Source organism: Macaca fascicularis, chromosome 10, assembly GCF_037993035.2.
Source record: "Macaca fascicularis isolate 582-1 chromosome 10, T2T-MFA8v1.1".
NCBI classification, from domain to species: Eukaryota; Metazoa; Chordata; class Mammalia; order Primates; family Cercopithecidae; genus Macaca; species Macaca fascicularis.
Window position 1 is genome coordinate 36,919,499 of NC_088384.1, and position 72,089 is coordinate 36,991,587.

Here is a 72,089-nt window from a genome sequence, read left to right on the forward strand (position 1 = left end):
GTTATTTTTAAACCTAACTGATGTCCTTTTTTCCTGGTGGACAGGGTAGTTCATTTCCATTTAAATGCTTTTACAAACATTAAGCTATTGATTTAAGATTTCTCTGCATTTTAAATTAAGTAATTCTGCTGTTAGCTTTCCACAGGATGTGAGGGTTATAAAAAAAAGGAAGAACATAATTATTTTATACAAATAGTATGAAAAAGAGACTAGGGATGACTATGTTAATAGCAGACAAAATAGACTTTAAAAGGTTACAAGGGGCAATAAGACATTATATAGTCATAAAATGTCTATTTGGCAAGAAGATAGAAATATTTTAAACACTTACATACCTAATAATAAAACATTAAGATATAGAAAGCAGAAGTTGACAGAATTAAAGGGACAAATAGGCAGCTCTAAATAGTTGAGGATGTTAATACTTCACTCTGAGTAATGAATAGAATAATGAGATGAATGATAAATTAAGAAATAGAGAACTTGACTAACACAATGAACCAAATTGATCTAGCAGATATATACAATATACTCCATCCAACAAAAAAGAGTACACACTCTTCTCAAATGCACATGGGGAATTCTCCAGGATGGGCTGTATAGTAGATCTCGAATTAAATCAATAACAGAAGAAACTCTAGAAAATTTACAAACTTGTATAAATTAAAGAATATACTCTTAAACAATCAATAAGCAAAAAAAGAAATCACAGAGTAAGTAGGAAAATATGGAGGAAGAAAAATGAAAACAAAACATATCAAAAGTTATGGGAAACAGCAAAAACAATGCTAAGATGAAAAGTTTGCAGCTAAAAGACATTTAAAAAGTACAAAGATCTCAAATCAATAATAACTTTATCACCTAGTAAATTAGAAAAATAAGACCAAGTTAGATGCAAAGCAAAGAGAAAGAAGAAAATAATAAAGATTTTAGCAGAGATAAATGAAATAAAGGTTATACAAACAACAGAATTCCAAAAAACCAAAAGTTGATTCTCAGTTCTTCAAAAAAATTAACAATTGGCAAACGTTCAGCTACACTAAAAAAAAAAAAAAAAAAAAAAAAAAAAAAAAAAAAAACCAGCATATTCACATACTAAAATGAGAAATGAAAATGGGACATTACTACTAATTGTAAAGAAATACAATGTTTTAAAAAAGTGTACTATGAACTATGATAGGATGATAAATTGGAAAACCTAGATGAAGTGGGCAGATTCCTAGGTTTACAAGACTTGATTACAAAGAAATACAAAATCTGAATAGATACACAACCACTAAGGAAATGGAATCAGTAATTAAAAAGTTCTTGATGAAGAAAAGCCCTTGTTTTGTTGACTTCACTAGTGATTTAGATTAAGCATTTATAGAACAAAAACCCTTTTCAAACTCTACCAAAAAACTGAAGAGAGCAGTTCCAAGCTTATTCCATGATGCCAGAATTACCTCATACGAAAGCCAGACAAAGAGACTACAAAAACCCACAGACTAATCCCTTATGAACACAGATGCAAAACTACTCAGCAAAATCCTAGCTAACTACATTCAGCAGCATACTAGCAAGATTACACCCCATGACCAAGGGAAATTTATTGTTGGAATGCAAGAAAGTTTTAGCATATGACTGGTTTCTGTGCAGTGGTGTTTATAACCAATTGATCACAACCAGTACAGATTTCTTTATTCCTTTTCCACTACCACTGGTTCACTTAGCTAGCCTTTCTTAACAGAAGTTTTAGCATATGAAAATTAATCAATGCATGTGTCACATTAACAAAATTTTTTAAAAAATTATCTCAGAGAAAATGTATTTTACAAAATTCAAAATATTTTATAAATAAAAACAAAATAAATCAGGAATAAAAGGAAACCACCTTTGTAAAATTCACATATAAAAACCCACAGCAAACAACATATTCTAGAGGAAAAGACCAAAAGTCTTTTCTCTAAGCTCAGAAGACAGACAGAATGTCTGCTCTTGCCACTTTTATTCAACGCAGTATTAGAAGTTCCAGTCAAGAGAATGAAATAAACTGCATCAAAGTGTGTACAGAAAATATATTCGTATATGTAGAAAATCTTAAGGATTCCACACAAAAAATGTTACAACTAATAAATTCAGCAGAGTGGTAGCATATAAAATCAACATAGAAAAATAAACTGTATTTTATGTAGTAATAAAAATAATCTGAGAAGAAAACTATGAAAAAAAATTCAACTTACAATAGCATCAAAAGAATAAAGTATTTAGGAAGTAACCAAGAAGTAAAATTCTGATTATTTTTGTGTAGATATAAAAAAAATCGATTTTTAAGTTTACAGGGAATCTCAAGAGACCCTAAATTGCAAAACTAATTTTGAAAAAAAAATACCAAAGTTAGAGAAGTCACACTTAATGATTTCAAAACTTACTACAGAATTCCAAAATAGCATGCTACAAATAGGCTAATGGAGTAATATAGAAAGCCAATATAAATAAACCCTCATAAATATGGTCAAATGATTTTTATGGGAAAATAACTGCCTTTACAACAATTAGTGCTGGGGAAATTGGGTACCCACGTGTAAAAGAATGAAGCTGGACCCTTATACCATAAGAAAAAATTAACTAACTGGATCAAAGACCTAAATGTAAGAGCTAAAACTACAAAATTCTTAACATAAAATATAGGTAAAACATGTCATAACACTGAATTTGGCAGCGATTTTTGTTTAACAGGACACCCAAAACACAAGAAACAGAAGAAAAATAAATAAATAGGACTCTATCCAGAATATATAAAGAACAATTCAGCAATAATACAACAAACTACTTGTTTAAAATATCGGCAAAAACCTTAAACATTTCTCTAAAAATTATGTAAAGTGGCTAATAAGCCCATGGAAAGATGCTCAACAAAACTAATCATTAGTAAAATGCAAATCTAACCCCAAATGACATATCAATACCCATCAACATAGCTACTACCAAAAGAAAAAAAAAAACAGAAAATCACAAGTGGTGGGGTGGACGTGAGGCAATTTGAACCTTTGTACGCCGTTGGTGGAAATGTAAAATGCTGAAGCTGCTATAAAATAACAGCATAGTAACTAAAAAATTTATACATAAAATCATATGATCCAGCAATTTCACATCTGGGTATGTAGCAAAAGATGTGAAAGCAAAGACACAAACTAATACACGTACACCTAGGTTCATAGCAGCATTACTCACATCACCCAAAAGGTGTTTTAATTACCCAACTGTTGTTTAAATTAATGAATAAATTAATGAATCGATGAATAAATAGATAAAATGTGATTTATACATACAGTGGAATGTTACTGAGTTATGGAAAGTAAGGAAATTCTGACACATGGTATGTCATGGATAAACCTTAAGGACATTGTGCAAAGTGACATGAGCCAGTCATAAAAGGACAAATACTGTATCATTCCACTTATGAGATACAGAGGGGGACCTGGAGGGCAGGTCTGGGCTGAGCATTGAGGAGGGTGTTACCCTATGAAGATACCTTACCTTTGCCCAAATCGGGCGGATTGTCCTCACCCGAATGGCCCTATCCTTCTCAGGTTCCTCTTTCGGCTGCACTCAGGGTTCTTTCCAGAACATTGTGTCTTCTGCAGCCCAGAGTGCTGCAGTCTTTCCTAAACCACTGTGGAAACTGTCCTGATGTCTCAGACACTGTCCATTGTGCCGCAGCCCCCTTTTTTCTCTAGCCAGAGTGCGTTCTCAGCCACTTTTTAGAGAAATCTTCCACCTGGCCAGCTTATGAACAGCTTCAGAGCCCTACAGGGGGTGATAAGGGCTGTGACTTCCTGGAAATGTCACTCTCAATGGTGCCTTTTTCACGAATGTGAAAGTCGAGGCATCAGGAAGGTTAATTATTGGGTTGCACGGAATCTGCTAAGAGCAAAAGAGAAAACCCCATTTCTGAGGTGTGAGTCTTGTGAGCCATTTTCATCAACCCATTTAATTGGACAAGCTCCAAAATGCAACCTGAAGCTGCTGACTATTTAGGCATTTTACCTTGAAATCATCGGTCTTATCTCAAGTCACGCCTGACTTGCCACTGTCTCAGAGACACAAATGGGACCTGATCCCTCAGGAACAGATAGTGTTCCAGCTTTGTGGGGGCGACTTTTAAGATGTAGAACACTTGGGGTTGTTTGAAACCCGCTATCTTCAGTAGGGACTTTTACTTTTAGACAGCATGTGCATTTTGATTTTATCTGTCCTCAAGCTGATGTTTGGCTCATTTTAATAGTAAAAAACACATTCCCGGGTGGAGATTTCAGATGCTAATGAGACACACAACGTATGCACAAATATGTACAGCTACTGCACATGTGCACCCAGAAGACCACTCAAAACATGCTTACTGTAACACTTTTTTCTACCTTCTTGTGAATAATCATGTAAAACTCCCAAAAGGAGGGTTTCTCCAGCAACAATTAATGCTGTCTCACTCATATGAGCAGGCTGCTCTGGAATCTCTTTCTAAGACTGTACCATCTATTCTGCACTTAATTTTCAAAATATTCTTTTTGTGTGTGTGTGATAAATTACTCTATGCTGTACTTCTTTTGCTGTGTGTTTCTTGTTTAAATTCTTTTAAGCTAAGAAGATACTAACCAAGGTATCACATCAGCCATCAATATTTCTGGTGCCATGGCCCAGAGAGAGGATTGTCTGCTTCATTAATTTCACTTTCCCTTTACTTGCAGTGAATACTATGGCAGTTCCAGACTACCTGGTTAACTATCGCTGCTTGTTCCAGCGCTGTTTCACTAAAGTTCTGGGGGAAACGTTTTTAAGTCACCTATATTCTTTAGAGAGAGAATATATGTCTGCTCTCCTTTTGGCTGCTGCTTCTGTACTATCCATAAATACGCTAACCACATGGGGGCTCTCAACATTTCATACTCGGGCTACTTTGCTGCTTAGTTTCACATCTTTCTGGCCACACTTCAGACTCAGCTTATCGTTTGCTGTCCCTTCAGCAATACTCAATCTCCACCTAGTGGCTATTGTAATTTATTTTCTGTCCAGGTTTTCTGTTAACAAAATTTTTGTTTTCTTTCGAATGGCACATTAAAAGAACTCTGTCCCTTCAGACTTTATGCATTACCCAGCTCCTTGAAATTTTTCTTCAACAGGCTTTCTTTGCTGAACAAAAGATGCACAGTCATGTAGATGCCTGGTCGCGGGGACTGCATCTGAACATTGCAGGTGCTATAATTGGGCATCATAAATGGTAAACCAGTGAATTATGGAAAGACTGTCAGCCAGACATCTGCCCCCCAGCAAGCAGTAGGGGTCATCTTGGTAGGACTAGAGATGTCCAGTGCTGGTGAGAGCTAGGATGGTGTATGGCAAATGCCTATGACCTCCAAGACCTTCAGTTAATGGGGTTTTGAGGAGATGCGCTGGACACCTTAGTGGTTCCACTTGGCTCGTGGGGATGTCCATGGCTTCCTGGACTTCAGTACACATTATGTCATTGCAGAATTCTCTTGGCACCATGGGAGCCGCTTCCTCTACTGTCACTGAAACACTCCTGGGATGTATATTTAAAAATTGGAACAGCTTTTGACTAGATGAACCAAAAAACAACAACAATAACAAAAAACCTTTATCCTCTTTTGTAACACTATTTAGCCTACATACAGATTAGCTGACAAAACATGGCTGGAGAATGAGACTGTGAACTTTAACACCATCCTACAGCTAGATCTTTTCTGTAGAAACCAGGGAAAATGGTCTGAAGTATCTTATGTGCAAGACTTAATGGCCTGACAACAAAACCCATCTCCTTGCAGCACCTGTGGGCTAAAGCCTAGTAAGCCACAAAGCCCCTTGGAACCATTAGAAGATCATCTCTTATTAAGGGTGTAGGGGACTACATGCTCGCAAACGAGACGTTCCTGATAAGTCCTGCTCTTGCAAATGAAGCAGGGCTTTCCTTCCCTGCAAATAGGGAGGACAAAGGAGCCAGCTGCAAACAGCAGGCCCTGGGGGCTGATTTATGTGTAAACATCTTGAAAATCCAGAAAGTCAGGGAACAGTCAGAAAAACAACAATGTGTCTTGTGACTTGGCAACATTCCACAAACGACTGTATAAAATAAAGCAGAGCATGTCGTTCAGGGCGGCCACCATGTTTGTCTCATCCTATGTTGTCTTGTGTGTTCATTCCTTTGTTTAGGAAACACGCGGACCCCAACATCTGGTGCAGCGAGCAGGGTCCATGGCTCCATGAGAGCAAGGAACTGGAGGGGGAACACCCCAGGCAGGTAAATAAAGAAAGGGGGACCCACGGGAAAATTATGGAGAATTCCACCTCTCTGGCCTCTGAATATTTGCGGTTACTGCAGGGACTGTTGATGTCTATAGGAGTAGAAGTAAAAGAAAAGACTTTGAAGTGATTGTTTGCCCATGTTGAACAACATTGTTATTGGTTTCAATATCAAACCAAAGTGCAGTTAAATCTAAAGGAATGGTTACAAGTGGTTAAAGTCCTGCGTCAAGCTCATCAGCAAGGGCAAATGATGCCTCTGACTTTTTGGACTTTGTGTAGTTCCATTCCTCAAGCATTAGAGTTACTTGAAACTGACACAGAGCGTGGCGATACTGCCACAGGAGGTGAGGCATCTGAAGCTTTAGAGAGGAATGATCCTAGAGAGAAACACATTTACGCCCCAGTTGCTGAGGACAAGGAATTGGAAGAAGAGCTAATGCCTCCTTCATCTGAAGGAAATTCTGATTTGCAGCGTATTTTAGAGATGTTACAACAGTTGTTAAAATTGCAAGGTGCCGCTGCTCCTGTTTCTCCTATCTCTCCGCCACGAGCCTTCCCTGTTACCTTCCCTTCTGCTCCTTTGGAAAGATTTCCCTTTGCCTCCACCTCCAACCTCTTTGCCTATGTCAGGTCAGGTTTTCTCTGTGCCTTTTCCTCCTGTAGAAGAAAAGAAGGAATCAAAGGAAAAGGATGATTTTGAGGAATTAAATCTATTCCCAATAACATGGGCTGCTTTCGGCCCCAATGCTCAGTTCCCAAACGGTGGCCAGAATGTGACTTTTACAGCCCTACAATTTAAATTTTTGAAAGAAATGAAAGCTGCAGCAAAAATTATTTAGACTTTTGAAGACCAGTGGAGCTAATTTAGATGAATATATTCGGGCTTGTGCAGGCATTGGAGGAGCTATTTACAATGCTCAATTGTTTGCTGGAGCACTTTCTAAGGCCTTAAAGAGTAATTCTAAACAAGGTGTATGTTTTCAATACGGGAAACCCGGTCATTTTAAGAAAGAATGCTGAAAAAAAATGGGCTTCCCGACTACTAAAGAGAAAAAGTTACCTTCTGGGGAGTGCAAATGATGTGGAAAAAGTCGACATTGGACAAATGAATGTCGTTCAAAAACTGATAAGAGTGGAAATTTATTGTCACCCCTCCCGGGAAACGGGAACCAGGGCCCGCAGGCTTGGGGCCCCAACAATTACAATGCAGGCCTACCACAATACCTTATTATGGCACAAGTCTCACAATTTATGCACCTAGAGGCAGGGGAACGTATTGCACAATTGCTTTTATTGCCTTTTTTTCCTTTCCTATCTAGAGATGTGTCTCGTCAAGGAGGTTTTGGTAGTACTGGGAAAACTGTTTTCTGGGAAACTTCAGTTTCTGATAAAAAACCTTTATGTTCATTGCAAATTAATGGGATACTTTTTGAGGGATTAGTCGACACAGGAGCGGATGTATCTATTATATGCTTGGCTCAATGGCCTGATCATTGGAAAAACAAACAAGTATCGGTTACTCTATCCAGCCTAGGTACTGCTTCTATAGTCTACCAAAGTGTCGAGCCCGTGAGCCGTGTAGGACCTGAAGGACAAGGAAAAGTGTTCTTTTATATTGTTCCCATTAATATTAACCTTTGGGGCTGTGATCTTTTACAACAATTTGGTGTCTTTTAAAGCATTCCTCATATTTCTTCAACTGCCAAAAATATGATGTTCAAAATGGGCTACAATCCTTTAAACCCTTAGCCACTGTCCACAAGCCTCAAACTTTACAATTGAAATGGAAAACTACAACTCCGATTTGGGTGGAACAGTGGCCATTATCTAAAGAAAAACTTAAGGCTTTAAAGAATTTAGTTAAGGAACAATTGGCCGAGGGGCATATTGAACCAAGTACTTCTGCATGGAATTCCCCTGTGTTTGTCTTGTCAAAAAAAAAAAAAAAAAAAAAGGAAAATGGCACTTATTAACTGATCTTAGAGCTGTAAATGCTTGTATTCAACCTATGGGTACTTTACAACCTGGGCTTCCTAATCCAGCTCTTATCCCACAAAATTGGAAATTAATGGTTATAGATCTTAAAGATTGTTTTTTTACTATCCCGTTACAACCCCAAGATTGTGAAAAATTTGCCTTTACTGTTCCCGAATATAATAATGGACAGCCTACTCAAAGATATCAATGGAAAGTTCTTCCTCAAGGTATGCTTAATAGTCCTACCTTATGTCAAGAGTTTGTTCATAGTGCCTTAAATCCTGTTAGATGTCAATTCCCTACTGTGTTAATATACCCTTATATGGATGATATTCTATTCGCAACTCCTGATGAAGTCCTACAAGGTCAAGTTTTTCAGGTCTTACAACAACAATTAACTCAAAATAATTTACATATTTCTTCTGAGAAAATGCAGACTCAATTTCCTATTCAATTTTTGGGATACCTTTTAGCAGAAAAGCATATTCAGCCACAAAAAGTTCAAATTCGAAGAAATCAACTTTTAACCCTTAATGATTTTCAAAAACTGTTAGGAGACATAAATTGGCTTCACCCCATCTTAGGCATCCCTACTTACAAATTGCAATATCTATTTGCTACCTTCGAAGGAGATTCAGATTTAAATAGTTCTCGTCAATTATCACCTGTAGCAAAAAAAAAAAAAAAAAAAAAAATTGTCATTTGTAGAAAATAGAATTAATGAAGCTCACCTTGATTATACTGCACCCAATCTTCCACTTTCGTTGTGTCTTTTTCATACTGCTCATTCGCCAACGGCCATTTTACACCAAGATAATAATATTCTGGAGTGGCTGTTTTGGCTAGTAAAGCCACTAAAAAAAATTCACCCATATATGGATAAATTGGCTGAATTAATTATTAAAGGACGACGTTGAGCTCGTTAGTTTCTTGGTGCTGACCCTATAAAAATTATTACCCAATTATCTAATCAATACATTGAATCTCTATTGGAAACTCATGAGGGTTGGCAAGTGGCTTGCACTGAGTATACTGGTTCTTTTTCTCAGCATTATCCTAGTCAGAATTTCTCACTACCCATTTGAATCAGTACAACAAGGAGAACTTTTTAAAAACTGATAATGCCCCTGCTTATTGCTCTCGTAAATTGGCTGCTTTCCTTTCTTTATACCACATTTTTCATTCCACTGGTATTCCATTTAACAGTCAAGGTCAAGCAATTATTGAAAGAGCCAATGCTACCTTAAAATTACAACTAAAACAAAAAGGGGGAGATGGGCAAGATTCCCCAAAACATCAAATTCTGAAAGCCCTTTTTACTTTAAATTTTCTCAACCATTGGCACCAATTACAGCAGTCTGCAGTGGCGAAATATTTTCAACAGCCTTTAGAAAAGCCGCAAAACAGTAATCTGTGGGTGTATTATCCTTCATTACAAGGGCAATATTTAAAAGGAAAAGTTTTACAATGGGGCCGAGGCTATGCTCTTGTCCGTACAGGTGCCAGAGATGAGTGGTTTCCATCTCGACAGTTGAAATAGTGCCATGGCGAAGAGAAGCCAATCCGAAGAGTTCCTCAAGGAATTTCAGGAGCTGAATCTGAGCGCTCAGAGAACACTCACCTTCAGGACTCGACGTGTGGAGCCCCCGACATGGGGTCAACTGAAAAAGCTTACTCAGAAAGCTAAAGGGGTTGTTCAACAAGCTGGGCAGCCCAAAACCCCACTGACTTTATTCCTGGCTATGCTGGCCATAGTAAATTGTCAGGTAATGGCTGGAGAATTTACATACTGGGCTTATATTCCTTTTCCCCCCTTATATCAAGGTGTGGCCTGGGGAGGCAGAAAAGTCCCTGCTTGGATGCCATCGCCTTTTTTAAACCAGGATCCTGAATTAGACACTGGCACAGTAAATAGTTCATATCGATTTGGGGTTGAAGGGTTACCTATATGTCTTGGGAGTAGTCCACATTGTCTGCATCTTTCTCATGAGGCTTGGGCTGTTCGCTATAACCATAGTCATATCTCTGCCTTTACTATGATTATTGTGGCTCAAAGTTTTAAGTATAATCATACTGCAGTACTTAATGAAACTCTGCCAAGTACATTATCTTTATGCCCTATCCCTGATGTGTCCGGAGGTGTTTCCCAACTAGAGTGGACTAGATGTAGAAGTAGTGGGCCATGATTGTTGTTAGAAGTAAAAGGGAAGAGTTGTAAATACCTTGTTACAGATTGGAGTGTACATGGAGATTTTCAAACTAAATTCAGCCATGTCAACCTGCGTTGGCATAAAGGTAATCACAGCATCACTGCAGATGGCAATGAAACTATTATTTGGCATGATGGTGGTTTATCACCCCCTATGCCATATTTGGCTAATACCTCACAAATACAAAGTCATATTTGAAAGTTGCTAGCTGCTGGTAAACCAATGTTCACTTTCACGGGAAACATGTCCTTAAATCTTACTGCTAATATTGCTAACCCTTTCCATATATCTTTGCATCAAAATAGTTCTAGATATGTTATTGCATGTGTAAGAAAACCTTATTTGTTGTTAACAGGAATTTTTAAATGGGATAATTATATAGGGGTAGTTAACTATACAGACAATTGTATATTCTTAAGTTGTATACATACTACTTGGTGGAATAATAATTGGAATGAGTCTCATTCCGATTTATATATACTAAGAGCCAAAAAAGAAACCTGGCTACCTGTGAACTTAACACGTGCCTGGAGTGAATCTGCTGGGGTTACTCAAATTTACAAAGTAATGCAAGATCTTGTCAACCGCAGCCAGAGAGTGGTTGGGGTTGTCGTAGCAGCGGTGGTGGGACTTGTAGCAATTTCTTCCACTGCTGCTGTTGCTGGACTAGCTCTACCCCAGAGTATACAAAATGCAGAATTCATACAACAATGGCATGAACAATCTCATTTGTTGTGGCAACAACAACGAGACATAGATGCTCATCTGACCGAACGAGTGGATAACTTGGAACAAGTGGTTTCTTGGATATGAGATCAGCTAACAGTGTTGAATACTCAAGCTTTGTTAAAATGTGATTGGAATACTACCCAATTTTGTATTACTTCTGTTCCTTTTAACAGCACTGTACATAATTGGACTGAGATAAAGAGACTTTCAATTGGTCATAATAATCTTTCCCTAGAAATACAAGAAGTAACTCAAAACATTTCTGAAACATTTCACAATCAATTACCGTTGCTGACTGGTGCAGATTTGATGACTGGTATTGCACAAAGTTTCACGTTTTTGAACCCTATGAGCCCTGTAAAAACTTTGCTGACTTCTGTTTCTAGTAATGTATTGATTGTTGTTCTTGCCTTTGTCATTTTCACAGTCTGCTGGAGACTGTGCCAAAGGGCAAACACCGAAACCCAGCGAGCCCAACATGTAATGATGGTTTTGAAAGAAATTCAAACTTGTAAATAAAGAAAGGGGGAAATGTAGAGGACTACATGCTCACAAACGAGACGTTCCAAATAAGTCCTGCTCTTGCAAACGAAACAGGGCGTTCCTTCCCTGCAAACAGGGAGGACAAAGGAGCCAGCTGCAAACAGCAGGCCCTGGGGGCTGATTTATGTGTAAACATCTTGAAAATCCAGAAAGTCAGGGAACAGTCAGAAAAACAACAATGTGTCTTGTGACTTGGCAACATTCCACAAACGACTGTATAAAATAAAGCAGAGCGTGTCTTTCAGGGTGGCTGCCGTGTTTGTCTCGTGCTGTGTTGTCTTGTGTGTTAATTCCTTTGTTTAGGAAACACGTGGACCCCAACATCAGGGAAGGTACCCCAGACCCCACAGCCCAACACCAGCTTCAGATAGGGAGCCTCAGGGTCCTACACCTCCTTTAGAATCCCCAGCATCCTCTACACTATCAGATACTTCTGTAGAATCTAAGCTTGTTTCACCTCCTCCTTATGCTCCTCTCTATCGTCCTTTGCCAAGTACAGTAGAGACCAGCCCAGCTGTAGTTACTAGCAGTGGAGCTTCACACCATCCAGGGACAGAGAAATTGCTCCCCTTACAGAAAGTCCCAAATGGAGAGAGGATCATCAGAGTGCTTCTTCTATTCTCAATAAATGATCTAATCCAATGTAAGCAACAACTCTGATGGCTCTCAGAGAACTTCAGCTCATTTACTGAAGCCTTCCATGGTCTAACTTTGACCACCATTCAATTTTACCATCCAGAAATGGACCCAAAGACTGCTGCCAACTTAGCCGCACAAAACTTTTGCTTATTGGCAAAAAGTAGAAAATACTTAAAACGATTGTTGCTTTCACCATTTTAATGCAAAATACTTTTTCAGCACAAATGTCACCACAAGTTGGAGCCTTGGGAGTCCAGTATAAACTATCTCAGAAAACCACAATGGGTCCCTAATAAGCAGCAGAGGGCCTCAATAGACTTCAACAGCATCTCGACTCCGTAGCCACTGTAGTCCGACAAAACCAAAGAGCCTGGGATCTTCTCCCAGTCAGGTAAAGAGGAACATGTTTATATCTAAAAGAAAAATGCTGTTTTTGAGATCAATCAGTCTGGTTTAGTCCAAGAAAATGTTAACAATATCATCACCCAGGCAGAAAAAATTGAATCTCTAGGAACTTCCATGGGAACATGAAAACAATGTCTATTACTTGCCTTGCTCTCTTTAACAGTACCAGTCATTACTGTATTTTCAGCTGTTACTTTTGTTCCAATTTTGTTTAAAATGTTAACTGATTTCTTGCTGTCTTGCTTACTGCAACTCCATGTTTGCATGATGGTTTTGCAAGGCTTTCCAACTTTGGCTGCCAACATCTTGCCCACTGGTTCCTTGAATGACATGGTTTACACCCAGTTAAATCACACAGGAAGAAACTTTAGGGCCCAGGCTAAGCAAAAGTAACACCCACTCAGCAGGAAACAGCTCCAGAAAAAATGTTCTAGCCCCTCAACCTGCAATATGATTATGGCCCTAAAATCTCTTACAGGGAAATTGAAACAGAATACATAGTCAAGAAAATGACCATGATCTTGGGATACAGAAACCGTGGTGACTGTACGGCCAACACAATAAGCCTTAGCATTCGCATTGTGATTGGGCTCATTCAAGCAAAGCTATCTTCATTAAGAAACTTTCTGTTCTACAGAGCATGTGCATTTTGATTTTACACGTCCTCCAACTTAATTTTTGCTTATTTTAATAGAAAAAAAAAACTGCCCCCAGCTGGGCACGGTGGTTCACACCTGTACTCCCAGCACTTTGGGAGCCTGAGGAAGAGGGATCACTTGAAACCAGAAGCTCAATCCTAGACTGGCCAACAAAGTGAAACCCCATCTCGACAAAAATACAAAAATCAGCCGAGTATGGTGGTGCATGCCTGTTATCCCAGCTACTCAGGAGGCGGAGGCATGAGCATGGCTTGAACTGGGGAGGCGGGGGTTGCAGTGAGCGGAGATCGCCCCACTGCACTCCAGCCTGGGCAACAGAGCGAGACTGTCTCAAACAAACAGAAATACACTCCTGGGTGGAGATCTAAGACACTAATGAGATATGCAATGTATGAACAAGCATGTACAACTACTGCACAAGTGCACCAGAAGACCACTCAGAACATGCTTACTAGCAACTCCTCTTCTCTCCTTCTCACTAATAATAATGTAAAACTCCCATAAGGGGGTTTCTCCAGTGACAATCCACGCTGTCTCCCTCTTATGAGCAGCCCGCCCTGGAATATCTCTCTCAGGGTGCACTGTATTCTGCACTTAACTTTCTACTTTTTTTCTTTTCAATAAATTATGCTGTACTTTTTTTCTTTGTGTCTCCTGTTTAAATTCTTATAAGAAGACAAGAACAGAGGTATCACATCAGCTGCCAACACAGCAATAAGCCTCCTTCCTGTGGGCATAGCCCATGCAGAAAAGGAGAGTCGAATCACCTAGTGCTGGATCCAGAGATAGGTCACAATTTATCCTATACAGAAAGTTAAGGTAATAGAGGAGAGTCATATTAAATAGTTTCTGGGCCCAGGGATATGTCACAATGGCACCTGTGAGCAGAGATCAGGCAGAATAATCACATAACCGGTGTGCTGGACACAGCAATAAGCCACCCTTTCATCTGTGGGCATGACCCAGGCAAGTAAGAAGAGTCACAGCATTTAGGTGCTTGCCACAGAGTTATGTAACAATCTCTCTTATGGAAAAAGCTCAGGTAAGAGAGAAGACTCAAACCTCCAACGTGACTAATGTAGAAATATGTCGCAAGAAACTTTTTAGGCAGGGCCCGTGCAAGATCTTCTTATCTTCTAGATGTTAGGTCCAGGGATATGTCAGAATACCCAAAATACACAGGGCTCAGTCAAAAAAGGAGAGTCAAATCACCTAGGTGCTGAGTCTAGACATATGTCACATCTTTTTTATGGGAAAATCTCAGGTAAAAGAGGAAGGTCACATCAAATAGTTGATAGGCCCAGAGACATGTCACATTGTCTCCTGCTTAAAATGTTTAGGCCAAAGACACATATCACCTTGGCACTAGGCCTGTGTTTATATATAAACATTCAACCAGAGTTGAAATGGTGACTCATTTCTAAACTCAGCTCATAGGCAAGGGAGGACTCTCCTATCCTGACTTAGTTAATTGGAATGATGTTGACTCTCATACCCGGGCTTAATGCTACAGGTACAATCATGGGTCCCTACCATTAGGAAGGCCTTAAAGTTGATTGCAACTCTCATTCATATTGTATAGGGCCATTGGGTAGTACACAGAGCATGATAACTGGGCTGAGAACACAGGTGAGATTGTGACACTTTTATGCGCACCCAACCAACAGTAAATATTGTCATTCTCTCACATGAACACAGGTCAGTCTGCAGAGGAATTGAGGCTCTCATGCACAAACCCAGTCTGGTGTTGAGTTGGTTACCCATGAGCTTAGACCCAACATACAGGTTGTGTTGAATGTCATGCCTACAACTGAGACAGTTGTTGGATTGTTAATCTCATTCCTGTTCCATTCTGCAGGTTTCATTGTGAAATATCCCAGTGCCTAGCATCTGAGTGACCTGACGCTCTTGCAAGGACCCAGGCCACAGATAGGATATTAGCATATTGCTGGATCCAGCACCTTGAGGATGGAACTCTATTCTCCTTCCTTGGCACCGCCCACAGTGAGCATTTTGACATACTGCTAAACCTTGCGCCCAGGTGATGTTAGTCTCCTCTTCTGCCTTGGCGCAGCCCACAGAAAGAATTATTATATATAGCTTGGCCTCACACCCAGGTTATGTGACTCTCTGGCTTGTGCACTGTGCATATGGGACACCGTGGTATATTGCTGGGTCCACTACCCAGGCAATGTAACTCCTCTGTCTGGCCCCTGCCTACAAGGGGCATTGTGACATATCTCTCTGCTCATCAGTCAGGTAATGTGATTCTCTTCTCCTGCCTGCTCCCTTTACACAGAAGGGATTGTGACATGTTGCTGGGCTTAGCACCAAGTTGATGTGAATCTTCTGCCTGGATCAAGTTCACAGAAGGCATTGTGACATACATCTGGGTCCATCACCTACTTGATTTGACCTACTTGATTTGACTCTCCTCTCTTACCTGAGCATTGCCCATAAGAGAGATTGTGACATATCCCTGGGCCAATACTAGGAGGATGTGACTCTTCTCCCTGCCGAGGTCATGCCCACAGAAGGAAGTGTGACTTATAACTGGGCACAGCACATGGGTGATGTGATTCTTCTGCCTGGTCCCTACCTGCAGGAGTCATTGTTAAATACCTCTGGGCCCATCATCTACACTATGTGACTCTCTACTTCTTCCTAGGGCCTGCTTACAGTAAGGATTGTGACATATTGCTTTGCCCAGTACCTACATCATGTGACTTTTCTCTAATGTCTGGGCTCCATCTTGGAGATGAATGTGACACATAGCTAGGCCTAACCCCTAGGTTATGTAACTTCTCCTTTTTCAAAATCCTACCCAGCAGGGGCATTGAAACATCTCTCTGGGCACTTCACTTAGGTAATGTTACACTGTTGCCTGGAGCCTTCCCTCAGGGTATATTGTGACATATTGCTGGACCCAGTATCTATGTGATATTACTCTTCTTTCTTGCCTGGGCCCTGTATACATTGTGTATTGTAATATATGGCTGGATTCAATGACTAGGTGATGCAACTCTTATGCATAGGCCCTACCCACAGGGACATTATGACATTTCTTTAGTTCTGACTCTCCTCTTTTGCCTTAGCCCTGCCAAAAAAGGAGGCGGTGACACATAACTCGACCTAGCAACCAGCTGATATGAGTTTCCTCTTTTGCTTGCACCCAGCATATTTTGGGTATTGTGGCGTGTCATTTATCTCAAACCTGCAGGATGAAAGGCTCCTGCCTGAGCCCAGCCATCAGTAAAAATTGTCATTCTCCCACACATGAACACAGCCCATAACTGAGATTCTGAATCTCATGCCCAGAAGCAGTCAAAAGTTGGGAAAACTGGCTCTCATAAGTGGATATTGTCCACAAGTGGGTTTGTGATTCCCTGACCAAGATCCAAAACACTTGTGAGGCTGTGACTACACTAAGATAACTAGGTATGTGACTCTCTTGCTTTGTCCCTGTCCTCAGGGAAGACTGTGACATATCCCGGACACAGACCCAGATGATGAGACTTTCCTGCTTGCTGACTACCCAAATGTGAGATTGTGATTTATATTTTGGCCTAGTACATAGGTGTGAAAATGACTTTCATACCTTAAACGAACCAATAGGAGAGATACTTTATCTCATAGCCAGGTTTTTAAAAAAGTGCAAAATTATGGGTTTTCTCTTACTATGAAGGTCAGAGAAAATAAACACTCTTGCATATCATGTAAAGCACTCAGATGGTACAGTGTCATCACAGGCCTCAGAACACAGGTGAGATTGTGTTCTTTGTATGCACACCCATCAATCATCAGGATTGTCATTCTTACAGAGGAACAGAGGTGATTGGGGAGGTCCTAAATCTCATACCTGAATGCAGTCCACAGTTGGAATTGTAACTATCATATGTCAACATCCAGTCACAGTTGGGATAGTGGCTTATTTCTGAACCCAGTTTATAGCCAAGTAAAGATCCTCTTCTCTGGATCCACCCAGCTGGAGAGAGATTGACTCTCATGCCTGGGCTTATAGCCACAGGTATGGTCATAGGTTCATGTCAACATGAAGACCTCAGAGTGGATTATGTCTCACTCATAGTGTACAAGGCCCTCAGGAGGTACATAGTGTCCTAACAGGGCCCAGCAGACAGGTGAGATTGCAACACTCATGCACATTCTGGTGACAATAAAGGTTATTATCCTCAAAAATGAACACAACTGGCTGGGCGCGGTGGCTCACGCCTGTAATCCCAGCACTTTGGGAGGCCAAGGTGGGCGGATCATGAGGTCAGGAGTTCAAGACCATCCTGGCAAATATGGTGAAACCCGTCTCTCTACTATTTATTATTATTATTTTGAGATACTCTTGCTCTGTCTTCCAGGCTGGAGTGTAGTGGCACAATCCAGGCTCATTGCAATCTCCGCCTCCCAGGTTCAAGCAATTCTCCTGTCTCAGCCTCCCGAGTAGCTGGGACTACAGGCGCATGACAGCACACCCAGCTAATTTTTGTATTTTTAGTAGAGACGAGGTTTCACCATATTGGTCAGGCTGGTCTTGAACTCCTGACCTCAGGTGATCTACCCACCTCAGCCTCCCAAAGTGCTGGGATTATAGGCATGAGACACTGCACCTGGCCACCCTGTCTCTACTAAAAATATAAAAATTAGCTGGGCATGGTGGAGTGTACCTGTAATCTCAGCTACTTGGGAAACTGAGGCAGGAGAGTCACTTGAACCCAGCAGACAGAGGTTGCATTGAGCTGAGATTGCCCCACTGCACTCCAGTGTGGTGATAGAGTGAGACTCCATCTCAAGGGGGAAAAAAGGAAAAAAAATCGACTCTCATATATGGATCTTGTCCACAGGTGGGTTGGTGACTCTCAACCCAAGATTCATTACATCTGTGAGACTGTAACTCTCCTAAAGGGACACAGCCAGACAGAGAAGGCTTATTTATGAATCCAGTTCACTGTTGAGATCGGGACTGGTGTACTTAGGCCCAACACACAAATTCTCATACCTGGAATCTGGACATGTGTGATATTGTTCATCTCATCCCTGTAGCTTTCTGCAGATTGGATTGTAACATACATCTCTGCCCAGCTCCTGAGTGTTTTAGCTCTGTTTCCTGTGCCCAGCTCACGAATGGGATTCTGATACATCACTGAACCCAGAACCTAGGTGATGTGACTCTTATTTCTTGCCTTGGTGCTGCCCACAGGGGACATTGGGACATATCGCTTGGTCTTGCACGTAAGTAATGTAAGTTTTCTGTCTTGCATTAGTGCTACTCACAGGGGCATTGTGATGTATTGCTGGGCCCCACATCCAGGTTACGTGACTCTTCTGCCTGTGCCCTGTCCACAATGGCCATTGTGACATGTTGCTGCATCCAAAACCTAGATGCTCTACTTCTCCTTCCTGAGCTTTGCCTAAGGGGACATTGTGAAATATCTATGTGCCCATCACCCATATGATGTGACTCTCTTCTCCTGAGTAGTCCCTGCTTAAAGAAGGGGTTATGACATATTACTCTGCCTAGCACCTAGCTCATGTTACTCATCTTTTGTTTTTTAGGATTTGTTTGGAAGGAGACTGTGACACATTGGTTGGTCCAACTCCTAGGTGACATCACTCTTTTGACTTTGCCCTGCAAGCAGAAAGCATTGTGACACATTACTGGACCCAACACCCAAGTGAGTCTCCTGTCTGAACCCTGCCTATAGTAATTTGTAACATATGGCACTGTGACATGTCTCTCTGCCTGTCAACTATTTGACAAGTCTGTTCTTTTTTAACCAAGGCTTTACCCATAAGAGAGATTGTGACATAATTCTGAACCCAGAAAATAGGTGATGTTTCTTCTGTTTTTTGCTTGAGCCCCACATTGTGACATATTCCTGGTCCCAACACCTGAGGGAAGGGAATCTCCTGCCTGGGTCTTGCCTATAGGGAGCCTTGTGAAATATTTCTGTGTTCATCACCTTAAAGATGTGACCCACATCTTCTGCCTTGGCCATGTTCACAGAAGGGAGAATAAGTTACTGCTAGGCCCAGCACACAGTTCATGTGAATCTGCATCCTGGTCTCTCTCCAGAGGGGTCATTTTGATATATCTCTAGACCCATCACCTAGATGATGTGACACTCCTCTTCTCCCTAAGACCTATCCGTAGTGGAGATTGTGAAATACAGCCTGACACAGCCCCTACATGATGGTACTCTCCCCTCATGCCTGGGTGCTGCCCACAGGGGTCATAGTGACTTATAGCTGGGTACAGTCTTCAGGTGGTGTAACTCTCCTCTATTTTTGGGCCCACACACACAGGGCATTGCCACATAGCTCTGCTCCTCTGACTTAGGTGATGTAACTCTCCTGTCTGTTACCTCCTCTTAGGGGATATTGTGATATATTGCTGGAGCCAGAACTGAGTGATGTGGCCTTTTCTCTTGCCTGGGCCCTGCATACATGGTGTATGGTGACATATGTCTAGGTTGAACACATAGGTGATGTAACTCTTCTGCATAACATAGGTCTTGCCAACGAGAGTATTATGACATCATAACATATTGCTCAGCAAGATGATGTGGGTCTTCTGCCTGAATTCTGCCCACAAGCAGTATTGTGAGACATCTCTGAGCACATCCATCATTTGATGTGACTCTTCTCTCTTACCTGGGCTTTGCCCATAAAAAAGATTATAACATGTCTCTGGGCACACCACTTAGGTGATGTGATTCTCCACTTTGGCCTGAGTCATGCCCATGGAAAGAAGAGTAACCTCATTGACAGCAGCACACAGGTGATGTGAATCTTCTACCTGATTTCACCTCACAAAGGTTCTTGTGACACCTCTCTATTCCCAGAATTTAGATGATGTCACTTTCTTCTTCTTCCTGGGACCTGTCCCAAGTGCAGATTTTGGGCCAGGAAATATGTGATGTGACTCTCATCTTATGCCTGGGTCCTGCCCACTAGAGTGATTGTGACACATAGCTGGGCCAAGCTTCTAGGTTAAGTGACTCTCCTCTTCTTCCTGAGCCCTATCTACAGGTGGCATTATTAGATATCTCTGGGCACCTATAGAATCTGCATACCCAGAGGGCCCCCCAGGGGACAGCAATGGTTATACTATAATTATAGTGTATGAAGACGTTATTAAAGTCACAAAGGAAGTCCAGGTTGGATTGCAAGTGTTGTTGTTGTGGCCCCACTGGTAGCGACATAGCCATTCAGAAATGTTGGCAGGGACAGTTCTTCGAGGTAGTCCATTTCCTGTGGCCTCTGGCAATTTGATGCATAGCCAACATTGACGGAGGTTGGCTTTTGTTGCAGCGGTGGCTACCCAGTTGATGAACTCATTTTCGGCCTCAGACATGATGATCCAGGTACTGATTACTAGCAGACAGGTTATTCTCTGTAGTAACAAAAATGGAGGGGAACATGATATTGTTTTTCGTCTTTAGGAAATTGTACTACCCCTTTATTTTCTGCTCCCATAGCTACAATGTCACCAGCCATAGGGGTGACCTATGTCACCTATGTGATGGACGCTGTATCCATATTTTGGCTCCAGGATTTAAGTGTCCTGTACTAGTGGATCTGAATCTCCCAGTTATGTGTGTAGCCTCTGTTGAGGCAGAGATTTCCTCAGGGGTTAATTGTTAGTAAGGTACCACTGACAATTGACCAACCCGCATCTGTGGTCTTGTAGCAAAAGAATCTGGAGTGGTATTGTATAAAGTGAACTTTAACTGTCCCCGGTAATCACTATCAATTATACCACCATACATTACAATGTGTCTAATTGCCAGGCTTGAACGTATTGTAATCTATTCATCCACACTCAAGTTTGCATTTATGGTGGAAATTTTGGCCTGTCGATCTGCCTGCTGATTGAATAGTCTGTCAAGAGAAAGCAGAGATGCATGAGCATCAATATGGAAAACAGTGATAATGGTAGTGTGCACCAGGATTCAGATATTTTCCCAGTAGTGTTTTCTCCAGACCTCTTTATTCCCAATTAACCATTTGTTTCATTGCCATTCGGGCATCTGGGTAGTAAGACCATTTGCTACTGAACAAGAGTCAGTATACAAGTAACAAATCCCTCTGGCCTCCTCCTGAATAGCTTGGAGGACGGCTACTAGTTCAGCCAGCTGGCTGCTTCCACCCCTGCCTTCATCAGAAATGTTTATGTTTTTAACAGGATTATAAGCCACAGCCTCCCATCATTGGGTCCCATCAATGTATTTGGCAGAACCATCAGTAAACCAAGTGTGTTTCTGATACTCTGGGCTTAGTTCTTTAAAGGATTTGCCTCATTGGGCAGGGGAGGTTTCCTTCCATATCTGCAGGACTTGCTCGGTGGTTTCCTGAGTTGGCAGGTTTTTCACATCTTCAGTAAACATGATACCCCTTTTTGTTCCAGCTTAGCATGGTCTTGTACGTACCATTTCCATTGTACGTACCATTTCCATTCACTTTCTTGAGTGTACCCTATCCAATGAGTTTTGAGAGAGCTCATGACTCAAGTCATAATAGGAATTTTGGGCCTCATAGAAACATCATGATTAAAACAAAGGTGTTCTGTTTCCTGTAAAGTCCAGTAGCAGGCCAACAGCTGCTCCTCAAAGAGAGTATAAGTTGTGCCAGCCTCAGGCAGCTTCTGGGTCTAAAACCCCAGAGGCACTCTCTTCCCATTTTGTTTCTGCCTAAGGTTAGCATGTTGATCTAGGACAGTTACTTGCAGTTCTACTGGCCAATCCCGTGAGGGCCATAGATCTAGGGCCAATTGCTCTGCTTGTTTGGCTTGTTGAAAAGCCATGCTCTCTTTCTCTCTCCACTGAAAGTCATAGCATTTTCTAGTGACTGCATGTGGAGGTTGTAAAATGTTACCCAAGTGGGGAATATGATGTCTCCAGAATGCAAACAAGCCAACAAAATTTTGAACCTCTTTTTCAGTGGTAAGGTTGCAAATTCTAGTATTTTAGCCTTAGCCTTTGGTAAAATGGACTGTTTCCCTGTATTCCATAGGATGTCAAGAAACTTTACAGTTTGTGCAGGTCCTTGAATTTTACTAGGGTTAACTTCCCATCTTTGAGATAGGATTTGGGTTTTTACCCACTCTAAGCCCCGACTAGTTCTTCAGTTTTATCCTGACTGGGCCACTCAGACAGCTTCTTTTTTCAGCAATAGGCTAATAGCTGTGATCCTGGTCAGTCAAAATGTAGGCCCAGCACTGTGCCAGGGCCAGTCTGGAAGTCATATTAGCATTTTCATTTTCCAGCTTACATTTCTCTTGTAGCAAACAGTCCCTATCTTGACACATTAACTTATAAGCAGTAACCAACCACCATCCACACTGGGAAATTCCCTCAGCATTCCATTTACCAACTAGGATTCCCTGCAGCACCTCACACACAGCCAGTAGTTCAAACTGCACTAACTTAGATTTCCAATTTTGGCAAAGGCCAGTTCCCTTGGACCATTCAATGACCAAGGGAGAGAACTGGGGGAGTTTCTATCCCAGGATATGGGAAGTCCCCAAGCTTTCAGTCTGGTCCCTGCAACCAAAAAATGGCATGCTTTCACTTTCGGATCCTGTTCGTGACGCCAAAAAATGTTCTGTGAGGGAAACGTGCAACAGAAGAAAAGACACACACATGCAATACCTTTAAGGGTAAACAAACTTTATCCCACGTAAATGGCAATGCAGATATAATCAGCAAATGATACAACAAGCAAATTGCAATTGCAAGGGGAGAAGGGAAAAGAGATACATATATTTATACTCGCCAGACTATGGAGGATTCACCACTAGACTGGGAAGCAACAGCCTGGGCTCCAGAGGTGGCCACTTGTCCGTGCACAGATGAGGAGATATCTCATGAAGCTTTGGTGCAGTCTGGAACCCTAGCTCTTTTTGTAATGAGTTATTTGACATGAAGTCCAGTCAGGAGGGTCCTTCATGACTGGACTCAAAAAATACAAAATAGTCAACTTGTTTCTTGTAATTGTCTATTGTTTTTCAATAGCTAACATGTAGGAATAAATTGAAATAAAGATTTATCCGAAACAGCACTGGATGAACGCCTCAAGAGTCTCACACAACCTGTTCCAGGACTTGGTGACCATTGTTCATGTCCAAGTTCAATTGAGTTAAAATTTAATATTTACCTTTTACTCCACAAATTGTCAAAAATTAATTCCTTCAAATGCAGGAAATTATGTAACTACTCACAAACTAAACTTCTCAACCAAAAGTCATAAATTGAGTACAGAGATTTAAAAGAAAAGAAAAGAAAATCTAACTACATCTGTGTACAGGAGACCTTGTTTATTTATTTATTTATTTATTTACTTACTTATTTTAGAGACATGGTATTACTTTGTTTCCCAGGCTGGACGCAAACTCCTGGGCTCAAGTGATCCTCCCACTTCAATCCCCTAAAATGCTAGGATTACAGATATAAGCCATCATACTATATAGTAACAAAAACAGACTAAAAGTGGCAAGATGCAGCAAAAAAATTTTATGCAAATCATAACCAAATGAGGACAGATTATGTCACAATTATATTATGAAAAATACTTTTTAAATAACTGTCTTAGTTTATAAAATGTACTATAAATTAAAACTGTCAAAGAAAATAAAGGACAAAATAATAAAATAGTTTATTCACTGGAAACCTATGAAAATTATGTACATTTATATAATTGTGTGTATGTATCTAATTATGTATACACAAACACATATATACACCTCACATGAGGATTTTAAAATATGTTAGTAATATCTTGACAGAACATAAGCAAAAAACAGCAATATACTGAATACAATATTTTAATACACGAGTTCTGTAATTAATAATAAGCCAGATAGAATATTAAAAAGAAAACAGAGGACATGAAAATACTGTAAAGCAGTTAGATGTAACAGATGCATAAAGACCACTCTACACAACAACAAAACTCACAATCTTCTCAAAAGTTCATAAAACATTGTCCTAAAAATAACTATTAGGCCAAAAAACAATTTTTAACAGAATTTTAAAAAACTTGAACGTTACAGAAAACCCTTCAAAAACTCAATGAATCCAGGAGCTGGTGTTTTGAAAACATCAACAAAATAGACCTCTCTAGCAGGACTAATAAAGAAGAAAAGAGAGAAAAATCAAATAGATGCAATAAAAAACTATTATAAACACCTATAAGAAAATAAACTGGAAAATCGAGAAGAAATGAATAAATTCCTGGACACATACACCCCTCCAAGGCTAAACAAGGAAGAAGTTGAATCTCTGAATAGATCAATAACAGATTCTGAAATTGAGGCAATAATTAATAGCCTATCAACCAAAAAAAGTCCAGGACCAGATGGATTCACAGCTGAATTCTACCAGAGGTACAAAGAGGAGCTGGTACCATTCCTTCAGAAACTATTCCAATCAATAGAAAAAGAGGAGTCTTCCCTAACTCATTTTATGAGGCCAGTGTCATCCTGACACCAAAGCCTGGCACAACAAAAAAGAGATAATTTTAGGCCAATATCCCTGATGAACATCGATGCAAACATCCTCAATAAAATACTGGCAAATCGAATCCAGCAGCACATCAAAAAGCTTATCCACCACAATCAAGTTGGCTTAATCCCTGGGATTCAAGGCTGGTTCAACATACTCAAATCAATAAACACAATCCATCACATAAACAGAACCAACAACAAAAACCACATGATTATCTCAACAGATGCAGAAAAGGCCTTTGACAAAATTCAACAGCCTTTCATGCTAAAAACTGTAAATAAACTAGGTATTGATGGAACCTATCTCAAAATAATAAGAGCTATTTATGACAAACCCACAGCCAATATCATACAGAATGGGCAAAAACTGAAAGAATTCCCTTTGAAAATTAGCACAAGACTAGGTTGCTCTCTCTCACCACTCCCATTCAACATAGTGTTGGAAGTCCTGGCCAGGACAATCAGGCAAGAGAAAGAAATAAAGGGTGTTCAGTTAGGAAAAAAAGGAAGCCAAATTGTCCCTGTTTGCAGATGGCATGATTGTATATTTAGAAAACCCCGTCGTCTCAGCCCAAAATCTCCTAAAGCTGATAAGCAACTTCAGCAAAGTCTCAGGATACAAAATCAATGTGCAAAAATCACAAGCATTCTTATACACAAATAACAGACAAACAGAGAGCCAAATCATGAGTGAACTCCCATTTGCTATTGCTTGAAAGAGAATAAAATACCTAGGAATCCAACTTACAGGGGGTATGAAGGACCTCTTCAAGGAGAGCTACAAACCACTGCTCAGTGAAATAAAAGCAGACACAAACAAATGGAAGAACATTCCATGCTCATGGATAGGAAGAATCAATATCGTGAAAATGACCATACTGCCCAAGATAATTTATAGATTAAATGTTATCCCCATCAAGCTACCACTGACTTTCTTCACAGAATTGGAAAAAACTACTTTGAAGTTCATATGGAACCATAAAAGAGCCTGCATAGCCAAGACAATCCTAAGCAAAAAGAACAAAGCTGGAGGCATCACACGACCTGACTTCAAACTATACTACAAGGCTACAGTAACCAAAACAGCATGGTACTGGTACCAAAACAGATACATAGACCAGTGGAATGGAACAGAGGCCTCAGAAATAACACCACACATCTACAACCATCTGATCTTTGACAAACCTGACAAAAAAAATCAATGGGGAAAGGATTCCTTATTCAATAAATGTTGCTGGGAAAACTGGCTAGCCAAATGCAGAAAACGGAAACTGGATTTCTTCCTTATGCTGTATACAAAAATTAACTCAAGATGGATTAAAGACTTAAATGTAAGATGTAAAACCATAAAAACCTAGAAGAAAACGTAGGCAACGACCATTCAGGACATAGCCATGGGCAAAGACTTCATGATTAAAACACAAAAAGCAATGACAACAAATGCCAAAACAGACAAATGAAATCTAATTAAGCTCAAGAGCTTCTGCACAGCAAACAAAACTATCATCAGAGTGAACAGGTAACCTACAGGATGGGAGAAAAATTTTGCAATCTACCTATCTGACCAAAGGTTAATATCCAGAATCTACAAAGAACTTAAACAAATTTACAAGAAAAAACAAACAATCCCATCAAAAAGTGGGCAAAGGATATGAACAGACACTTTTCAAAAGAAGACACTTATGTACCCAACAGACATATGAAAAATTGCTCATCATTGGTCATCAGAGAAATGCAAATCAAAACCACAATGAGATACCATCTTATGCCGGTTAGAATGGGGATCATTAAAAAGTCAGGAAACAACAGATGCTGGAGAGGATGTGGAAAAATAGAAAAGCTTTTACACTGTGGGTGGGAGTGTAAATTAGTTCAACCATTGTGGAAGACAGTGTGGCAACTCCTCAAGAATCTACAACCAGAAATACGATTTGACCCAGCAATCCCATTACTGGGCATATAACCAAGGGATTATAAATCATGCTACTATAAAGACATATGCACACATATGTTTATTGCGGCACTATGCACAATAACAAAGTCTTGGAACCAACCCAAATGTTCATCAATGATAAACTGGATTAAGAAATTGTGGTGCATATACACCATGGAATACTACACAGCCTTAAAAAAAGGATGAGTTCATGTCCTTTTCAGGGACATGGATGAAGGTGGAAACCATCATTCTTAACAAACTATCAGAAGGTCAGAAAACCAAACATCGCATGTTTTCACTCATAGGTGGGAGTTGAACAATGAGAACACGTGGACATAGGGCGGGGAACGTCAAACACTGGGGCCTGTTTGGGAGTGGGAATCTATGGAAGGAATAGCATTAGGAGAAACAGCTAATGTAAATGATGAGTTAATGGATGCAGCAAACCAACATGGCACACGTATACCTATGTAACAAACCTGCACATTCTGCACATTTACCCTAGACCTTAAAGTATAAGATAATATTGAATGTTGCATGCTATAATTTCTGGCCAAAATGTATTAAACTAGACATCAATAACAGAAGAAAATTCATGACGTTCATAAATACATGAAAATTAAACAATTTACTCTTCAACATGCTTTTGTTCAAGAGTTAGAAAACTTAATATTTTAAATTTGTCCATAATGCCCAAAGTGACCTACAGATTTAACACAATCCCTATGAAATTCTTAATTTTATTTTTGACAGAAACAGAAAATGTGACTCCCCAAAGTATACAGAATTTCAAGGGATCACAGAAAAATGATGGAAGCATTACAATTCCTGATTTCAAAACAAGTTATAAATCTACAGTAATCAAAATAGTTTGTTACTGGCATAAAAACAGACAACTAGACTAATAAAACAACGCAAAATGATGTAAACTCTCACATATTTATTGTAGCTTCGCTTACAAAAATCAATAGGTTAAAGCAATCCATAGTTCCTTTAACTAATGAATGAATTAGTACAATTTGTAATATAAAAACAATAGAATATTACTCAGTTTTTGAAAAGCAGAAAACCTTTTATATACAATAAAAATACAATCTTGATGACATTATGTTAATAAACTAAGCCAGCTACAAGACAGATACTATGTGAATCCACATGTATGAAATATCTAAAGTAGTAACACCCTTAGAAACAGAGAATAAGATGGCATTTGTAAAGGGCTGAACGAAGGAGAAAATGGGCAGTGGTTTTAAGTGTATTGAGTTTTAATTTTGTAAGATAAAAATGTTCTAGAGATACCTCGCATAATGTCAATATGCTTAATAAGTCTAAACTATATAATTATTATCACTGTAAATTATTGTAAAATTGCAAATAATTGCCAATTTTATGTGTTTCTTGTAACAATGTAAACAACAATAATACCTAAGGGAGACAGAGTTATAATGCATTTCAATAATTACCTTCAGGTCCTCGGCAAAACCTGAGTCCTTTCCTCTCGCTTTCCTCCCCAGACAGCGCGAGCTTCCCCACTCGCTCCGCACCTTCTCCATCAACTGCGGGTCCCTGGGATCTGTCCAGTCGCCCAGCTAAAGCGCCCAGCAGGTCAGCAGCGCGGCCAGCTTCTATACAGGTGCTAGGGGCTGGGGCTCCTGGATCTCTGTGTCCCATTCCACCAACTTCCGCGACAACTTGGGGTCTGTGGTCCTAGCTGCAGCGATTGCCAGGGGTCTGGCGAGTAAGAGGGGTATCCAGAATGAGAAGGAGATCATGCAAGGCCTGAACAACTGCCTGGCCTCCTACCTGGACAGAGTGAGGAGCCTGGAAACTGAGGATCGGAAGCTGGAGAACAAAATCCGGGAGCACCCGGAGAAGAAGTGTCCCCAGGTCAGAGACTGAAGGCATTACTTCAAGACCATTGAGGACCTGAGAACTCAGATCTTTGCCAACTCCGTGGACAGTGCCTGCATCATCCTTGAGATTGAAAATGACCATTTTGCTCCTGATGACTGTAAAGTGTGAGACAAAGCTGGCGATGTGCCAGTCTGTGGAGAGTGACATCACTGATAACATCAGTGTCACTCAGCCGCTGCTGGAGACAGATATCGAGGCCTTCAAGGAAGAGCTGCTCTTCATGAAGCACCATGAGGGGGAAGTTAAAGGTCTACAAGCCCTTATTTCCAGCTCTTGGTTGACCATGGAGGTAGACGTCCCCAAGTCTCAGGATCTTGGCAAGATCATGGCAGGCATCCAGGCCCAATACGACGAGATGGCTCAGAAAAACTGAGAGGAGCTTGACAAGTACTGGTCCCAGCAGACTGTGGAGAGGACCACAGTGGTCACCATGCAGTCCCCTGAGATCGGAGCTGCTGAGATGATGCTCAGGGAGCTGAGAAGTATAGGCCAGTCCTTGGATATCGACCTGGACTCGATCTGAAGGCCAGCTCGGAGAACAGCCTGAGGAAGGTAGATGCAGATGGAGCAGCTCAACAGGATCATGCTGCACCTGGAGTCAGAGCTGGCACAGAGCCGGGAAGAGGCGCATCAGGTCCAGTAGCACGAGGCCCTGCCGAACATCAAGGTCAAGCTGGAGGCTGAGATTGCCACCTACTGCCACCTGCTAGAAGACGGGGAGGACTTCAGTCTTGGCGATGCTCTGAACAGCAGCAAATACTTGTAAAGCATCCAAAAGACCACCACCCGCAGGACAGTGGAGAGCAAAGTGGTGTCTGAGACCAACAACACCGCCGTTTTGAGGTACTGAGCCAGCAGAAGCAAGGTCTCTTTGGGGAGCAGGAGGCCAATAAAAAGTTCAGAGGTCAAAAAAAATTGCCTTCAAATCACAGAAGTGTTTCCTTCACACAAAAGTAATAGAGATTCATTAATACATAGATGTGAAAATTAGGACAATTTCCACAACTACTCACCCAAAGAGGATTTAAAAAAAAATTGACTACCAACTAATAAAAGAAATACACAAGTAATAAATAAAGTGTTAGCAATGTTTATACAGACAGACGAACAGAGAATTATGTTGGCAATAGATGTATGGTTGATTCATAGTTGACTTTTTTTCTATACCCTCTTAAAGTGTACACAGTTGGATATAGTCATACAAAATTATAATATATAGGCAGAATCTAAAAATACAGTTAAATGATGTAAGGCAGCCTATCCTAACAAGGAAATACAGGAATATAAAATATTACAAAACAAAATTAAATAAACATTAACCTGTGAAATACCAAATTAAAAAAAGCATACAAGTGAAGAAGACTCTTTCTAGATAACTACAATGTTCAATCATAACTGGGCACCCATAAAGAGCAGATTTTGAATTATTAGCATATGGTTAGAGTAACAAAATTTCACAACAAATGCATTATCATCTCCCATAAAGAGCATTTAGAAGATAATTTTTAAAAAAGATTTCAATGATATTACAGACACTTTTTATTATGTTCTTAATATATTACTCTTCTTTTTATACAAATGGAAAGGCTATGATTTATTTTTTATTTTATTTTATTTTATTGTATTTTTTGAGACAGATTCTCACTCTGTCACCCAGCTGGAGTGCAGTGGTGAGAACTCAGCTCACCACAACCTCTGCCTCTGAGGTTCAAGCAGTTCTCTGCCCCAGCCTCACAAGGAGCTGGGATTGCAGGCGCCCGCCACCACACCTGGCTATTTTGTTTTGTTTTGTTTTGGGTTTTTTTTAGTTTTAGTAGAGACGGGGTTTCACCATGTTGGCCAGGCTGGTCTTGAACTCCTAACCTCATGATCCACTGACCTCAGCCTCTTAAAGTGCTGGGATTACAGGCGTGAGCCACTACACCAGCCTATAATTTATTTTTTTAAAAGCAAAGAAAAGCCTTGCATTTTAAAATATGGGAACAACATGAATATTGGAAAATGTGCTATGGAACACTACTATATAATAAGCAATTAGAAATAAATTATACTGTCATTCAGATAAATGCTGAGGAAAGTAAATGGAAACACTAATGATAAGTTTTTCTATGCAGTAAACGTAGACACACAAACGAAAACTTTTCTTAATGTGATGTGCATACTATCTAATTCACTTTTTATATAACACATAAATTCAAGTATGCTATTCTGAAACCCCTGAAGCTAAAATTATGGACTAACTTGGCATAAATAAAAATAGGAGAGGCAAAATGTACAGATAGTAGTCCCATTAAGCTTTATATACAATTAATTAATAAAATAACTCATTAAGAAATAATGTAAAAATTAAGAATTTATTCTATTCTTGGCAAGTTTCTAAGTTTTTCTATGGCATTAAGGTCTTTAAAAATTCTTTGAGATGAGTAGATACAATAAACTATTCCACAGGTGAGGGGCTTGGCCTAGGGAGTTCACATTTCTAAGTTAGTTCCTACTAAGGAAAAGAAAACTTTTTGATCTACCTTACCAGAGATGACAAAAAGAGTAAAGTGAAACGGAAGATTCAACTTTATCATGTGCTGAGTTGCTTTGGGCTCTGACAAAAGATTTTTCTGATTTTTCTGCAGGATCACATTTGAAGTCATAGGACTGAAAGTTATGAAGCAGAAACATTTGTCCTTGGTATTTCTGAAATACGTGAACCAAACTCCAATATCTGCACTTTTACTCTCATAAACTTCTGACATGAGGCACAGATTTTTAAAAAATAACTTAATATGGAAATCTCGCAAAATATGCAGATTTCCCCAGATCCCCCAAAACAATGGAAAAGCACTCAGACCACAAGGCCTTCACCAGAATAACGGAAAGAAGAGGAGAACTTTGGCTCTCACTGTGAACGCCCTGGAAGATTAGTAGAGGCACAAGGGAAGTCTTAGAATATTGAAGGGCATAGCAAGCATAGAGTAGAAAATTTCCATCTGTGGTAGCAAAAGAAGTAAATCTAGGATTTTCCAGAACCAATTTCATTGAAGTGGAACCTCCAACACCACATTTTTAAAGTTTCCTCCTTGGCCTTTGCACCTCTCATCTTTGTTATTTGTTCATTCTTTCCTATTGGGGTGATACCTACTATTCTCTGTCTTTTTACATTCCAAAGATATTTCCTTTACTGTAGAACAAGGGCATTCAAGGGAGAATACAGCCACAAGTTCTTAGTCTCTATCTCCGGCATCACTGATAACACCAGTGTCACTCAACTGCTGAGTGAGCCAGTAAGGCCCTTTCCTCATCCCCCTTTCCACTTATTACTAGAGAGAGAACATAAATGTATGACTGCAGGCTGCTAAAAGCCTAAAACAAAACAGAACCATAACAACCACAAAATAAGGTGGGTTGGAAAAACTTGCTATACAATGCAACCAGGTCTGGCTTATATTTATCACATCCCTTCTTCTTTCCCAAAACAGCAATTGGGCTCAAGAGAAAATGTTCAACTTTTAGTATTTCCCTCAGTATAGAATGAGAACAGTGAAACATATTTTCAAAGGTTTGGCTTTTTTGGGCTATTGCTGATGATGACTAGATTCTGTCTCCTCCAATAGGGAGTGCTAAAGGAAATGATCGAGTAGTGAGGATGACAATTGATGACTACTGAGAAAAGAAGTTGCATGCTTATCACAGCATCCGAGAAACAAACACTGCAATCAACTGCGGAAGCAAAGGACTACAGTGTCTGGAAAACAATGGGAAAAATACCTGTACCTTAAAAATACACACACAAGCCCAGAGAAGACACATCGAAGACCCTGTTAATGAAGCACCAAAATGTACAGCCTCACTGATTGCTGTATTATCTTGTAGTAAGAAAGTTTGTACATACTACAATACACAGTTGTTTTATAAATTTCTGAGTGTCATCAGAAGATTGGGGTGCATACAGAGAAGTCAGAAAACATGTCCCAATTGAAGAAATAAAATAAACCTACAAATATTTACCTTTTAAAATCTTTGTTGACCTTTAAAGGTCAAAATTTGTAGGTTTATTCTTTTGTTGTTATTGTTGTTGTTGTTGTTGTTACATTATATAATTTAAAAAATCAAAATAATTATCAAAACTCCTTAATGAGACCGGCACTCCTCCAGTCCCCAGGGCCCTGGCAAGGGAGGAGCCTCGAGACCGTGCGGGACACCCAGGTGGACCCCCAGCCCATGCCCAAAGCTTAGAGCAGGAGCAGGGACCTGGCTGCACCGGGCCAAAGCCGCCTCCACCGGCAGTGGTCGCGGACTCCGGGCGCTCCAGAACTGGGGTCATGATGAGATTTGTTGATTGCGCGATGGTGGCTGAGTTGCAAGCAAACGGGTTTCATCACCTTAAATGGTTTTCAACCAATGAAGCTGTATTCCCTTAAAAAGATGGACAGCCCATCGTGTGAACTATAGAGTTTGTGAACAAATTTATATTGGGTTCATAGTGGCATCATGCACGCAGACTCCTGCGAGTTCCCGTAAGTTCTTAGAGGACTGCTTTGCCTTTTGATCTGAGAGTTGCAAAGTTTGGTGAAGAATGGCCCTTGTGGACAAGCACAAAATCAAGAGAGAGCGATTGGACAGAATTTGTGAAGGAATTCATCCCCAGATCACGAAAGGCCCCCTGCATCCCTGCCCCGTGGTAGCGCTGCTGCACGGCCGTGACTGCACTGTGTACATGCCCATCCTGAAGGACCTGGCCACCGTGGCCTTGTGTGATGCACAGTCCAGGCAGGAGATTCACGAGAAGGTTCTAAATGGAGCCATGGGCACCATGATGTACCACACCATCACCCTCACCAGGGAGGGCCTGGAAAAGTTCAAGGCCCTCAGAGTGATCGTGTGGGTGGGCAGTGGCTAGGACTAAGGAAGGAGACCACTACCACTTCTGCTGCCCTCCTCCCCCGACCTTGCCTAGTTCACAAGACAGGAGGAAAGACAGAAAGAAACAAAAGTAAGATAAATAGCCAGACAACCTTGGCACCACCACCCGGCCCTAGGAGTTAAAAAAAGTAATAATAGTAACATCAACTCCTGACATAAACTACTTATGTTATCTGTAAATCCTGGACACTGTATGAAAAAAAAAAAAAAAAAAGCACTGTAAAACTTTCTGTTCTGTTAGCTGATGCACGTAAGTGCCAGCCACGTTTTCCCATGCTTGCTCGATTTATCACGACCCTTTCACGTGGACACCTTAAAGTTGTAAGCCTTTAAAAAGGCCAAGTATTTCTCTTTTGGGGAGCTCAGCTCTTAAGACGCGAGTCTGCTGACACTCCCGGCCAAATAAAAAACCTCTTCCTTCTTTAATCCGGTGTCTGAGTAGTTTTGTCTGCAGCTCCTCCTGCTACATTTCTTGGTTCCCTGACCTGGAAGCAGCTGATTATGCACGGTTGAGGCAGCCCCTTAGGCAGCTTATGCCTGCCCTGTAGAGCATCCCTGTGGGGGACTCTGGCCAGCTTGAGTGATGCGGATCCTGAGAACGCTCCCAGGTAGGCATTTGCCCCGGTGGAACTCTCCTCAGAGCAGTGCACAGCAGGCCCCCGTGGAGGATCAACACAGTGGCTGAACACCGGGAAGGAACTGACAATTTAAGTCCGGACATCTGAAACTTGGTAAGACTGGTGTTTGGAACTTGCCCACTCCATTTGAGTGGAAGCACGGCCTGATCACCCATGGCGTGGCTGTACTGGCACTTTGATTTTTGTTTTTGACTTGACTTGAATTAATTGCTTGATACTTTGGTTTTAGTTTGGATTTTGACTTGACTTGAATTGCTTGATAAACAGGCATGCCTTTATTGGCACTTTGGTTTTGGTTCTGATTTTGGTTTGGCTTAAATTGCTTGACAAACAGGTGTGCCTTTAACAACACTTTGGTTTTAGTTTTGATTTTGATTTACTGTCAATTAGATGAGTGAGTGATTTTTTACCCTTTCCTTTTGGTAATGTGAATATTGTTTTGTCTCAGGAGAAAAAATAGGTCAGACACAAACCTACTCCACTTGGAACTGTGTTAAAACATTTCAAAAAGAAAAATTTCAAAAAAAATAAAAGGAAAGTCAGGCCAGGCGCGGTGGCTCAAGCCTGTAATCCCAGCACTTTGGGAGGCCGAGACGGGCGGATCACGAGGTCAGGAGATCGAGACCATCCTGGCTAACACAGTGAAACCCCGTCTCTACTAAAAATACAAAAAAAATTAGCCGGGCGAGGTGGTGAGCGCCTGTACTCCCAGCTACTCGGGAGGCTGAGGCAGGAGAATGGCGTGAACCCGGGAGGCGGGGCTTGCAGTGAGCTGAGATCCAGCCACTGCACTCCAGCCTGGGCAACAGAGCCAGACTCCGTCTCAAAAAAATAAATAAATAAAAAAATGAAAGGAAAGTCATCAAATCATCAAAACTTACTCTATTAAAATGCATGTTACAGAACCTTAAGAAAGGTTTTGCAGGAGATTATAGAGTTAAGTTAACCCCTTGGAGGTTAAGATCTCTGTGTGAATTAGAACTGCCCTCTTTTGGTGTTGGATGTCCCACCGAAGGAACTATAGACAAGGAACAATTGGCCATGTATTTAAGGTGGTGACAGGGATCGGAGGACAACCGGGGTATCTATATCAAATTCCTTTATATTGACTCACGGTTAAATATAATATAGACAAAACCAGCATAAATTTAGCCCTGTTTAACAGCTTATTGCAAAAAAGCCAAAAGGAAAAGTAAGAGCAGCTTCACCAGCAGACACGGAGTTAAAAAGGGAGTCCCAGAAACAGCAAGAGAAGCTAGTTTTGTGAGAGCTGCCAGAGATCACAGAAATTGTTTCTCCATATGTGCAAGCCTACCCCGCTTTACTGAGGCCAACAGCCCCTCAGAAATGAGATTCAGGAGCTAACACGCCCCAGGTTTCACCTCAAAGGGGGGGATCAGAGCCTTGAGAGGCCAAGGAAGCTAAGATAGTCAAGTGGGCCATCTCAGAGCTGGTCTTGCTCAAGCTATGCAAATGCCTCTCAGGGAGATGCGAGGACCTGTCTATTATAATGACCAGGCACACATCCGGCGGGGAGCAACAGACTTTCATCTATCAGCCCTTTTCAATCATTGATTTACTAAACTGGAAACACCCTAAACCCCACCACCTTGCTCCTGGCAGCTAGAGCCCTAGTCGAGCATGACTGTGTAGAGGTGTTGGACTCAAGTTTACTTTAGCAGACCTGAACTCTGGTACAAGCCTTGGGCATCAGTACACTAGGAGCTATGCGTGGATGGGAACAGCTTCATCAACCCACAAGGAGAGAGATGTGCAGAATATGAGGTGGTAACCCGGAACACTGTCGTTAAGCTGGGCTCATTGCTTTAATTCAGGCCTTAGAACTCAGTAAAGGTAAGAGTGTAAACATTTACACTGACTCTCGGTATGCCTGTGTAGCCCTCCAAGTGCATGGAGAATTATATAAAGAAAAAAGCCTGTTAAACTGTAGGAAAAAGGGGGAAAAAAGACCCAGAGAATGCAACTCAGCTTCAGCATTTGCAAAGGTACTGAGAAGCACTTCTGCAGAGGCTAAGAGTTGGTAGAAAAAAGCAAGTAATATAAAAAAGATTCTAGGAATGCTTCAAGGAGCTGACAAGAGCCTAAGTCAGTTTTATAAGAGACTCTATAAAGCATTCTGGCTTTACCCCCCATTTAACCCTGAGACTGCTGAAAATCAGTATATAGTGAATACTTCATTTGTAAAGTAAGCCCATGGTAACATCAAGCAGAAGCTGCAGGCATGAATACCACCTAGTCTATAAAAGTGGCCATCGAGGTGTATGTTAACTGTAACCAAGAAACAAAACTGGGAAAGAGCAACAGAAAAAAAAAAAAAAAAGACCAAGAGTAAGTGTAAAAAAAGAGAAATTAGCAATGTGAGAGGACATGGACGTGGATGTAGATATGAAAGAAGGCACATTAGGCAAGGATTCAAGAGCTAGACAAGGCTAGAGAGAGATTAATGTGTGAGATGTAAAAAGAAAGGACACTAGAAGGGTAAATGTTCAAAAAGACAATAAAGGAAATGGCCAAGGCCACAAGAAAAAGAGGCCATAGGCCAAGGGCTGCTGCACCTTGGAGGAACCAAATACTGATCTGATCAGACTGATAGGAGCTGAAGAATATAAAGACTAGGGCAGACTACGCACCTTCTCATTAGGCTCCCAGGAGCCCATGGTCACCTTAGAAGTTAAAAGCAGGCCGGGCGTGGTGGCTCAAGCCTGTAATCCCAGCACTTTGGGAGGCCGAGACGGGCGGATCACGAGGTCAGAAGTTCGAGACCATCCTGGCTAACACGGTGAAACCCCGTCTCTACTAAAAAATACAAAAAACTAGCCGGGTGAGGTGGCGGGCGCCTGTAGTCCCGGCTACTCGGGAGGCTGAGGCAGGAGAATGGCGTAAAAACCCGGGAGGCGGAGCTTGCAGTGAGCTGAGATCCGGCCACTGCACTCCACCCTGGGTGACACAGCGAGACTCTGTCTCAAAAAAAAAAAAAAAAAAAAAAGAAGTTAAAAGCAGTAAGATTCTGCCGTATCTGGATTCCAATTTCTCACTGAAGGCTAAGCCACTAAATAGAGTTACAAAGGGGGGTTGGGGGGAGAAAAACCCCTCCTCTAAGAAACAAACAGGAAAAAGAGCCATACCTTGTGAAAACTTGCTTATAGACTTTACAGAACTGCCCTATGCTGGAAGCTATTGGTACCTGCTAGTGCTTGTTTGCTCATTTAAACTAAAATCAGGTTTTTGCCTATAGTCCTCCTCCAAGTCAGGTGCACCCTCACCAAACAAACTAGGTATTTGCCCTATAAGATTTTGTTTGGTCGGCTACCCCCAAATCATAAGTTAAAGATGACCTCCAGAAACTAAAGAAATTAACCTTAAGAAATAAAATGCAGGTTTAAAAACATAATCATAGTGTTCATAATTAAATAAATGAAAATGTCTATAAGCCTGACACCGCTTTAAATCTAGTGACTCTGTTTAAACTAAAACCTAATTTTTCTACAACCCATATAGGATGAGCCCTATACTGTAACCTTGTCCACTTCCACTGCTGTTAAAATTGCAGGTGTTGCGTCTTGGATCCACCACAGTCAGCTAACACCGGCAGCTCAGGACAAGTGGATCGACCAACAGGACACAGATCATCCAACCCGGCTGATCCTCAGATGAGACCAAGCTGCTGCTGAGGACGACAGCCCTGTTCTGGTCACTCTGGAGGCTGACCAGTCTACGCACAGCTGAAGCTTGAGAACTCATCTAGCAAGTAAATGTAGTTAAAAATCTTAATAGTTTTCCTGCAATACTAACTCTTTTCCTATTGTTCTGTCACTGTGTTCAATCTTCTTCCCAGGTAAGGACCACTTTTGTCCTTGTGGGATATGAATATGCTGTACATTGTTTTGTTGTTGTTACCCCCCCATAACCATGCTAGAAGAAACACCTATGTAAGGTGTCCCCACTGTACACGTACTGCTTAGGAAACCCAGACCCGTCCAGCCCAGCAACAATCGCAAGGTCTTTCAGTCATTCTTTAAACATATAAATCAGAAGTTACCAGAAACTCTTCCTTTAGCAAAAACAGAAAAAACCTATTTCCTCAGTTGGCTGAAAACATTGCTGACAGCCTGGATGTTTCTTCATGTTATATTTATTAAAAGGCTAATATAAGAGACCAATGGACTTGAGAAGCAAAAGAGTTAATGCCTCAAGATTACTTTAACTAACCCTTTCCCCAAACAGATGCCCCAAGTTCAAGCATCTGGCTCTTAAAAACTTCTGTTATTAAAAAATACTGTGTTACTCACTAAGAAAAAGCTTTTCAGACCCAGTGACAAAACTAACCTACTTAGAACATGACAAAGTTGATACATGTGCCTGTACAGGTTTAACACAGGTTTGATCCTAGGTCTTCATTTAGAAAATAGTTTCCAGCTATAAAAATTTAAAACCCTCATTATAATTATATCACTGGTAATAGAAACTTGCTTGCTGCTCCCCTGTGTATTACACTTGTTCCTTCCAATGATAAAAGGTATCGTAGCTACCACAGTTCATCAGAAAACTTCAGCACAAGTGTATTACATAAAACACTATCGCTCTGTCTCGCAAAAAGACTCAGAAAGTAAAAATAAAACTGAGAACTCCCACTAATTACTGAAAATTCTCAAAGTGGGGGATAAGGAAGGAAACCACTACTACTCCTACTGCCCTCCTCCCCCCACCTTGCTTAGTTCACAAGACAGGAGAAAAGAGAGAAAGAAACAAAAGTAACATAAATAGCCAGACAACCTTGGCACCACCATCTGGCCCTAGGAGTTAAAGAAAGTAATAATAATAACATCAACCCCTGACATGAACTACTTGTGTTATCTGTAAATCCCAGACACTGTATGAAAAACAAAAAACAAAACAAAAAAAAAAACAGAACACTGTAAAACTTTTTGTTCCCTTAGCTGATGCATGTAGGCCCCAGTCACGTTTCCCACACTTGCTCGATTTATCACGACCCTTTCACGTGGACCCCTTAAAGTTGTAAGCCTTTAAAAAGGTCAAGTATTTCTTTTTTGGGAAGCTCAGCTCTTAAGAGGCGAGTCTGCCGAGGCTCCAGGCTGAATAAAAAACCTCTTCCTTCTTTAATCCAGTGTCTGAGGAGTTTTGTCTGTGGCTCCTCCTGCTACACGACGACGTGGACATCAAGGCTGCTGGTGAGCTCGTAATTGCTGTGTGCAACATCCCGTCTATAGCCATGGAAGAGACAGCAGACTCCACCATCTGCCACATCCTCAATATGTACTGGAGGAACACTTGGCTGTACCAGGCACTGCGGGAAGGCACGTGGGGTCAGAGTGTGGAGCAGATCCGAGAGGTGGCCTCGGGAGCGGCCTGCGTTGGTTGGGAGACACTGGGCCTCATCGGCTTTGGTGGCACGCAGCAGGCGTTTGCAGTTCCAGCCAAGGCCTTTGGATTCAGCGTCATATTTTACAACCTCTACTTGCAGGATGGGATCGAGGGGTCCCTGGGCATGCAGAGGGTCTTCACCCTGCAGGATTTGCTGTGTCAGAGTGACTGCGTCTTCTTGCACTGCAATCTCAACGAATATAACCACCACCTCATCAATGACTTTACCATAAAGCAGATGAGGCAGGGAGCATTCCTTGTGAACGCAGTCCGTGGTGGCCTGGTAGACGGGAAGGCCTTCGCACAGTCCCTCAAGGAGGGCAGGATACAAGGGGCAGCCCTGGACGTGAATGAGTCGGAGCCCTTTAGCTTTGCTCAGAGTCCATTGAAAGACGCCCCGAATCTCATCTGTACTCCTCACACTACCTGCAACAGCCAGCAAGTGTCACTGGAGATGATGGAGGCAGCTGCCACCGAGATCCACTGGGCCATCACAGGTCGCCTGCTAGGAAGCTTAAGAAACTGTGTGAACAAGGAATTCTTTGTCACATCAGCGCTTTGGTCAGTAGCAGACCAGCAAGCAATTCATTCAAGCATCGTGGGCGTGGCTTCAGGAGGACTTCCTGCAGCCATGGAAGGATCATCCCCGGAGGCATCCCAGTGACTCACAACCTCCCAACAGTGGCACATCCTTCCCAACCGCCCTCTCCCAACCAGCCCACAAAACACGGGGACAATCAAGAACACCCCAATGAGAAATTGCAGAGAATGCCGGCAGATTATCACTCAGATACACTTGGGAAAAAGAGACAGTGACAAATAGATGAAATAAGAGAAAAAGAATCTGACGGTCTTTTTAGCTGATTCTGGAAATATACATCATTGATGTTGCAGTGTTAAAACTACAAGAGCTGGAAAACTGAAGATATCGTTTGCTTATGGAAGCTCTGAAAGACTAGGGTGTGATTTATTAACGATCAACTTCTGTTATTGTGTGTTAAGTTTTTCACCTGTGCATCAAATCACAAATAATAAATAGAACTTTTTCCTTTATCAGTCCCTTGGCCACAGCAGGTCCTGAACACCTTGCTTAGAATGTTGCATCAAGAGTTCAAACATCAAAATAAAAACAATGAAGAAGAAATCCCCATCCTGTGACTTGAGTCCTTCAGTCTACAGGGACTGGTTGCCGCTTTTCGCTAATAGGAAGATTACATTACTAGAAAATGTGGAGTAAGCTGTTTGCCTGTGGTAGACACCTGCATGCACAGGGTTGAAGACAGTACCGGCTCCTGTACAGAGAAGCGTCTCTCACATCTGAACTGCATACTGAGTGGGCAAGTTGGTTGTAAGTTCAGTAAAAGCATCCGATAATGCAAGAAAAAAAAAAAAAAAGGTGTTTCCTAATGTCACAGGAAACACTTTTAATGCAACTTGTCAGATTGTCTATGAAAAAATCCACTTAGATACTGATAAAGTCTTCTTTTCTTCAAGTGGTTTTTTATACAAGAACACTTCACATGTATTGGATGTGACTGATTTTAACAAATCCTATTAGATTTGTATCAATTAGTTACATGTTCTATTCATAATCTTTTGTGAATCATTTGTCTTTTTGTTTAAAAAGATAGCCTATTTTGAGCCTTTGCATATGTACATTCCTATTTTTGTGACAAAATAAAAACTATAAAATTGTCCCAATCAGAAAAATAATGGCTATCAGAAGTATGTTTTGTTTAACGTAAGTTACTGTTACTGTATTTGTTTATTATAGAGGTGGACATTTAGCATTCGGTGCAGTTTTCAATCAAATGTAATTAGAAAAAACTGCTTAATGAACAAAACAGAACATAGACAAAAAAAGAATATTAGAAGACGTGATGCATGAAGAAAATGAGATATCAATAAAAAGATTTTTAAAAATCAACAGAAATTGTGAATCTGAAGAACACAATAACTATATTAAAAATTTAATCAATAATCACAAAAGCAGACTTAATAAAGTGGAAAAAAATAGACAATTGATGACATTGTACTTATTAATACTGAGTCGTTAAAACAAATTTTTTTAACAGAATAGAGAAAAAAAGATGAAATATGGGACTTACTGTGCACTGCCAAGTGGACCATTGTATTTATATAAAGAGTCTTAGAAAAACAATATAGGAGAAAAGTAATAAAGAGGTTATTTTTAAAAAGCAGCTGAGAACTCCCCAGATGACAAGGTAACTAAACAAGAAGAAATACTGCCAAACAAAAGCCTTCAACGGGAATAATTTCACTTCAAAAAAAAAAAAAAAACTAAGCCTTTCCAAAATAAATAAAAAGTTGAGTGTGTTATGAACCACTAGAACAGTCCTAAAGGAAATGTAAAAGAAAGTCTATCACGGCCAAAAATGAAATGATGCTGCACAGCATCATAAAAGTAAATGAAAATAGAAAGCTCTCTATTAAAGGTAAATATATAAACAGGTATAGAAATCTCTACTGTCATAATGATAGTACAGAAAACTTTCAAAATTTGCTATGGAGTTTAAAAAATGAAGCATAAATCTGCATAAATGTGTGTTCACAGATACTCAATAAGAAAACATAATATGTGATATTAATAACAAAGTGGGGGCATATAGAGGTACAGCTTTGTATTCCATTGAAATATAGTTGTTATATACTGTCATAACTTTAAGATGTTTTATGAAGTCTTTATTTCTCAAGATGATTACCAAAAAACCTGTAGAAGGTATGCAAAAGCAAATGAGAAATTGAACCATGTCACTACAAAACCAACAAACAAAAATGTTTTGCTAAATGTTTACTATGAGTCTCACCATCATCCTCTAGAATGTGGTATTGTAACTAAAACTCTTCAGGAAATTCTACTTAAAACTAAAATCATGTATATTTCAAGAAACTCTCTTGATTTGAAATGCCTCTGTCATGTGTTGTCTGCAATCAGAATTCCTCTTTTAAAGAAAGTAGAAAGGAGAGATGAGGAAACTGATAGTGTTACTGAATGGGAGATAGAGGTGAGGATGCACATTGTGGATGAAAACATGGAAGTTATTTCTACAACTCAATCTTGTAAGTATCTGACTGCTATGCTCCCTTGTGTATCAAATGATATACCTTTATTGCAAGAGAAGAAATTGCGCCGTTCACCTTGACATTGAGAGGCAATTTGGAATCTCTGTGGTGATTGCTTAAGACTGAGGATTTAATGTGCTATTTTGTGTAAAACTTAGAAACAGAAATGCGATTTAATGATCTGAACTATTATCCATCTGAAAAACCTAACTTGTGATTTTAAATAAAATGGCATGCTGCCCTCCACTAATCCCTTTTTAAAATAGGAGCTGCCCCTGCTTTTAAGTTTATGAAGTTTAATCTATGAATAGATTGCATTATTAAAAATTTTTTTAAAATCCACATTGACTTGAAGTGTACAGGCAGAGTTGGAAACTATACCATCCAAAATTATAATACATAGGTAAAACCCAAAATAAAATCAACTGCTGCCCTGGAACCTATTCTAAATAATTGAGATAATTAAGACAGTAATATGGAATTGTAAAGAAAAATAAGAAAAACATTTCCTCACAAAATCTTGTATGCAAACTTTTTTTTTTTTTTTGAAACAGTTTCACTCTGTCACCAGGCTGAGATGCAGTGGCACGATGTCGGCTCATTTCAACCTCTGCCTCCTGGGTTCAAGCCATTTTCCTACCTCAGCCTTCACTGAGATCACAGGCACCTGCCACCACACTCAGCTACCTTGTATGCAAACTTCATGTATCATTTATAAAAATTTTTTTTTAGATAAGTACAATATTCTACTGTGACTTTGCATTCATGAAGTTTGGGTGTCTTGAATCTTTGACATGTAGTGTATGACAGTAAAATTTTACAGAAAATACACAATAACCATTAATAAAAGGCTCTAATAAGAGAATTTTAATGCATAAGAATTGAAAAGACACCATAAATAATTTCCGTTATATTTTTAATATACTGATGCTATTCTTACACAAAATAAAAAGGCTGAGTAAGTTGTGGTCGCTCACACCTGTAATCCCAGCACTTTGAGAGGCAGAGGTAGCAGATTGCTTAAGCCCAAGAGTTCACTACAAATCTGGGCAGCATTCGGCGATCCTGTATCTACAAATAACAATAATAAAAAATAGCCAAGTGAGTTAATATACGTTTATGGTCCCAGCTACCCAGTAGGCTCAGGCAGGAGAATTGCCTGAGTCTGAGTGGTCAAGCTACAGTGAGCTGTGATTGTGCCATTGCATTGCAGCCTGGGTGACACAGTGAGACCCTGTTTAAAACAAATAAAACTAAACTAACAATTAGCCAGGTGTAGTGGCATGCACCTGTACTCCCAGCTACTTCAGAAGCTGAAGTTAGAGAATCATTTGAACCTGGAGTTTGAGTCTGCAAGGAGCCATAATTGAACTACTCAACTCCAGTTAGGGTGACAGAGCAAGGCCTTGTCATAGATAGATAGATAGATGATAGATAGATAGATAGATAGATAAAATACAGCTAGAGAAAGAGTAAATTTAAAAAACAATGTAGTATGACATAATTTTTAAAATAAACTTTATGTGTATCACTTAGAAATTTATAGAACGGGCTGGGCGCGGTGGCTCACGCCTGTAATCCCAGCACTCTGGGAGGCCGAGGTGGGCAGGTCACGAGGTCAGGAGATCGAGATCATCCTGGATAACATGGTGAAAACCCGTCTCTACTAAAAATACAAAAAATTAGCCAGGCGTGGTGGTGGGAGCCTGTAGTCCCAGCTACTCAGGAGGCTGAGGCAGGAGAATGGCGTGAACCCGGGAGGCGGAGCTTGCAGTGAGCCGAGATTGCGCCACTGCACTCCAGCCTGGGTGACAGAGCAAGACTCCATCTCAAAAAAAAAAAAAAAAAAAAAATTAGAAAAGAAAAGAAAAAATAAGTATATGGAACATAGCCAGAAGAATAAAAAACAACCTCTTAACAGTTTTTCTCAAAGAAAAAAAAAAAGTGAGTTTTTAGAGAAGGGAATAAAGGGGAGACTTTCAGTTTATTACGTTTTTATTTTTTGAGGCAGGATCTCACTTTGTTGCCCCGATGGAAGCACAGTGGCATGATTACAGCTCACTGCAAAGTTGGCCTCCCAGGCTCAAACAATCCTCCCACCTCAGCCTCCCTAGTAGCTGGGAATACAGGTGTACATCACCACAGCTGGCTAATTTTCATATACTTTATGGATAGAGGGTTTTACCATGTTGCCCAGACTGGTCTTGAGCTTCTGGGCTCAAAAATTTCACCTGCCTTGGGCTCCCAAAGTGCTGGGATTGAGCCACTGAGTCAGCCAAGGATTTTTGTTTTGTTTTGTTTTTGAGATGGAGTCACATTCTGTTGTCCAGGCTAGAGTGCAGTGGCATGATCTCAGCTCACTGTAGCCTCTGCCTCCTGAGTTCAAGCGATTCTCCTGCCTCAGTCTCCTGGATAGCTGTGACTACAGGCCCCCGCTACCACGCCCAGCTAATTTTTGTATTGTTTTTAGTAGAGACGGGGTTTCACCATGTTGGCCAGGCTGGTCTCAAATTCCTGGTCTCATAATCCTCCCGCCTGCGCCTCACAAAGTGCTGGAATTACAGACATGAGCCACCGCTCCCAGCCACCAACCAAGACTTTTACTTTATAAAGATATTTATGGCCGGGCGCGGTGGCTCAAGCCTGTAATCCCAGCACTTTGAGAGGCCGAGACGGGTGGATCACGAGGTCAGGAGATCGAAACCATCCTGGCTAACACGGTGAAACCCCGTCTCTATTAAGAAATACAAAAAACTAGCCGGGCGAGGTGGCGGGCGCCTGTAGTCCCAGCTACTCGGGAGGCTGAGGCAGGAGAATGGCGTGAACCCGGGAGGCGGAGCTTGCAGTGAGCTGAGATCCGGCCACTGCACTCCAGCCTGGGTGACAGAGCGAGACTCCGTCTCAAAAAAAAAAAAAAAAAAAAAAAAGATATTTATGATGTGTTCTTTTCTCTTTATAGTATGCATTTCATTTATAATTGTAGATACAAAAAAAAAGGTGATTGTTACTGTCTGGCATCAAGGCAGTAGTATTATCTTCATCAATATTTGCGCTTCATGAGTAGAAACCTGTAAGGGAAAGCCCAGAAAAACTCTAAGGCAAATAAATTATGCTTGCAAAAAGTGAGAGGATTATCTTTTTATAATAACCAATATTCCAGGTGAGAGCTGGTCACGATCTACCACTGCTCCATCTCACTCGATAACTCTCACACCTGCCAGGGTAAGAAGGAACAGAGAGAAGGAAAAATGCCAGTGAGTTTTCTTTCCCACTAAGGACCTATTTGGCAAATTTCCTATCATGAAGTAGAAGATGGACTAAGAATAAAACCTGTGCCCTTGCAGATGCTAGTAGAGATGCACAAAATAGAAAAGGAGGTAAGCCCACACACTGTGAAGGCAGAGATCCAAGTGTTAACATTAAGAAAGTAGTATCAGACTTCAAAATATGGGAAAGATATTTTGAATAATGTCAATGAGCCCAAGCACGACATGCCCAGCTTCATAATCAATCCCAGCAGCATTAGACTGAGGAGATCTACAGGTAACTATGCTTCTTCAACAAATTCCACTGGAGAGGAAGAGCGTGGAGTCTGACAACATGACACAAATGTCACTAGTGTACAGTGACTTAGGTAGTGGGAGTGGAATCCCTACATATTCTCTGAATTTCAGTTACACAGTGAGTTCCCAGGAAACAAATGGAATAGAAAAGGCAATACAAAAGATATAACTATAAATGGGGTGAGCATAGCAGGTTCACAATCACAAATCTAAGCAGGAGACTCAAATCACAAGGAGCACCGAGATCTGTGAACAGCAGCTGTGGTGGCAACAGGTTCAACATTCTGAGACCGCCACTGTGGGCAGTGTCTTTGCAGGCACACTCAGCAGCAGTGTATCTGAACACAGATCCCAAGGCTCTTCATTAATTATTAAGATGACAGATGATGGATAACTTCATGTTACAACATCCCCACTAACGTTGTGGACAAGTGAATTCAGAAACCCCCACCTAAATACACAGTAAAGAGTAGGATGAGAATACTGCAGGATAGGGTAGGAATGGGGGCACTCGACCCCACAGCGTCTATTTAAAATAAGAGAATGGCCCTAGTGTTGTGCTGTGGTCTTCCTATATATAATTCCTTATTTTTCCAATTTCATAAATGCCATACAGTTTTTCTTCCTTTCTTTACAAATGTGCTGACGAACCCATGTGTAATTAATCCTGAAAGGGGTTAATTCTTCATAAAGTACAGTAACATAATTCAATTGCTATGATGTGGTTTTTCGGGTTTTTTTTTAGAGTGTTCCATACTCACGAATCACAAATGAAAATTATAAGAACATATAATAAGAACAAGGTATTATTTTCACACAGAGTAATACCCAGGTTTGTACAGATTAGATGCATCACGAAAGCTGGTATCATCTGGGAATCAAAGGAACCATCTTGAGGACATAAGGAACTTAGGGCTGTCGATTATTAAGAGGTTACCTGAAAGCAGAAGTTCTTCTGGGTTTTCATCTAGACAGAAAAATTTAACGGATAAGCCCCAGCATATTAAGGAATATTTCTAACAGCTGTGGGTGATTAATTTCCATCCAAAGCAGTAAAACAAGATAGACTTCAAATGCTGCCCAAGTGCTCCGCACCTTGAAAGTCATTCCCACAAAGCTGGAGCACCACCTATTCCTGAGGGATCAGGTCACCACCTGTGTTTTGAGACACTTGTCAGTTAGGACTCAGTTGAGAGGAGGGTGGTGATTTCAAGTGTGAAATATCTAAACCATCATCTTTGGGTAGATTCTTACGGCTGGGAATTGTGGTTTTCTCCTCTGCTGTTAGCAAGTCCTGGGTAACCCAATAAATATCCTCTCTCACGCGTCAACTTCTATATCACAAGAAAGGTGCCGTAGAGGGTGACATTTTCACGAAGGAGCCACAGTCCGAATCACCTGCTGAAAGCTCTGAAGTTGTGCACGGGCGGGCCACCCAGCAGGTGGATGTCTCGGTTCCCATAGAGTTTAGCACAGCAGGCAGCTCCCTGGACTGGAAGAGGCGCGATGCTCTGGAAAGACCCCCGGATATGGATGGGAGAGGACACCGAGATGTGCAGAGGGCTGTGCGGTGAGGACCAGACCCCTCCGATTTGAGTAAAGGAGGTGCACTTCGCAGCGTCACACCATCCTCACCGCCCAGCCCAGACCTGCCCCTCAAGTCCTCCTCCAGATTCCCTTGGTCGAGAGTGTGACACAGAATCAGCGGCTGGCATCAGTTAGGAAGGGGCGAAGTCCACACTACCCTGTCCCTCCCTCCAGGGCTGTGCACCATAGGGGAGGACTGACAGCGCATGCTGGGATTGTAGTCCGCAGATTCGCGCCAGTGGGCTGAAAACCGTTAAGAGACCATAAGTCCCAGCACGCCTGGCTAGGGACACGCCTGGCTAGGGACACGCCTCTCTATCGTTCCCTCTGATACTACACACCACCCCCAAACCCAGAGCGTCCCGGAGCCCCGTGAGCAATGGGCTGGAAATAGTTAAAGGACTATGACTCCCAGGATGCCTTGCGAGGTACCCACAGTCTGGACCCTTCCTCTAGGACTGCCCACCGTCCCCAAACCGGGCACATGCTGGGATTGTAGCAGGAGGAGCGGCGGACAAAACTCTTCAGACACCGGATTAAAGAAGGAAGAGGTTTTTTATTCAGCCGGGAGCGTCGGCAGACTCCCGTCTTAAGAGCCGAGCTCCCTGAAGAAGAAATACATGGCCTTTTTAAAGGCTTACAACTTTAAGAGATTCATGTAAAAGGGTCATGATAAATCAAGCAAGCATGGAAAACGTGATGGGGGGACTACATGCATCAGCTAACAGAACAAAAAGTTTTACAGTGCTTTCTCTTACAATGTCTGGAATTTACAGATAACACTAGTAGTTTTGGTCAGGGGTTAATATTATCATTATTATTTTAACCACCAGGGCCAGGAGATGGTGCCAAGGTCATCTAGCTATTTATCTTACTTCTGTTTCTTTCCAACTTTTTCCCTCTTCTCTTGTCTTATAAACTAGGGAAAAGGTGAGACGGGGAAAAGCTGGGAAAGACAGCAGGAGAAGTGGTGGTCTCATTCTATATTTCCCCCCTTTGAGAATTTTCACTTTTTTAGTGGGAGTTCTCACTCTCATCTTCACTTTCTGAGTCTCTCTGTGAGATAGAGCGATAGTGATTCACAGAATACGCATGTGCTGAAGTTTTCTGATGAACCAAAGTAGCAACAAAACTTTTTATCATTTGAAAAAGCAAGGGTAATACACAGGGGAGCATCAAGCAAGTTCCTATTACTAGCAATACACCTACAATGAGGGTTTTAAATCCTCCTATAGCTGGAAACCATTTTCCAAATAAAGACTCAGGATCAAACTCATGCCAAACCTGTACAGGCACATGTGCCAACTTTGTCATGTCCCTGGCTATGTTTTCAACAACCTGTCCTTGATCATCTATTTGTAGGCAGCAATTGGTTAAGTTAAATTTTCCACAGACTCCTCCTTCAGCTGCCAGCAAGTAGTCCAAGGCCAGTCTATTCTGATAGATAGCATTTCTCATTTGAGTTTCCTGCCAAGCTAAAACAGTCAAAGCTCTGCCAGTTTCATTAGTAATTATTTCTAAGATGGCCTGCAACCATATGATCCGATTGAGCATGTAAATGGGGGTTTGGTATCCCCATGAGCTATCTTGTGCCCATGTGGCAGGCCCATAATACTGTATGATCTTTTCAGGAGGCCACTCATTATCTTTCCAATTTCCTATAGTTATGCCTTTCTTTTCTCGGGAGGCATAGACAGGGAAACTTAGGAGCTCACCCATTTTTACAGGTAATAAGAAAAAGGATGGTTTAATAGTGCCAATAACACAACTACCTGTCCATTTATTAGGTAACCGAATGTAGGCTCTGTGCCCACATATCCAGTATAGTCCAGCAGGAGCCATCCAGTCCTGATAAGATTCTGGATGAGCCCAGGCAGTTTTTAATTTAGAAAATTTACTAAATGGGTTCTTTTCAGTGTGATTTAGGCCCCACCAAGTAATTGTTTTTGTTGTGCTGTTGCACAACTTCTGTCCTATACAATTAAGTTTTCCTACAGGGATGATGAAGTCTTTTCCTTCTCTAGCTATACAGTATTGTCCAGTGATTGAAGTTTTTAGGACCCAGAAGTTGCTAGCTTGAGCCTTCTGAACTGGAATTATATCAGGAGCTGGATCAGTGGGCACCAACTGTCAGGCTTCCCAAGGCCATCGGTCTCCGATAGTGTTTCCCCCACATACATAACAAGAAGTAACCTTAAGGGAATGAGCTACATTTTCTGCTAATTGGAGAAACAATTTTTTTGTCTTTTTCAGAAGTTCTGGTGCTGGCAGATTCAGCCCCTCATAAAAGGTTTGAAACACTGGTTTGGGAGAGCGCCTGTAGACCTCCCCTCGGACTAAAATGGCAACGTGGGGGTTTAACCTTGTCCCATCGATCCCCAGGGTTACACGTTCTCCCTTTTCCCAATGGGGGTATAGAGGATTGGTGGTTATTAGTTCCAGTGGGTTACAGTGACCAGCAGTACAGGAGCGGTTGGCTTCCCCCTTCTGAAGATGAACCGGGTCCTTTTTGTTCTTTTTCCAAGTAGCCCAAATAACACATGGCCAAAAGGCACAATTTTCACAAACCCCTGACTCATGACAAACATATTTATTTTCTACTCTGTAGCTCCTTTCCCAGTTAAGAGAACCACATCCTCTTCCTAGCTTGTTACTATTAATGGCTGCACAAGCATCAAATCTTAAAGTTACTTGTTTGGGGATTCCTTTTTCTTCTGTTCTAGTTATTATTTTACTTGCATCACCAAGAAAAGGCCAGTTCTTAATCTTATTTCAAAAACGGTGGTTGCAGGGGACTCAGATGGGTTATAACACACATCAGGTTGGTCATTTCCCGGGCTACATACCTTGTACTGAGTGGCATTATACAAACAAGTTTCCTTCAACGTTCCCATACATTCATAATAACTACAGAACAGAAAGATTGTTTTATTTTGCTGTCCTACCTCAGTGACCTGATGAATACACTGGGAACAGTCACCAGTTTGAGTAAGGTCAATTGAAGTCCTTACTGTATAAGTCCAAAATTTAAGAAAAATGAATCCCACGATGAGATTCCTCATGCTTCAGCCGTGCGTGGACCAGTCAGCTTCCGGATGTGACTGGAGCAGGGCTTGTTGTCTTCTTCAGGGTCACTCTGCAAGGGTTGTCCGGGCTTGGTCTTGCTTCCCAGGTTTCAGGCGCTGCAGGTTTTACACAGCTGTGGTGGATCCAGGCTGGGATTCCCTCTACCTTCACAGCGGTGGGAGTGGTCAAGATAACAGTCTGGGGTCCTTTCCACCGTGGGCACAAAGAGGCTACGTTCCAGTCCCTGATCCACACTTGATCACCTGGGGAGAAAGGGTGAACTGGGGAGAATAAGCTAACAGGGCATCTCTCATTTACCCAGACTGAGATTATTTGTGTAATTTTCCCTAAAGCCTGTAACTGTCGCTGTAACTCAATTTCACCTAACTCTCGGGGAGTGCCTGGAAGTTCCCACAATATGGAAGGGGCCTATGATATAATATTTCATAAGGGGAATATCCTGTTCTTTTAGAAGGGGTACATCTAATTTTAAATAATGCCATAGGGAGAGCCTGTATCCATTTTAATCCTGTTTCCTGACATACTTTCCCTAAACTATTTTTGATAGTCCGATTCATCCGCTCCACCTTTCCAGAACTCTGAGGCCGGTAGGCAGCATGCAATTTCCATGTGATCCCTGATGCCTTTGCTGTCTTCTGTACCAAGTCAGCCACAAACGCCGGCCCGTTATCTGAGCCGATCCATAAGGGCAGTCCAAATCTAGGAATAAGATCTCAAAGAAGCACACAGGTTACTTCACGAGCTTTCTCAGTTCGTGTTGGATAAGCCTCAACCCACCCAGAGTAGGTACACAGAAGAACTAGTAAATACTTGCTACCTCCACACTTTAGCATCTCTGTGAAGTCCACCTGGAGGTCTTCAAAGGGGGCTGCTCCATAAGCTTGTATGCCGGGCGGAAGGGCTGGACCTTGTCTCGCATTATGCTGTCAGCAGGTAACACACTGCTGCATCACAGTTTTGGCAAGGGGTGACAAATGCGAGATGTAGAAATACAGACCTAACAACTTTTCAAGTGACTCCTGACCTACATAGGTGGTTTCATGCACAGCCAGTACAACTGCGGCTCCTAGCAGCTGTGGCACAGCTACTCTCCCATCTGGTAACCGAATCCATCCTTCATCCATCACTTGTCCTCCCTCTGCCTGGAGAAAGTCCTTTTCCTCTTTAGAATAAGTAGGTACAAGATCAGGTGCTTGAGGGAGAAGGAGGGCTGTGACCGATACCTGGAAGGGGGCAGATGCTGCTTTTTGAGCCTCTGAGTCAGCGCGGGAATTCCCCAAACCCACCAAGGTGGAAGCTCACTGGTGTCCTCTGCAATACATAACTGCCACCTTGTGGGGTTTTCATACTGCTTCTAATAATTGTAAGATTTCTTGTTGATATTTTATGTCCTTTCCCCCAGAGTTCAATAGGCCCTTTTCTTTATATAATGCTCCATGCACTTGAAGGGTTAAAAAGGCATACCGAGAATCAGTGTAAATGTTTACAGTCTTACCTTCACTGAGTTCTAAGGCCCGAATTAAAGCAATGAGTTCAACTTTCTGGGCTGAAGTGCCCTGGGGCAACGATCTGGCTTCAACAACAGTGTCCAGGGTTACCACTGCATACCCTGCACATCTCTCTCCTTGTGGGTTGATGAAGCTGCTCCCATCCACGTATAGTTCCCAGTCTACTGATGCCCAAGGCTGGTCTCAGAGGTCAGGTCTGCTAGAGTAAACTGAGTCCAACACTTCTACACAGTCATGCTTGACAGGGCTCTCTGATACCGGGAGCAAGGTGGTGGGATTCAGGGTATTACAAATTTCAATGGTTATGCGGGAGTTCTCACAGAGCAAACTTTGGTACTTGGTGAGTCTAGCATTCGTTAACCAATGATATCCTTTAGTATTCATTAAAGTCACCACAGCATGGGGGGCCTTTATGTTCAGGTTTTGCCCAAGAGTCAACTTATCTGCTTCTTGTACTAGCAGAGCAGTTGCTGCCAAGGCCATCATTTAGAAACCCCGTCTAGTTGTTTAGAGAGGTAGGCCACCGGCCTCGGCCAGGGCCCCACAGTTTGGGTTAAAACTCCAACTGCCATCTTTTCTCTCTCTGACACATACAATGTAAAAGGCTTTGTCAGATCGGGTAGCCCCAAGGCTGGGGCTGACACAAGGTTTTCCTTTAACTCATGAAAGGCTTGCTGTTGTTGGGATTCCCATAGGTTCCTGGTCCCCTCCCCCCTTTGTGACCTTATACAAAGGCTTGGCTAATATTGCAAAGTTTGGGATCCACAGTCTGCAAAACCCCACAGCTCCTAAGAATTCTCTCACCTGCCTTCTGCTCTTAGGCTCCGGTAGATTGCAAATGACCTGCTTTCTTTCTGATCCCAGACTGCGCTCCCCCTATTGGATAGTAAATCCCAGGTAATGTACCTGCTGTCGGCAGATCTGAGCTTTTTTCTTGGACACTTTATACCCACAGTCCTCCAGGTGCCAGAGTAGGGCATCCGTTCCCTTGGCGCACCCGACTGCCATGGGGTGTCCCAGCAGAAGATCATCAACGTACTGGAGCAACAGGCAGCCTAGGTCTCTGGTGGGAAACTTCTGGAGGTCTCAAGCCAATGCCTCCCCAAAGATGGTGGGGGAGTTCTTGAACCCTTGGGGAAGCCGGGTCCAAGTGTACTGAGTAGTGACACCTGACTCCGAATCTTCCCACTGAAAGGCAAACAGCTTCTGGTTCTCAGGGGCTAATCTGATGCTAAAGAAAGCGTCTTTCAGGTCCAAGCAGGTGAACCAGGTGTCCTCAGCTGGCAGCAACCCCAACAATGTTATGGGTTAGGTACTGTTGGATGTAAAGTCACTGTAGCTTGATTAACCAAGCGCAAATCCTGTACCGGCCTGTAGTCCTTGGTCCCTGGCTTGGGAACCATGGAGGGGAGTATTCCATGGAGACTGACAAGAAACTATAATTCCAAAGGTTCTTAGGCGCTGGAGATGGACCTGGATACCTTCAAGAGCTTCTCTGGGGACCGGGTACTGTTTTTGCCTAATCGGCTGGGCCCCAAGCTTAACTTTTATAACTGCGGGGGCTTAGTTGACTGCCAACCCTAGAGGGTTGTCTTCCGCCCACACTTTTGGCCACCGCTTAGCCAGAGCTGGTCTTATCTCTTAGCCTGGCTCAGTTAAGAAAAGTCTCCATTCCTCCTCTCGGGGTACCATAAGGGTCATAATGACTCCCATTCCAGGTAAGTTTAGCAGCAAAGAGCGGTGCTCTGTAAAAGAGATAGTGGCTCTCAGCTTGCTAAGCAAGTCCCTTCCCAACAAGGGCAAGGGACAGTCAGGCATGTACAAAAACTGATGAATCACTTTATGTCCTCCTACAGTACAAGTCCGAGGCAAGCAGAAAGCTTGCTTTGCTGAAACCCCCGTGGCTCTGATTATGTCAATAGTCTTTTTGGATAAGGGGGCGACTGGGGTGGTTACTACAGAATGTTCAGCACCTGTATCTACAAGAAAATCAGTGTCTTTACCCCCAACTGTCATCCTGACCATAGGCTCTTTGGGGGCACTTAAGTCTGGTCCCTCTCAATCCAACAACCCTTCTGCCAGGTTGAGCAGGGCCCCTTCCTCCTTGTCTAGGGCCTCCTGCTCTGAGTCTCCTTGTTTTCCTTTCAGCTGAGGCATTTATTCTCCCAATGTCCCATTTCTTTACAATAAGCACACTGGTTACGCTGCAGACTCTGACAGCCAGGCTGAGTTTCTTTCCCCGGGCCGCCCTTCCCTTGCCTCTTTGGGGGGACCCCTCTAATTGCTGCAGCTAACAGGTCAGCATTTCGCCAGGCCTGGCGTTCATTCTCTTTGCGATTTTCCTTACGGTTTACTGTTTCCCTGTTTACAAACACCTGGTTAGCTATTTCTAATAACTGTGATGTGTTCATCCCTGCAAACCCAGCCTGTTTCTGCAGTTTTCTTCTAATGTCTTCTGCGTTTTGACTAACTAAAGTCATGTTAATCATGCGCTGCTTTTCAAGGCTATCAGGATCAAAGGGAGTATACATATGATAGGCCTCACACAGTCTCTCGTAGAATTGTGCTGGACTTTCTTCTTTTCTCTGAATGACTTCAGAGACCTTGTTAACATTAGTGGCCTTCTGGGCTCCCCTCTTTAATCCTTCCAGGAGAGCTTCCCTGTATCAGTTCAGCCTTTGCACACTCTCTCTTTCATTTGGGTCCCACCAGGGGTCGGTTCCTGGTAACTTGGTCCTTATATACTCTTGGGGGTTTTGGTAATGAGCTGGTACATTTTCCTCTAGCCACTTGGTTGCTGCTTGGAACACTCTCTGCCTTTCATCTGTGTTAAAGAGGAACATGAGCAACTGGTGGCAATCAGCCCAAGTGGGGTTATGGGTCTGGATAATAGTTTATAGCAAATCAATTAGAGCTTGTGGCTTTTCAGTATAGGATGGGGTATTGTTTTTCCAGTTGAGAAGGTCGGCAGAGGTGAAGAGCTGGTACACAAAAACATGCCTCTCCACCATGTGACCATCCTCATCTATCCCAGTATACCACTGCTCTCTCAGGGGCATTTGTACCCCAGTTTTGGGTTGAAAATGAGCTGCCAAGGGAGGGGTTTCTCCTGAGGCTTCACCTCCTCTCTTATCTACTCTGGGTGGCCTACGGATATGTTTGTCTTGCGGAGGTGCAAGCACTGTGGGCTCAAGAGTGGGGAGCCTCTCTCCCTGGTAAGGGGAGGGCACCACTGGGATCACTGGTGCCATCTCCTGCAATGGATCTTCTGATGTTGGGTCGAACAGAACTTCAGGAGTTGATTTCCCTTGGCGAGTGGAGCAGGATCCTTCCTTGGCTATCTGTCCCTTTGCTACTAGCACTGCTTCTGCCTTCCCTCTTAGCCACTGTGGGGGATCTAGCACCAGCTATAACCAAGTGTCTATGTATGGGAACTGGTCTGAGTGTCCTGACTTACCAGTTACCTTGTGCCATACCTTAGAAACAAGGAACCTGTCCAGGCTTCCTTCTGATGGCCAATCCACTTCTAATGTTGGCCAATCTAATTCACACAAAGTTCTAAGTTTTCCTGGTGTCATAGTAACCCCATAGTCTCCATTAAATCCCTTCTTAAAATTTTTCAACATAGTTCCTAGCAGAGTGGGCTCACTTTGTGTCTGACCCATGTTTCCTATGAGACAAAACACCACATTCACACCACATGCACACTACAAAACAAAGAACAGGTAAAAAGGGCACACACACACCTTTTCAGTTTATACCAAACCAGAATCAAAACCAAAATCAGAGTATCCAGTAATCAGAGCCAGGTCAAAACCAAAACCAAAGTATCAAACAATTCAAGTCAAGTCAAAAACAAAAACCAAAGTGCCAGTACAGGCATGCCATGGGTGATCAGGCCATGCTTCCACTCAAATGGAGTGGGCAAGTTCCAAAGACCAGCCTTACCAAGTTTCAGATATCCGGACTTAAAGTGCCCATTCTTTCCTGGTGTTCAGCCACTGTGTTGATCCTCTGCGGGGCCCTGCTGTGCACTGCTCTGATGAGGCGTTCCACTGGGGCAATTGCCTACCCGGGAGCGCTCTCAGGATCCACATCACTCAAGCTGGCCAACGTCCCCCACAGGGATGCTCTAAAGGGCAGGCATAAGCTGCCTAAGGGGCTGCCTCGACCATCTGCTAATCACCTCCGTTCCCGGTCAGGGAACCAAGAAATGTAGCAGGATCAGCCACAGACAAAACTCCTTGGACACCGAATTAAAAAAGGAAGAGGTTTTTTATTCAGCCAGGAGCGTCAGCAGACTCGCATCTTAAGAGCCAAGCTCCCTGAAGAAGAAATACGTGGCCTTTTTAAAGGCTTACAACTTTAAGGGATCCATGTAAAAGGGTCATGATAACTCAAGCAAGCATGGAAAACGTGACAGGGGGGCTATATGCATCAGCTAACAGAACAAAAAGTTTTACAGTGCTTTCGCATAAAATGTCTGGAATTTACAGAAAACACTAGTAGTTTTGGTCAGGGGTTAATATTATCATTATTATTTTAACCACCAGGGCCGGGTGGTGGTACCAAGGTCATCTAGCTATTTATCTTACTTCTGTTTCTTTCCAACTTTTTGCTTTCTCCCCCTTCTCCTGTCTTATAAACTAGGGAAAAGGGGAGATGGAGAAAAGCTGGGAAAGACAACAGGAGAAGTGGTGGTCTCATTCTATAGGATTGTAGTCTGGTAGCCCTGTAACCAATGAACTGGAAACTGTTAAGAGACCATAACTCCAAGCATGCCTGGCTAAGGACACATCTCCCTATCCTTTCCTCCAGTGCTACACACTGCCCCAAAGCCCGGTGCATGCTGGGATTACAGTCCGCAGGCCGGGGAACAATCGCTGGAAACCGTTAAGAGACCATAACCTCAAGCATGCCTGGCTAAGGACGCACCTCCCTATCCTTCCCTCCAGTGCTACACACCGCCCTGAAGCCCGGTGTATGCTGGGATTACAGTCCGCAGGCCGGGGGCCAATCGCTGGAAACCCGTTAAGAGACCATAACTCCAAGCATGCCTGGCTAAGGACGCACCTCCCTATTCTTCCCTCCAGTGTTACATACCGCCCCAAAGCCCGGTGCATGCTGGGATCACAGTCCGCAGGCCGGGAGGCCAATCGCTGGAAACCGTTAAGAGACCATAACTCCAAGCATGCCTGGCTAAGGACACACCTCCCTATCCTTCCCTCCAGCCGTTACACACCGCCCCATCCCGATGCATGCTGGGATTGTAGTTCGGTAGCCTTGCGACCAATGTGCTGGAAACTGTTTAAGGACTATGACTCCCAGGATGCCTTGCAAGGGACCCACCCTCTTGTCCCTTCCTCTAGGGCTTGGCACCGCCTCTAAGCCCGGCGCACGCAGGGATTATAGTCCGACTGTCGCGACCAGAAGGCTGGATGTGGATCTGAGACTACAGTTCCAACACTCCGGGGAAAATCTCGTCTTCTCCTCCCCCCTCCATGTTTCCAGTGCAATTCCTCCCTGCTGAGAGGAGCCTATTTCTTCCCAAACTTCTCCTGCCTGCCCTGAGGAGATAGCTTGGCCAGGGCAGGTGGTCTCACTTGTAATTGTGACACAGTCTCCCCAGGTGCCAGTTGCATGACTAATTGTGCCTGAAGTTTGATTTCTCTGACAAGAGAGATCCCGGGAGCCTCTCACAGTCTGCCCAGTGTTGCCATAACGCTTGCTCTCGGGGAGCTGGGCGCGCCCAGCGCTTTGCAGGGCCCCTTCCTCAGCCCCGCCCCTTCTCGTCACCCGTCTCTTGCCACGCCCCTTTGAACATGCACGATGCAGCCTTTCGGTGGTGGGGACCCTGGGCCTCTCGGGATCCCTTGCGGGAAGCTGCCTTCAGTCTGAAACCATCAGTTCACTGCCACAAATGAAAATACCTGGTCCCTAGTAGTCTGGTACTTGCTTTTTCAAAGCCACCTTTTCTTCTCTTCTCACTCCTTGAACCCCCGGGGTAGCTGTATGGCTCATACCTGGGTCAAACCTCTCAGAGGGATGCTCCTGCCACTGTAATAGAGAAAACGTCACAGGGGAAAGACCTGACCCTTCTTTCTACAGCTAGGAAACCCAGGACTTTGATATTCTAGTGTGGACCTCTTGGCCATACTTAATACAAGCCAACATAACCAAGCCCCTTGGTCCTTCTCAAAACATTTATGAAATTTATGTAGTGAGGTAGTATACAATGTCTGCATTTCTGCCCTGAATAAAGCTCCCTTGGGAACTCTTAATTTTCCTTTTAAAATACCTTTTTAGAAGCACTTTTTATAATTTTCCGTGAAACTTAACAGTGAGAATTCTCAATTTGTGTTTCCCTTTAGTTTTTCAGATTAATTCTAAGTAGCACTCCACTGCTACATGTTTCTTATTCTAAGTTAGGCACAGCCTCTGCTATGTGCAAGGAAGATGCACAAGGGTAGAATATCTGTGAGACGTCTTTCTGAAGCATCAATATTACTACACGATTTGGAAAAAACAAATTTAAAGAGTTACCAAAGTAAGAAATGAAAAATTTCGAAGGCTGGAAAGTCATCTGCCTTTGATAACAGTCATCTTTGCAACAAAACAAAACAAAACAAAACAAAACAAAAAAAACACTCTGAGAATAACCTATCTTCCATTCTATTTACTATTTATTTCCATAATATCCATAAATAGTAGCAGTTAGAAATCACAGCAAGTCAAGCAAAAGCCCTGCCCTGCCAGTTTCATAAACCACAATATGGCCTTGCTGTGGTTTTATTTGTATTTTGTTTTGTATTTATTGACCTTTTGGATATAAATATTTAGGTATTTGGACAGTTTTTGGAAGTATTCCGCTATCAGTTGTTGTTTCCTTTTGTTCCCTATTTAATTTTTTTGTCTCCTCAGATTCAGTCATTCCACAGGTCTCAAAAGCTCTGTGCATTTCCTTTAAACTTTTTGTACTGTTTTTTTTTTTTCTTTCCTTTTTCCCAAACTGGATAATTTCTATTATTGTGTCTTCTGTTTTAAATCTGTGGATAAACTCAAAAGTTTTTTTTTTCATTTCCTTATCTTTCTATTAGGTGTTTCTTTTGTTGTTGTTATACATAACTTCTATTTCTCTGCTAAAGTTCCACATCTGTTTATGATGAGAATATTTTATTTTTCCCCATGAACATATTTTAAAAACTGCCTTCAAATTCTTGCGTGTTGATTGCAACATCTTGGGATTTCTTCCTCCTGCTTTTGATATTGTATGTGGATTACATTTTCACGTTTCTTTACATGTCTTATGAATTTTAAAATTGCGTACTAGAAACTATAAATGACAATTATACAATAGAAACTCTGGATTTTGTTGTTTTACCTTTAAGAGTTTTGTTTTATAAACAGGGTTCATTGCGCTAGTGTCAAGCCAATACTTATCTCCTCTGCAGTGGGCATAGCTGAAATCCCCATTCAGTTTTTATACACACATATTATGTATGTACTATGCACAGATTTTTTTCTATGATAATATATTTTATTCAAGTTCCATCATTTAACAATGTGACAGTTCAACAAGCTACTCCACCATTAGTGAAAGTCAGAACCTCAGTTTTATTCGATTGTTGTATTTTATATAAATGAAATTATATAGTATGTATACATGTACATCTATTTTCTTTCTTTCCTTTTCTTTTTTCTCTCTTTTCCTTCCTTCCTTCTTTCTTTCTTTCTTTCTTTCTTTCTTTCCTTCCTTCCTTCCTTCCTTCCTTCCTTCCTTCCTTCCTTCTTTCTTTCTTTCTTTCTTTCTTTCTTTCTTTCTTTCTTTCTTTCTTTCTTTCTGTCTTTCTTTCTCCTTCCTTCCTTCCTTCCTTCCTTCCTTCCTTCCTTCCTTCCTTCCTTCCTTCCTTCCTTCTTTATTTTCCCCAGGTTGGTGTGCAGTGGCATGATCTCACTGCAACCTCTGCCTACCAGGCTTAAAACATCCTTCCACTTCAGCCTTTTGAGTAGCCAGGATTGTAGCCATGCACCACCATGCCCGGCTAATTGTTTTGTATTTTTGGCAGAGACAGGGTTTCACCATGTTGCCCGAGTTGGCACACGTACTTTATTTTATGCAACATCACATTTGTGATATTCAGCCACCTGTTGCAAATAATTGCAGTCTGCTCATTTTAAAAAGTATTTTTTTAAATTTTAGTAAAATATAAAAATACATAAAATTAACCATTTTAGTAATTTTTTGTGTGCAGTTTAAAGAAATGAAATACATTCACATCTTTTGCAACCATTGTCCATGTTCATAGGGAACATTTTTTCAGTCTTTCAAAACTGAAACTCTGTACCCAGTAAACAACCCCCCCTCCTATTACCCTTTCTTTAGTCCCTGGGAACTACTCTTCTACTTTGTGTTTCTATGAACTTAACTACTCTAAATACCTCATATGAGTGGAAACATACAGTATAGCAAAAGGAACATGAGGAAGAATAATATATACTATATAACATATGCTTATCCATTTGAATAAAAATGCTAGCAGAGATCAGTTCATGGTGATTATTGAGAAAGATAGGTAAAAGTGAAAGGGGGATTGGGTGCATAAAATTTGTGATGTGGTGCCTCAAGTAACAGAGCAGTGAGGTTTCTGCCCCACTCACAGGTCTGGTCAGTAGTGGGGCTGACAGCCTATTCAAGCTGCCTGACTTCCAGAGCCCATGCTTAGTACCAATTTCAATGAGTCCTGAAAGCAATTCCAAGAACAGGCACTTAATGGCTCTGATATTCTAATAAGGGCTCCAGTCACGTGGAATTAAGATAAACCCAATTAATTCACTTAACTTTGATTACCTTTGCAGAGACTATATGTTCAAATATAATCAGGTTCTGAGGCACTAGGTGTTAGGACATGAACATATAATTTTTAGGAAGGGAATGCAATTAGCTCACAACATTTACTAATCCTTTGTAGATTATAGTCTCCCAGGAAAGTGATTACTCAGCAAAAGAATAGGAAAATGTGAAGTTTTAGTAGATAAAGCCAGAATATATTCCAAAAGGGCTGTGAAAGGTATGGCCCTTTTGGAGTCCTTATTAGAATAGGCAGTAAGGACAGAAAAGCACAAGAGAAGACCTTGTGAACACAGAGATGGCAGATGATCATCTACAAGCCAAGGATGGAGACCTCAGAGAAACCACCCAGCCAGTAGCTTGAGGTTGTATTTCTGGCTTCTAGAATTGTGAGAAACTCAATTTTTGCTGTTAAAGCACTTCAGCCTGTGGTACTGTACTATGAAAGCCATAGCAAACTGTTACAGCCTATTAGGACATGCATAAGATGTGGTACAACAGTAGTTTCTGAATTTATCTGCTTTTATGGATCTAGACCCCCTTGGATGTTAACATTCTTTTAATTTTTTGTCAATCTATGTGGCAAAAAAAACTATGTTTCTATTTCAATTTTTCAACAGTTATATTTGAGTTACCTTTCAGTTGGTTTATATCTATTTGGGTTTTCTGTTCCCTGAGCTACCTGCTCAATTCCTTGGCCCTGTGAGGGGTTTCCCTCACCTTGGAGTCCCCGAGCATTGACACCTTTGCCGGGTGTGGAATTGCTGTAGTTGTTTCTCCAGACTCCTTTTAAGGTTTTACAAGACCTAATTAAGTTGCTTTAAGTCAAAAGCATGGTCTTAGGGTATCTTGTCCTGTGTCCTGTCTTTAAAATAGGAAGAAAGTGAGTCTTCCCCATGCCCTTCCCTCTATGTCAGGGACAGACATAGAGCCTCAGGTAGCTTAAAGGGAATTTCATGTCACCCTCACTGTGGAAGATTCTCATTCTTACCTGTGTGGTTTTGAGCAGCCATTTGACATCACAAAGCCTTGTTTTCTCATTTCTAGACTGAGGTTTTTTTTTGAGAATTCTCTGAGATAATGCTGTTCATAAAGATTATTAATACAGGTAGGTGCTGTTGTCTTACAACTGATATAATATCGTGAAGACCTTGAATGTATTCATGGTTTAATTATTATCTAGCTCCACATTAAATTTGACGTCAGGGGCCTAAAACCTTTTTCACCATAAACACCCATGTCCTCCACATGCCTAAGTCTCTGAACGATGGGGTTCTCCCAATCTGAGCTCCACATTCCAATCCTCTGGTGTTTCATGTTCTTGTCATGAAGGTTTTGTCTCCTCCCCAGGAGGAAATGAGTCTATCCTGAACCTAGAGGTATGAATGATGCCAACCCTCCAAGACAGGCACAAGGGAGAAGCTGATGAAGTCCCTGACAGCAGCCATCTAGATTCAAACTCTCTCTTTCTTTACCATTTTTCTGAACTCTTGCCAGGACTTCCCACCACTCTATAGTCCATGGACCAGCTGTCTAGTAGGTGAGCATATGTCTTCTCCAAGGCACGGTGGTGACTCTGCCAGATACTAAGTGTGTCTTAGGATACCAGTGTATCTCTATCAGCCTCAATGTGCATCTCTGTAGAGAATTATACAATGAACCTCTGTTCTGTACAGGAGATGCACGTTGGTAGAAGAAAACACACCCACAATACCTTTAAAGGTAAAGGGTAAACCTTTATCTCACATAAATGGCAGAGAAACCATAATAAACAAATTGCAATGGGAAAGGGAGAAGGGAAGCAATATATACATATTTACACTCACCAGACTATGGAGGATTCATCACCAGACAAGTAAGCCACAGCCTGGGCTCCAGAGTCAGCCTCCATCCATGCATAGACAAGGAGAGGTCTTGGCATGAGGCCCAGTCATGAGGGCCCTTCACAATTGGACTCAAGAAACACGAAACCGTAAACATGTTTTTGTGATTGTCTGTTGTTTTTCAATAGCTAACATATAGGAATAGATGAAATAGAGATTTATCGTAAACAGTGCTGGACGAATGCTTCAAGGAGATCATGCAACCTGTTCTGGGATTTGGTGACCATTGCTTGTGTCCATGTTCAGTTGAATTCAAATTTAATACTTAACTTTCCGCCACAACCTTATATGGTTTTTGTGAGAAATAAATGGCATAAAACATGAAAAGTGGATCCCTAATGTTTGGCTTGGTGGAAAGGCTGCAGGAGTATGTTCTGGTTGTTCATATTTATTTTTTTCTCTTCTTTCACCACAGAAGCTTTTTCATGTCACAATGATTCATGTCCCTCTATGGATGGAAAAGCATATAGAAAACAAACCTGTTCTTACATTTGTAAAGGGCACTCGAGCTTCCTGGTAGCTGGACTTTGTCTTTCACACAGAGAGATTCTGTGCCCCTGCATGCTGAGAAAGGGGCCCCAAGTACACTCAGACAGAGCTAAAAAGGTTGTAGTTAGGGTTTATTTATTTATTATACACATATAACATACATATATAGCACTTTTCCAGACACTTGGCATAATTCAGTGAAGAAAGCAGATGACAGTTCCTGAGCCACAATTTACTTCAGGGAGTCAGACGCTCATAGTAGACATCATAAGCAAATCATGTTCACAGAATGTAAGATCTGATGTTCTCATGCTCTCCTCTAGGAATGGATGGACCTCTCAGCTTCTGATCAGAACGACAGACCCAGTACCAAGCATAACATTTAAATAGATGCAGAAAACTTTCATTTCTTAAAAAAAGTAATATCCCTTTATGATAAAAATGCTCAACAAATTAGGTATAAAATAAATTCACTTCAATGCATTAAAGGCCATGTATTACAAATGAATAGCTGGGCAGGCAGGTCTGCCATAAGACAGGGGCATCCACTTCCCTAGCTACTTATCCAGGGGCACAGAGAATGAGCAGATCCAGGGTTCTGCTTCACCTGGGGTCCTCTCCAAGTCGGTTTCAAGAAGACAGGAATGGGGTTCTGCCATCCACCTCTGTGGACAGCTGGAAGCAAATTGAGCTATGCTCCACCTCAGCCTAATGTAGACAATGGCTACAGGAAAGCCTGTTTTCTTCCTCATAAATAGAATTGCTTGAAGTGGGTGACCTCGATGGTTTCACAAACTCATAAGTGTCTGCCAGTCTTGGTTCTTCATTGGTTAACTAAGACTCTTTGTTCTGAGATTCTGCAAAAATGTTTCTGCTCCCTGGAGACCCTTCAAATCAGAGAGAGGCATGGCCACTTCAGAGGCATTTTGGGTAAATAAAGATGGGATAGAGCAAAATGAGCCAGAGCACTGGACTCTGAGTCTGAAGTCACAAGAAAATGCCAGTTCTTGTTGGGTTTTTGAGCTCCTCATTTGAAAGTGGTATTAAATAATTTCCCTGGATAATGGGAGAGTGCTTCATGAGTAAATAGCACACACCAAAAGGTGGAGGCAAGAGAGGGCACTGGAGGATTCCAAGGTCACTCATTGTACTTTCAGCCTTCAGATTCTGCTCCTTTGTCGCTTGGAACCCTAGAAAGCCAGTGTCTTGAGGACACAAAAACAATGGTACCTGATTTGTTCCATGATGTTCCTGCATGGGATTGCAGCGTTACTGACGGCCTTGAGGTGATTACAGCCTGTTGTGTTTCTGGTGCCTATTGAGCTTTGCTGGAGCAGCTGGAGCAAGTAAGAGTCACACACCTCGTGTTATTATCAATGATTTCCACAATGTCCACTTAGCCAGTCTTTTTTCCCTTACACTCTCCCTTTGCCAGCTACCACGGTGGGCCCAACATGTGGTACAGAAAATGATTACTTCATGCCTGCATGCCCCTCCAAGGGAAGAACTGTGTGAAGACAGCTGAACAAAAGTCCTAAAGCAAGTATACATAAAAGAAAAGAGAGAGATCCTGAGCAAGATGGCCAAATAGGAACAGCTTCGGCCTCCAACTTGCAGTGCAAGCAATACAGAAGACGGGTGATTTCTGTATTTTCAACTGAGGTACTGAGTTCATCTCACTGGGGAGTGCCAGACAATTGGTTCTGGTCAGCTGGTGCAGCCCGATGAGTGAGAGCTGAAGCAGGGTGAGGAATCACCTCACCTGGGAAGCGCAAGGGGGAAAGGAATCCCTTTTCCTAGCTAAGGGAGACTGAGACACACAACACCTGGAAAATCAGGTAACTCCCACCCTAATACTGTGCTTTACCAAGGGTCTTAGCAAATGGCACATCAGCAGATTATATACCACACGTGGTCTGGAGGGTCAATGCCCACAGAGCCTCTCTCATTGCTAACACAACAGTCTGAGATCTAACTGCAAGGTGGCAGCAAGGCTGGGAGAGGGGCGTCCACAATTGCTGAGGCTTAAGTAGGTAATCAAAGCCGCCAGGAAGTTCAAACTGGTTGGAGCTCACCGCAGCTCAAGGTGACCTGCCTGCCTCTGTAGACTCCATCACTGGGGACAGGGCATAGCTAAACAAAAAGCAGCAGAAACCTCTGCAGATGTAAATGACCCTGTCTGACAGCTTTGAAGAGAGCAGTGGGTCTCCCAGCACAGAGGTTGAGATCCGAGAACAGACAGACTACATGCTCAAGTGGGTCCCTGACCCTTGAGTAACTTAACTGGGAGACATCCCCCACTAGGTGTAGACTGACACCTCACACCTCACACGGCTGGGTACACCTCTGAGATGATGTTTCCAGAGCAAGAATCAGACAGCAACACTTGCTGTTCAGCAATATTCTATCTTCTGCAGCCTCCGCTGCTGATACCCAGGCAAACAGGGTCTGATGTGGACCTCAAGCAAACTCCAACAGACCTCCAGCTGAGGGTCCTGACTGTTAGAAGGAAAACTAACAAACAGAAAGGACACCCACACCAAAACCCCATCAGTACGTCACCACCACTAAAGACCAAAGGCAGATAAAACCACAAAGATGGGGAAAAAGCAGGGCAGAAAAGCTGGAAATTCAAAGAATCAGAGTGCATCTCCCCCTCCAAGGGAACATAGCAAATCACCAGCAATGGATCAAAGTTGGACGGAGAATGACTTTGACGAGATGAGAGAAGAAGGCATCAGTCAACCAAATTTCTCAGAGCTAAAGGAGGAACTATGTACCCAGCGCAAAGAAACTAAAAATCTTTAAAAAAGAATGGAAGAATGGATAACTAGAAAAATCAATGCAGACAAGGCCATAAACGAACTGATAGGGATGAAAACCATGACTCAAGAATGACATGACAAATGCACAAGTTTCAGTAACTGACTCGATCAACTGGAAGAAAGAGTATCAATGATTGAAGATCAAATAAATGAAATGAAGTGAGAAGAGAAGTCGAAGAAAAAAGAGGAAAAAGAAATGAACAAAGCCTCCAAGAAATATGGGATTATGTGAAAAGACCAAATCTACGTCTGATTGGTGTGCCTGAAAGTGAGGGGGAAAATGGGACCAAGTTGGAAAACACTCTTCAGGATATCATCCAGGAGAACTTCCCCAACCTGGTAAGGCAGGCCAACATTCAAATTCAGGAAATACATAGAATGCCACAAAGATACTCCTCGAGAAGAGCAACTCCAAGACACATAATTGCCAGATTCACCAAAGTTGAAATGAAGGAAAAAATGTTAAGGGCAGCCAGAGAGAAAGGTCGGGTTACCCACAAAGAGAAGCCCATCAGATTAACAGCAGATCTCTTGGCAGAAACTCTACAAGCCAGAAGAGAGTGGGGACCAATATTCAACATTCTTAAAGAAAAGAATTTTCAACCCAGAATTTCATATACAGCCACACTAAGTTTCATAAGTGAAAGAGAAATAAAATCCTTTACAGACAAGCAAACGCTGAGAGACTTTGTCACCACCAGGCCTGCCCTACAAGAGATACTGAAGGAAGCACTAAACATGGAAAGGAAAAACAGGTACCAACCATTGTAAAAATATGCCAAAATATAAAGACCATCGATGCTAGGAAGAAACTGCATCAACTAACGAGCAAAATAACTAGCTAATATCACAATGACAGGATCAAGTTGATGCATAACAATATTACCCTTAAACGTAAATGGACTAAATGGTCCAATTAAAAGACACTGGCAAATTGGATAAAGAGTCAAGACCCATCAGTATGCTGAATTCAGGAGACCTATCTCACATGCAGAGACACACATAGGCTCAAAATAAAGGGATGGAGGAAGACCTACCAAGCAAATGGAAAACAAAAAAAAAGCAGGGGTTGCAATCCTAGTCTCTGATAAAACAGACTTTAAACCATCAAAGATCAAAAGAGACAGAGAAGGCCATTACATAATGGTAAAGGGATCAATTCAACAGGAAGAGCTAACTATCTTAAATATATATGCATCCAATACAGGAGCACCCAGATTCATAAAGCAAGTCCTTAGAGACTTACAAAGAGACTTAGACTCCCATGCAATAATAATCAGAGACCTCAACACCCCACTGTCAACATTAGACAGATCAATGAGACAGAAAGTTAACAAGGATATCCAGGAATTGAACTCAACTCTGCACCAAGTGGACCTAATAGACATCTATAGAGCTCTCCACCCCAAATCAACAGAATATACATTCTTCTCTGCACCACATCACACTTATTCCAAAATTGACCATATAGTTGGAAGTAAAGCACTGCTCAGCAAACGTAAAACAACAGAAATTATAACAAACTGTCTCTCAGATCACAGTACAATCAAACTAGAACTCAGGATTAAGAAACTCAATCAAAACCTCTCCACTACATGGAAACTGAACAACCTGCTCCTGAATGACTACTGGGTACATAACGAAATGAAGGCAGAAATAAAGATGTTCTTTGAAACCAATGAGAACAAAGACACAACATACCAGAATCTCTAGGACACATTCAAAGCAGTGTGTAGAGGGAACTTTATAGCACTAAATGCCCACAGGAGAACACAGGAAAGATCTAAAATTGACACCCTAACATAACAATTAAAAGAACTAGAGAAGCAAGAGCAAACACATTCAAAAGCTAGCAGAAGGCAAGAAATAACTAAAATCAGAGCAGAACCGAAGGAGATAGAGACACAAAAAACCCTCCAGAAAATCAATGAATCCAGGAGCTGGTTTGTGAAAAGATCAACAAAATTGATAGACTACTAGCAAGACTAATAAAGAAGAAAAGAGAGAAAAATCAAACAGAAGCAATAATAAGTGATAAAGGGGATATCACCACTGACCCCACAGAAATACAAACTACCATCAGAGAATACTATAAACAGCTCTACACAAATAAACTAGAAAAGCTAGAAAAAATGGACAATTTCCTGGACACTTACCCGCTCCCAAGACTAAACCAGGAAGAAGTTGAATCCCTGAATAGACCAATAGCAGGCTCTGAAATTGAGGCAATAATTAAAAGACTACCAACCAAAAAAAAAGTCCAGGACCAGAAAGATTCCCAGCTGAATTCTACCAGAGGTACAAGGAGTAGCTGGTACCATTCCTTTTGAAACTATTCCAATCAATAGAAAAAGAGGGAATCCTCCCTAACTCATTTTATGAGACCAGCATCATCCTGATACAAAAGCCTGGCAGAGACACAACATGAAGAGAATTTTAGACCAATATCCCTGATGAACATCAATACAAAAATCCTCAATAAAATACTGGCAAACCGAATCCAACAGCACATCAAAAAGCTTATCCATCATGATCAAGTGGGCTTCATCCCTGGGAAGCAAGGCTGGTTCAACATATGCAAATCAATAAACGTAATCCAACATATAAACAGAATCAAAGACAAAAATCACATGATTATCTGAATAGATGCAGAAAAGGCCTTTGACAAAATTCAACAGCCCTTCATGCTAAAAACTCTCAATAAATTCGCTATTGATGGAACGTATCTCAAAATAATAAGAGTTATTTATGACAAACCCACAGCCAATATCATACTGAATGGGCAAAAACTGGAAGCATTCCCTTTGAAAACTGACACAAGACAGGGATGCCCTTTCTCACCACTCCTATTCAACTTAGTGTTGGAAGTTCTGGCTAAGGCAATCAGGCAAGAGAAAGAAATAAAGAGTATTCAATTAGCCAAAAAGGAAGTGAAATTGCCCCTGTTTGCAGATGACATGATTGTATATTTAGAAAACTACATCATCTCAGCCCAAAATCTCCTTAAGCTGATAAGCAACTTCAGCAAAGTCTCAGGATACAAAATAAATGTGCAAAAGCCACAAGCATTCTTATACACCAGTAACAGACAAACAGAGAGCCAAATCATGAATGAACTCCCATTCACAATAGCTTCACAGAGAATAAAACACCTAGGAATCCAACTTACAACAGATGTGAAGGACCTCTTCAAGGAGAATTACAAACCACTGCTCAGTGAAACAAAAGAGGACACAAACAAATGGAAGAACGTACCATGCTCATGGATAGGAAGAATCAATATCGTGAAAATGGCCATACTGCTCAAGGTAATTTATAGATTCAATGCCATCCCCATCAAGTTACCAATGACTTTCTTCACAGAATTTGAAACAACTGCTTTAAAGTTCATGTGGAACCAAAAAAGAGCCCGCATTGCCAAGACAATCTTAAGTCAAAAGAACAAAGCTGGAGGCATCACGCTACCTGACTTCAAACTATACTACAAAGGCTACAGTAACCAAAGCAACGTGGTACTGGTACCAAAACAGGGATATTGACCAATGGAACAGAACAGAACCCTCAGAAATAATACCATACATTTACAGCCATCTGGTCTTTGACAAACCTGAGAGAAACAAGAAATGGGGAAAGGATTCCCTATTTAATAAATTGTGCTGGGAAAATTGGCTAGCCATGACTGGAAAGCTGAAACTGGATCCTTTCCTTACTCCTTATACAAAAATTAATTCAAGATGGATTAGAGACTTAAATGTTAGACCTAATACCATAAAAACCCTAGAAGAAAACCTAGGTAATACCATTCAGGACATAGGCATGGGCAAGAACTTCAAGTCTAAAACACCAAAAGCATTGACAACAAAAGCCAAAATTGACAAATGGAATCTAACTAAACTAAAGAGCTTCTGTACAGCAAAAGAAACTACCATCAGAGTGAACAGGCAACCTACAGAATGGGAGAAAATTTTTGCAATCTACTCATCTGACAAACGGCTAATATCTAGAACCTACAAAGAACTCAAACAAATTTACAAGAAAAAACAACCTCATCAAAAAGAGGGCAAAGGATATGAACAGACACTTCTCAAAAGAAGACATTCATACAGCCAACAGACACATGGAAAAATGCTCATCATCACTGGCCATCAGAGAAATACAAATCAAAACCACAATGAGATACCATCTCACACCAGTTAGAATGGCAATCATTAAAAAGTCAGGAAACAACAGGTGCTGGAGAGGATGTGGAAAAATAGGAACACTTTTACACTGTTGGTGGGATTGTAAACTAGTTCAACAATTGTGGAAAACAGCATGGTGATTCCTCAAGGATCTAGAACTAGATATACCATATGACCCAGCCATCCCATTACTCGGTATATACCCAAAGGATTATAAATCATGCTGCTATAAAGACACATGCACACGTATGTTCACTGTGGCACTATTCACAATAGCAAAGACTTGGAATCAACCCAAATGTCCATTAGTGACAGACTGGATTAAGAAAATGTGGCACATATACACCATGGAATACTATGCAGCCATAAAAAAGGATGAGTTCGTGTCCTTTGTAGGGACATGGATGCAGCTGGAAACCATCATTCTCAGCAAACTCTCGCAAGAACAGAAAACCAAATACCGCATATTCTCACTCATAGGTGGGAATTGAACAATGAGATCATTTGGACATGGGAAGGGAAACATCACACACCGGGGCCTATCATGGGGAGCAGGAAGGGGGTTGGGATGACATTGGGAGTTATACCTGATGTAAATGATGAGTTGATGGGTGCTGATGAGTTGATGCACACCAACATGGCACATGTATACATATGTAAAAAAAAAAAAAAAAAAGAGCAAGGACTCTTATATAAAGTAAAATGTTGAGAGGAAGAGCTGCAAAATCATTACATGGGGCGATCCAAAGTCCTCACCGAGGTGACATTTAATCTATGATTAGAATGACAATAGGGAGGCATCCCTGCATGAGAATGTGCCAGGGAGAAGCCACCCTTGGAGAAGAGTCTCACAGGTGTGAGTTTGACAGAGATTTGAAAGGGATCAATTTGGCTACAGGCAGCCTGAGGAAGAGATAAGCAGAGGGATGAAGAATTCTGGGGCCTGGGAGATGAGGCTAGATATCTGCTCCTTTCTGACAACATTGCCCTAAAACTTAGCACCTTTCAACAATATATACTATCTCACAATTTGAGTGGACCAGAATCTGGACACAGTTAAGTTGGCTAACTCTGTTTTTAGGTCACTTGTGATATTGGGGCTGTGGTCTCAACTGAAGCTGGACTGGGAAAGCATCAGTCTTTAAGCTCACTCATGTGAAAATTGGCAGAGTTAAATGTAGACTGAGAGCGTGATTTCCTTCTGTCTACTGGCCTGAGCACTCCCTCAGTTCTTTGTTTATGTGTGTCTGTA

At 41.7% G+C, this 72,089-nt stretch overlaps 1 protein-coding gene and 1 long non-coding RNA gene across 2 annotated transcripts; one reads left to right on the top strand and one right to left on the bottom strand.

Moving 5' to 3' along the window:
* Positions 1–27,840: 27,840 nt before the first annotated feature.
* LOC135965506 (uncharacterized) lies at positions 27,841–48,202 on the bottom strand. Its single transcript, XR_010578521.2, has 2 exons — positions 47,367–48,202; positions 27,841–29,768 (listed from the first exon to the last, which is right to left on the bottom strand). It is a non-coding gene; the product is annotated as an uncharacterized lncRNA (long non-coding RNA).
* On the top strand, positions 33,290–40,726 carry LOC102127640 (C-terminal-binding protein 2-like). Its single transcript, XM_015444590.4, is given in 3 exon segments — positions 33,290–33,716; positions 39,563–40,420; positions 40,423–40,726. Coding segments are annotated over 3 exon segments (1,356 nt in total). The 5' UTR covers positions 33,290–33,394; the 3' UTR covers positions 40,599–40,726.
* Positions 48,203–72,089: the final 23,887 nt, after the last annotated feature.